Raw genomic sequence first — 52840 nt, forward strand, 5'->3', positions numbered from 1 at the left:
GGAAAGAAAGAAAGAAAGAAAGAAAGAAAAAAGGGAAGGAAAGAAAGAAGAAGGAAAGAAAGAAGGAAGTGGCGTCCTGAGCTGCAGACGGGCTGAAGGTTGAACGATCTGCTGCGAGTCTGAAGCTGTAAATGTGTTTTGATTCTTGTTTGACCTCAAAGTTTCGATGTGAAAATAAGATAAACAGCCGTCCTGTCGAGCTGCTGCGCTGATACAATCATCTCCCTCACACGTAATATATATTCAGTATATATATACAGTATATATGTATAGAATAAGATAACACGCACAGATATACATCTCTCCACTTTCAAACTGAAGCTCTGACCTTCGACACTACGAGTAATAAATGTTGGGTATCTGTGTGGCTGAAGCTCTTCCCTCAAACTGATATCTTCATATTCATCTTTTTCTCCGACACTTTTGTAAAAGTGAAAAACTAGTTTGGGCCGCATGGAGCCAAAGCGCACAGGTGGTCAAAATGTTTTACATCTTTACAAAAAAAAAAAAAAGACTTCTGGCAACTGGAGGTACGAATGAGGGGAGTTGTGCTGATTGATGAATCACCAGCAATAATATCTCTTCTTTTCAACACCTGGTAATGATAATGGTTCACGGAGTGAGGCGTCCCGGCTGATTGTGTGTGTGTGGGTGTGTGTGGGTGTGTGTGAGGGTATGTGTGTGTGTGTGGGTGTGTGTGGGTGTGTGTGTGGGTGTGGGTGTGTGTGGGTGTGTGTGTGGGTGTGTGTGGGTGTGTGTGAGGGTATGTGTGTGTGTGTGAGGGTGTGTGTGGGTGTGTGTGAGGGTATGTGTGTGTGTGTGTGTGAGGGTGTGTGGGTGTGTGTGTGTGTCTCAGTATCTATGGAGCTCTGTGTGTGGTCATGTATGAGAGGGTGAGAGTGAAGGAGACGGAGAGCTGAAGCAGAGTCATCTGATCCCTCAGTGATAGTTTACGATCTGAGAAAGTTTAGTTTATTGACTCATTAGACATAAAAAGCAGCGCAGGAGAAACAGCGTCACATCTTTACTAACTGTGAGTAAAATAAATGGTACATTTTAAAATGAATTGTAAACAAATGTCCGGCTGATTTAAACTTCATCATGAACCAGAAGTGTTTAAAACGAAATAGAGGAGAGTTTAGTTTCCCTGTCGGGTGAAGGTCCACTCTGCTGCGTGATTTAATCAGGTTAACAATGTGAGAGGAAGGAAGGAAGGAAGGAAAGAAGGAAGGAAAGAAAGAAGGCAGGAAGGACCGATGGAAGGATGAAGAAGTAAGGAAGGAAGGAATGAAAGAAAGAAGGAAAGAAATTAGGAAGGAAGGAAGGACCGATGGAAGGATGAAGAAGAAAGGAAGGAAGGAAGGAAAGACAGTCCTTTCCTCTGGCGCTACGTTCCCTCAACCGTACAACGTCTGTATTCCTACGCGCTGTATTACGCCACAGATCAGTTGTTTGGGTCGGACCTTCAGCGGCGGTCTGACGACGATGTAAAACTGATCAAATACAGCGTATGTTTAAATGGATATATAAAGTTGTAGGTGGCTGAAATCCGTCTGGCTGTCGGTGCTGTTTAACAGCACGATGCTCTGCTCCTCCACACAGACGATCATCTCCTGCAGTAACACACTGACTGAGGATCAGCACCTCAGACGACCCGACCATCACTTTGACTGGATCAAACTGTTGGCGTTGACCTCAAAATGGCCCTCAGGTGTAAATGAAGGAGCCAGAAATCCAGTTCACATTAAATAAATGAAACAGGAGGTAAAACAGCTGACGACGCAGCTGTTGACACGGCAACAACATACTGTGGTGCTTCTGCTCTTACACTCAACAAGTGAATAGAAATGAATGGACCTTCTGTATCTTAACACGAAACATGTACGCCTCGATCGAAATGCTTTCCAGGCCGAAGGTTTGCACTGAAGAGAGAGAGAGCTGTGTTTTCACAGCAGAACAGAAATTGTGGCTTTTTTTTCCCCTTCTCCTCGGTGATTCCTGGAGGAGGAGGGCGAAGCAGCAGCGCAGCACTAACTCATGATAAAAAGTTGGAGGTTAAAACTGGACCGAAAATGTACTCAGCTGCTCCTCTGCCAAGGCTCGGAGATGTTGAACTCTGAAGAAAAATACCCCCCTTCTGGGCCGTGCATTTAGACTGTAACCTGGTCTGTGTGCGTTACACATCCACACACACACACACACACACACACACACAAACCTTACTTACAACCCCCATCTTATGAAAAGAAAATGCACATACAAGTTCGCCGATAATATGCAAATAAAAACCATTAACCCACACACACACACACACACACGTACACACCCACATGCATGCTGGGAAAGACATACACAGCTGTGGACGTAGGTGTCACACACGGCGTGCCAGATAAAAACGGCTCTGTTTTTCTTTTTCGCAGCTATTGGCGCGGGCCACATGATAAAATTCCTCCCTAACATCTGTCAAGGAAAACCACAACCGCATTTACTAAAAAAGTTAAACACCGGTCAGCTCGGCCAAGCCAGATCTGATAGCAGTGAAAAAAAAAAAAAAAAAAACAGCAAAAGAGGTTTGGAAGGAGATGTGGTGAAAAGAAAACACAGCGGAGCAGGAAGAAATATCCAGAGGTCGGGGGGACGACGGACACGTATGATGGGATTAATGTAATTATCAGAACCTGCTGATCATCCGGTAACTCCATCCGTTCAACGTTTGAAGCCAGCGATGCAGGTCAGCGTTCAACATCCAGCAGTCACACCGCAGGTTCATCACTGCTCATCATCTGGTATCCTGTGTGATGTGAGCTGCAGTGCACGACGAGGAGTCTGCATACATGAGAGGAGAGTCAACGGAAAAATGCGATCAAGATACTTCGGACCTTAACGTGTCTTCGTCGGCTCTTTTGGTTATTTTATAAGAATTAAGATCTGAATCAACATCAATGTGTAGACAGACACGCTCACGTGTTTCCATCCTTGCATGCAAAAACACTGTTGCACCGCTTCAACTTAAGTGAAGTGTCACCAGACTTTTAGCATTTATTTCTCCACGGCATCGTCACCAAGAGGAGGGTCTCTGTGCGTCTGTGTATGAAGTTATCAGTCACCATTCTATAAACCACAGATATGTTCAGGGTTAACATCTGTACCAAACGTGTCACATCACGTTCACATTATATGACTGTTAGCTGACCTTCACATCAGGAGGTGGAGGTGACGGCCGTGGCGTTATTACAGCCAACCACAGTCTGAGTTGCACCACTGGATATTTACACACCTGCAGACATTTTTGTAGCGTCAAAACTAAAACTACTTTTCACGGGAAGTTGGAAGTTGGTCTCCATCTGTGACTGTGGCGACCAAAACTGGTATTTTAAGCCAAACCATGATGTTTTCTGACCCAGGCTGAGTGGTTATTGTGTCTAAAACTCGTGACGAGATAGAAATAGAAAATCCAACATAAAGAAACGTTCAGTTTGAACTCATCTGTTGCTTTGCAGAAACGCTCTTGGCTAACATTTATCCTGCCCATTAGTTTGGACACAGCGACGTCTGTAAAAATTGAGAATAGTAAAAAAATTGCAGTCTAATACCTTCCACCTGCTCCAGTTAACACAAGGTAAGCTAACCAGATACTTGATATTAGCCCAAATTTAATCTCAGTTCCTGCCGACATTAGATTTGATCTGGTGGTTTACACGCTCACCTGTGAGCAGCTAACGATGCACACCTGTCTTCACTCTCAGTGACTAGCAGCAGACTCGTCTATATGAGGCTCGGTGTGAAGATTTAAAACCCTCGAAATGAGAAGTTTTAAATCAGAAATCTACTTAAAACCTGAGTCAGAAAGACTCCAGCTGTAGTTACGAGCTTTACAGAGAATAATCAGATTACATTCAGAGTGGGGAGAAAATGTGTGTTTATCAAAACGCAGCGCTCACACGTGAAACCGTGTGACGGAGATGTGGAACACTAACCTCGGACAAAGTTGTTCAGGTCTGCAGCTCTCAGTCAGAACACAAGCCTTCCGGGTGTATACGGACCTCTCATGGGACACACACACACACACACACACACACACACACACACACACTCAGAAATGCTTTTGCAAGCCTTCCCGAAACATCATTGTTAAATCGTGTAATAGGGGCGACCATTAAAGTTGTATTCAATGAAGTTAAGCCCTGTTAAACAAGCCTCCCTTTTCAGCGTGTACGACGGAGGGCATATGTTTCTGATTACGTGTGGAGGGGGAAACACAATAGCCCTCTTCAACCGGGTTCTTGATCCTGTTCACTTGGATTCGGCCTGACACTTTGCCACAATTCCCGGCCACAAACAGCGACAAGGAAACCCGAAACCCGTAAACAATCCAATGTTTCTGCTTTACTACAGATTTCTGGGCTCGAGAAGGCGAACCGCAGAGTTCACTACAACCTAATCTGATTATGGGCTCTGCGGGCCAAAGGCCGAGTGGGGACGGCTGTGGCACCGGGCCAGTGGAGCTGCATTATGGAATAATATGGAGAGTCCGTTTCCATAATGTCCATTTTAAGAAGAAAAACACTTTTAAAGCATTTAAAACCATCAATCCAAACAGCGACTTCAAGGTTCAACTTCACCCTTCAGCACCGATTCATCTGCTCTTCATATGATTTATTCTCCTAGCAAACAAAATCCTTCATTTCCTGTTTTTACCTGCTAAATCATCAAAGTTAAAGTTCACCCACAACATAAAAATGTTAGCGTGCACACCGTCTGAAGTGAGTGTTCGAGCTCGACCGCGTGTCAGCGATGTAAATGACTTTTTTATTTATCAGTTCAGGATCTCGGGGCTTCTGGAGACTGTGGAGGCCACTTCAGTAGTTTAGGAGGAAGCAAGTGGGGAGGAGATAATGTCTGACTCTTCATTTCTGGGTGAACTGCTCCTTTAAGGACGATGTTTCAGCTAACAGACTGACGCGGCCGTAAAAACAAAAAAAGACACAAACGACAAAGCATGATTGTTGAACTTTGTGATGTAATAAACCGTCTTGAAATGTTTCTATTGGCTCGCTGCTCTGACGAGCCGCTGCACTCGCTCTGTGGCAGAGATCAGATGTTGCTGTTGGAGCAGCGTCTGGTGATGGAGGGACACCGTCCACCAGGAACACACAAGGAAACAGTTTGACGCTGTTTTACAGCCGCAAAGTCTGAGGAGGTCGAGGCGGATGCACGGGTCAACACAACGTCAGGAGTTCGTTGTTCACCGACCCGATCACCAGAACACGTGTTCGCTGAGTACCTCACCTCCACCTCCTGATGTGAAGGTCAGCTAATAATCGTATAACGTGAAAGTGATGTGACACGTTTGCTACAAATATCAACCTGGGACGTATCTGTGGTTTGCAGAAACGTTCACTGCTGACATTATATTCTGGAGACTGGACTGTTCCGGGTCCTGTGGGTTGGACCTTGGAACTGGAGTTTTAATAATGTTTAGATTACATGTGCACCAGGCAAGAACCACCTTTGGACAGAGCCAGGCTAGCTGCTAAACTAAGCTAACTGCCTGAACATGGCCCTCACGCTATCGTACAGACACGAGAGCGTGTCAATGCTCGTATGTAAAGTAAGCGAGTAAGTACTTGTAGCACCTGGTACATACTTCAACCCAAATGTTTCTCACAGAGGCTTCGATGAGTCAGTAAAAACTTTAAAAAGCAGTTAAGTTTTCAGGCATGTGTGCAAAACATCTTTACAGAATCAAGAATGTAAATGTTGAATAAAAACAAAGAAAAATGTAAAATCTGAACATATGAAGGTTTGGATACTTTATACTGAACATGAGTCGAGCTTCAGAGCCGTCCGTGATGGGAGGAAGAAAAAAAAAAAACATACCGTGAAGTCAATTTCCCAATTATGTATCATTTCCTGTCGAGCCAACACACTTTTACAGCGTCATAAATCATAGGAGATATCAGTCACCATAAATCATACGTGGAGATTTAAATCAGCTGTTTGTATAATCCAGCGCCTGTATCTCAGATGGACTAATGTGTTGGAAATGTGTGATAATTAAAGCCAGGCGCTCTCTCTGTGGGGAGTTCTGTTTCCCAATGTGCATTTAACAACGGTCCGATCAGAACCTGCTTCAGCTGCTCGCAGCTCTGCTCACCGCGCTGCAGTAGCACTGATGAAGTCTGATCCAGAATGAGTCCTAAAACCCAGAAATCAGTTTGTATTTTTGCGCGTTTAATATCCTCATATCAACGTCAGTGTTTCTATGGTTAACACAAGCCTGAGATATTATCAGGCTTCGTTCGACCACATCTGAATTAGAGAGCGTTTACGTGTGTTAAAAACGGTTAGCGGTTGCTAACGAGTGTCTGAATGAGACTACAGAGGTTGTCGGGGACATTAAACGTCCTCAAAGCGAACACGGAGACTCGTCTCCTCACTAGTCCGTCTTTACAGGCCCACTTTAGTTACACACTGTTCTCACTCTGACTTTACAACTTGTACATTGATCAGTTTATAGAAACCTGGATAGTAATTGTGCAGTTAGACGCTCAGTGGTGGAGACGTTTGAGTCATGTGACCGTGATGTCGTCTGTTTGTAGCCTAGCATTAGCTTTTTACTGCTACACATTTAACATACGCTGCAGTGGAGTTCATCTGTGGAGATTATCTTGATGAACAACACGTGTCACTATCATAAATTTATTTTGGTAATAATCAAAAATCCCACAGGCTTTGCGATGCTAACCTTGAGGTTGGCCTACATAAATACATCATCCCCACAGACGCAGATGAAAAGTTTCGTGGTCCACAAATCATTTCTGGAGCTTCACAGTAAAACAGTGTTGCAGCTGGGGACTTAAAAAACAACCGATAAAACATAAAATGGCTCCAAACAGCTCGTCCGGCAGCTCCTCAGCTCGTGCACCCACTGCAGACAGAGTGCACGGTCACACTTCTGGCCGAGACGCTGCAGTGAAGACTTCAGATTAAAAAGCCTCTTTTCAAATCACTTTTGGGTTCTGGCAGCAGCAGACGAGCTGTATGGAGACGTTTTATGATTTTTTAAGTTGTTTCTTCCATTTTAAAACAAGACTCCAGCTACTTCAGTTGTTTAGCAATTTAATATTTAAGTGTGCCTGATGTGCTGTTAGTATATTAATCACCATACTTATTATTTCTGATTCTTTTGTATGATTTGTTCTTGGACTTCCCACATGTGAACAGAAAATACACTTAAACGTGCAGAAAGCTCAGGACAACTTTTCTTTGTCTTGTTGTGATGATCTGCCAAACTGTGTATGTGAAAATCGCAAAAAATGCAAATCTTTTTCTCATAATAATAAAAGGAAATCATCATGAAACGAGCTCACACTCGGCCCTCTTTGGGGCCTTGTTGCCTCGCGGTACCTTAACGTAGAAAAGTGGTTCAAAGTGTAAATGTGTCACCAGAGTTTAGACTTTAAGAGAGCGCACGAGGACTCAGTGCTTCATCTTCGCAGCATACGTCTTTCTATTGAAGCGAAAAGAACGTTTTTTTTCAACATGCTGGAAGAAGCCGAGTGTTTACATGGATACTCTGTCCGGGGCTCGGCCTTGGATTTTTAAAGTGGGTCTCAGGCTGGGAAACACAACACTGTGAATCTTATCTGTGACTGGCATTTGTTGAGCGCGGCTAAATTTAGGTCTGTCAAGTGTGAGTGAACGGGTTCGTTCCCACATCTGAGAAAGAATGAGCCGATTGTTAACCAGCACACAAATCACAAGCGCCATAAATCACCGCCTTTTGAACAAACATGTGTTTCATTCAGTTCAAAGATAAACAAAGTGATAATGGAGACGGTGGCGGCAGTTTGACTTTAAATACGCAGTTTTATTGTGTGGAAATGAGAAGAAATGTGGATCCGTAGCTGCAAACTAGCAGCTAAATGCTTTAAAGTTGTTTAGCTGGAGTCCTGCTCAGCCTCTCCCCGCCGGGCCCTGTCAGTCCAGGTTTTCTGAAGGGGGGGGGGGTGGTCAATAACACTGGCATGCCTCAGCTTTGATTAAAGGAAATGCTTACATCACTCCGTCTCCAAGAGAAACAAGCCGTTCGCTCGGCGCAGATGGATTCAGCCAATGGTTGAGGAGCTTTACGAGGGGCAGGCGGACAGGTGCGCTCGCAGACAGACGGAGGAGTGAAGCTGCTGCTGTGTGAACTGAACGGGTCGTCGGGTCGAGTCCGAAGTGTCACGACTGCTCGAAACAGACAAAATAATTCAGTTTGATTTCTGAACCGTAGAATCTGGCAACGTGATGAAGGAAACCGATCAGCTAACACCCACCAGGTACAGACAGCAGACTAATAATAATAATTATTAATGATTTAAAGTTGTTAAAGCTTTTTAAGTCGTACAACTTAAAGAGAATAGTCTTCTTGATAATTCTGAAGTAATCGGTGTCAGTGTCTCTTTTCCTTTAAAACATGATTATGATTGTGAATCAATAATTTAAAAAATGATTGTTTAAAAGGAAGGTTTGTGAGCCGATAGTTTAACACCGCTGGTATCTGTGTTTCCTCAGCGTTAAGTGTTGCTAGTTTCCAGTTTGTGGGGGACAAAAACGTAAAAATGTCTTTCTACATTATTTCTATTTCAACGTCAGCATTAGCAGCTTTCCTGCAGAGACCTGAGTGTCACCATCGCAGTCGCAGCACGTCACAGGAGGACGGTCCATCACAGGTGCAGCTCAGCTCAACTCGGCCCGGTTGAACTGGTGAATGGAAAAGCAAATCAAGGCATCGGGGTTTGACTCAGCGTGGTCGAAAGTACCGATGGGAGAAAACGGACCTTTTGATAACACATATCCGTGGTATGCAGAAACGTCCATTGCTAACATTAACTGTGGAGATTAGGATGCTAACCGAGAAAGAAAAGCCTTTTGATTTCCTGTGAACTCCTCATCTCCTGTCCTCTCCTGACTTTTCCAGCAAACTTGCAGCAGTGTGCGAAACGGACCACAGAAACACTTCCAGCCGAATCAAACGCGGTCGTTCTGGGGTTAAATCTGTGATTTGGCTCCTGGAAATCTTAAATTCCTCCGATAGTTTAGTCTACAGAGCCCGGGGGGCAGAGGTTCACACTGATAGCAGTTTGGAGCTCAGTCAATTAGACATTTTTTATTGAAGAGTAGTTTATGCAACTTTCCCACATTTGGAGCAGGTCAGATCAGCACTTCATCACTGGCCTGTATTTATACATCAGAAATTCTTTACATGCTTCATAGAAAACAGTCTCGGACCAGACGCACAAATTACTCTTCATCGTACGTCTGAGTGGGCAAAGGCACGGTGGCAGATAAGTGCTGGACAAAAGGGCATTTAGAGTATAATTCACTAATGTTCAATAGCATTTCTGTTACACACAAACTTTTTACACCGATCAGGACGAAGATACAAAATCTGAAGAGAGAGAAGAAAAGCAGTAAAAATGTACTCGAGTCCAACGTGAGAGCAGCGTTTGTTTAATCAGGACTCAAAGCGTCTCTGTTTCCTTTCTGTCGTCCTCCTGAAGCGTCCTGCTGATCAGCACCAACATTACACAGCGAGTGGGTGTTAGAGAGCATCACCTCCATCAGTTCATCCTCCTCTGTTTAGTCTTTAACTGTCTCTGGTATGCAGTCTGATAGTCCACTTGAGAGTGAAGAGTAATGTCTGTTGCAGAGCAGTGAGTTCGGTCACACAGTTTAACGCAGCGTCCATCTTCCAGTTTTAGATTCGATCGTAATATTAACAAACAAGCGGCCGGACTGTCCTCCTTCATCTGTCCCGCTCTCATTCAGACCTGGTGTCAACATCCGTCCTGAGTGATCCGATCACACCTGGACAAGCTCTCAGTCTGTCAGTTCACAGCTGACATTAACCCGCGACGACTGACCAGCTGTTATGTGATGTCACTTCCTGCTCTATATGAAACAAACCCGTCCATTACTGGGACAAACAGACACGATGTTTTTGACACAAAGACAGAAAGAAGTTCATGTAGAACAATTGATGAATTTACAAGAAGGAACAAATAAGTCAGAATCAGTCAGAGACAGAGTTTCACACAGTTTATAAAGTGTCTCCAACTCAACAACTCACTAAATTGAGCCTTTTTCTAATGGAGTCTGGTGACTCTCTCCACAAGTAGCCTATACTGGTTACTGTTTAGTGTATCTGTAAAATGTGACATGTTTAGATCAATAAAATGTTTCTTCTTTCATAAATTGAGTGTAAATGGTGAAATCAGTGTAAACAGTGTGTTCAAACAGCTGCTAAATGTTGGCAGGTAAGACTTTAGCACTTTAGACACAGAAGCAGACAGGCTGGTACAGCCATGCTGCCACAAACTGACACTTTGTACAAGGAAACAAACAACTGACTGTTTTCATTTAATGCTGAAGTTACAAGAAGGAGACAATGATTCAGAATCTGTTGTACGTAGTGTTTCTGACATTCATTTAGTCTCTCCTCACTCCAGAACGCTTTAAATTAGGCACTTTGTGAAGGGAGTCTGGTGATATGATACCTGGGTTACAATTCTTCCTCTTCTTGTGTCAGTTGAGTATGCGGCCCAGACACCTCTGAATGTGGTCTGAGTGATCAGATCTCACACATGTCCTCAGTGTGTCTTGGGTTTGTTCGCACCTGTACTCAGAGCTGTCCACCTGTGATCGGATCACTCAGGATGTTGATACCGGGTCTGAACAGCCTCTATGTCTCACCTTTCTTTGCTACCTGCAGCCACACGACTCCACCACCATGTCCTCATACTGCTTGTAGACGACGTTATTGGCCGAGTCGATGTACAGAATGCTGATCGGACTGAGTCGTGTCGGGACGCAGCAGGTCGGCGGCGTCGACTCCGGGTCCATGGAGTTCATCAGGGTCTGTATGATGGCGTGGTTGGTCGGCTCGAGGTGCGAGCGGATGGGGAAGTCGCAGACGCCGTCGCAGTGAAAGGCCTCGTACTCCAGCGGCGCGATGATCCAGTCGTCCCAGCCCATCTCCTTGAAGTTCACATGGAGTCGTCTCCGGTGACACCGCGGCCTCGTCTGCGTCTTCACCAGCTGATGTTGGGGGAGGGACTGCGGCGGCGGCTGCAGTGTTTTTTTTGCGCCTCTTGCGGCGGGAGCTCGGCGCATTCGTCGCTGCGTGAACAGATACTCGTAGACGGTTTTGTTGTCGTGGCCTGACCGCGCTTTGATCTCGTTGTAGAAAAGGTCGCGCTTCTTGCTTTTACCAAACGCCAGGAGGAAGGCCTTTTCCTTGTTGGTCCTGCCGGGTCGGGCGAACCCAAGCGTGCGCAGGTCCACGGGGCGACCGCCTCTGTGCTCCAGGGCCTCCAGTTCAAAGCAAAGCTGCTGGTTCTGCTGGTTTTTGGGGCCTTTGAAGGCTTTCCAAATGTCAAACACTTCCCATTTGCTGCCGAATGCACCTCCACCGTGCAGATCCTCCACGGTCTTCATCTGGAGCAGAACAGCCTGTTGTTTACCTGACGTGCAGGTGTACAGCTTCAGGCACGGGGACGGGCCTCCTCCTCCTCCTCCTCCTCCTCCTCCGTCAGCAGCTGAGGGTCCCATCGAGACTCTGCGAGGGTCAGACAGACGCTTCCTCAGGATGCGTAGTTCGGCCCCCAGGAGTCCGTCTCGTTCCAGAGAGCTGACGTTGAAGTGATACCTCTGTCGTCTCAGCTGGGGCCCACGCTCGTCTGCAACATGACACAAAGACAGAAATATGAGTTCACACTGACAGGAGGAGATATTCACACACAGGAGAGCGAAGGAGCAAACGAGACGTGCACAAACACAAAGGCAGACGTATGGAAACGTACACGACACGAGAGCTGCAGAGATCAAACGACTGATTGCAAAGTGAGTTTAAAAAATCAGTTCTTCATCTTCATTTGGACATGTTGGGGTTTCAGGGACTTCATGTTGCATTCAGGTGCATCTCGTAAAATCAGAAATCTATACTCGATTGTCCATGAAGGTTCTTAAAAAACATACACACGTCCAATAAACATCTCAGGATTTTGAATATGATATTTATAGTTTGCTTTCATGACCTGAAATCACCTGAAACTAAGAATCATGTGATCTCGTTACCTCAGAATGAGCTTGTTTCTATCTACAGTCCGCCGTGTTTCTACAGGAGCCCAGAGCGGACAAACCAAACACTGACTCTAGATAACTTCTCCACTAGAGGCTGCTGAATCCGACACGCCGGACCTCCAACCACTAAATCTCCAAAACCATTTAATTAAATTAATTTTTTTTTTTTCAACTGAAATATCCCAAAACTGGAATCATTGTCTTTGTCGTACATGAAAACATCACCTCGGGCGAATTAAAACGAGAAGTCTTCACTGTTTTCTGTCATTTTTATAGTCAAAAGGAGCTTCTGCAGGTCAGACGCTAACACACACACACACACACACACACACAGACACACACACACAGTCGTCACACACACTCACACAGAAACATCAGGAGGAATGTGGCGTTTGGTGTGGTGTGTAGTGTTTTCTTTGGTCGTCAGTGAGGGAAACCAGCGAACCTCCATGTCCAAATGAAATCCAGCAATGAAATCCACACACACACACACACACACACACACACACACACACACACACCAGCAGCAGCACTTCTTCTCACGTCATCCCCCCGCCTTCCCATCCAGGACTTTAGCTTGCATTGAAAAGTACATTAGAACCAGACAGGGAGACCACATCGGACTGTAAACAGGCCTGTTATTACGGACCTGCAGCGATTCACCACCGACGGACGGATAACCAGCATCTGCTGTAGAGGAAACAAACCACACACACACACACACACACACACACACACACACACACCCTGGCACTTCTCTGTGGAAGATCTGATTAAGCTCAAACGGAGGGTTTAAAACAGGAAGTGTTTACAGGATGTCAGTTTAGTTAAACTCTCCGTCTGTTTTAAAGTCAAAGTGAAACTACATGGTTGTTGTTGTTGAGTAATCAGGACACGTCTCTCACTGCAGAGCGTTTGGCGCCTGCCAAGATTTTAAATTAACGGCAAATATGAGATGAATTATCTTGTTTTTAAAGTTAGAGGTTGAGATTTATCCAAATCCCTGATTTGATTTGACTTTTTGACGTCACGTTTCAATCAGATTATTGATTTTAAACTTTTTTTTCAGCGCTGTCATTGGAACAGAGCTCCACCTCCACCAGATGTGAACGATATTAACATGTCGGCCGTAAACTGAGAGATAATGAGTGACAGCTACCTGACACACGTTATTATGGTCATATTTCTTGACAGATATTTGTTTTTTTTGTCTTATAATTGTCTTATAATTTTTTTGTCTTATAAAGTGCTACGTCATGCCAATAAAGCCACTTGAGGAGAGAGAAAGAAACTGTTGGTATCTCTCGGTTCCTTTATGTAATAAAGTTGTGGGAGGTGAAGCTAATCGCCGCTGCTCTGCTGCTCCTCCTGGACTCAATTAAACAAACAGCTGCCGAGCGAAGCGCCACAAAACATCAGGGAAGAGGAAGCTAAATAATAAACATGTTAACAGATAAAACCAAGAAGACAGAAGACGAGGAGGAGAACAAATAAGGAAGATTTATTGATTTATGTCATATTTCCAAGTGAATTGCTGACCTAAAGGCAAGCTACGTACGCTAGCTTATACTGTTGTACGGCTATGTGGGCCACATTCATAGTCAACACACATTCATTTATTGGAGTCCTTAATTATTTGTCTGTCTTTAACCCAGATGTCACGGGTTGGTTTGGATGAATTAAACAGTTTGTTAATCATGAAAGAAAGAAAGAAAGAAAAGGAAAAGGGAGGTGAGTTGAGGTGTCAGGCCATCAGTTACACCTCCAGCATGCGGAGGAGGTCACCAGCGATTTGCTGAGGACACACTGAACAAATAAAGCGCAAATTAAAAGTACATTAAGTGCTTTCAGTGTAAACCTTTAGCCGGGCGAAGAATATTAAACTGTGGTCATTTAAACTTTGTTTCAAACAGTTTTACACCGTAAAGATAACATTACACAGCCGACCGCGGCTGAGAGGAGTGTTTATTTACCCTCCTGAGGCCGTAGATCACCGAGAGACCAGATGGCTGGAAACACACACACACACACACACACACACACACACACACACACACACTTACAGAAACCAGAATGTAATACACACACACACACACACACACACACACACTTACATACATAAGTATAAATGCACATATCTACAGCCAGGATCCAGAGCTTAAAGCTCCTGGAAACATAGAGTTCAGGAGAGCAGTTTGATGTCTGTCTGTCTGTCTGCCTGCCTGCCTGCCTGCCTGCCTGCCTGTCTGCCTGTCTGCCTGCCTGCCTGCCTGTCTGCCTGTCTGTCTGTCTGCCTGCCTGTCTGTCTGTCTGCCTGCCTGCCTGCCTGCCTGCCTGCCTGCCTGTCTGCCTGCCTGCCTGCCTGCCTGCCTGCCTGCCTGCCTGTCTGTCTGTCTGCCTGTCTGCCTGCCTGCCTGCCTGCCTGCCTGTCTGCCTGCCTGCCTGTCTGCCTGTCTGTCTGCCTGCCTGCCTGTCTGTCTGTCTGTCTGCCTGCCTGTCTGTCTGTCTGCCTGTCTGCCTGTCTGCCTGCCTGCCTGTCTGTCTGTCTGTCTGCCTGCCTGTCTGCCTGTCTGTCTGCCTGCCTGCCTGTCTGTCTGTCTGTCTGTCTGCCTGTCTGCCTGTCTGCCTGCCTGCCTGTCTGTCTGTCTGTCTGTCTGTCTGTCTGCCTGTTATTCACATCTCTCCAGAACCGTTCGTCCGATCTACTTCACACTTGGCAGCTTTGTTGCTGAGGACTCGAGGACGTGCAGCTATTGATATTATCGGGCCGTCCCTGCTGAGTCTGTGAGCTGCTGAGGAGGCTTCAGACCTGACCTGTAGACCCTGAACATGAACAGATCATCTGTGGCCGGCAGCAGGTTTGGAGCGAACGCTGGACTAGTTTTGAGAATGAAAACACTCCCTCTCACTTCAAACCACGAGAAACAAGACAAATTCAGAATTATATCGTGTTAAATAACCAAAAAATATATAAATTCTCCACGGTAAGAAGACGACTGAGGACCTTAAAGGGATAGTTCAACATTTTGAACTTGCTCAGCTTAGCATTCACAAAATATGAACACAATGCAGCCGTAAAAACCAGGAGAAGACAACACTTGTGAGTGATCATCATATAATGATATCCAGAGTCTCATATCACGATAACAATATAACATCAGCTGTATCAACACCTCCACAGCTCACTGATTAACATGTAACTGCACATCGTGTTTGTTTAATATTCACAAAAACTGACATTTAAAGTCATCAAGGTGCTCTTTACACTTGGATTTGACAAAGACGTATTTTTGCATCATTCTTCTTCTCTGACCCTCAGAGTTGTCTTCCCAAGCTGTTGAACTGCCCCTTTAACACACACACTGCAGTGACATTTGGATGTGTGATGTCTCACTCAGCTTCCTGCAGCTTTGAAGTCAGCTCCAGCTCAGTTATGAGTAACAGTCGTCTCTTTTCCCATCATCCCCCTCTGTGTGTTTGTGTGCGACCCTCCAGATGCTCTCGCTCTGTTACCTCACGGACTCCAGCGACTCAGTCGCGTCTACATTCAGATCATTTGCAGCCCTGTTTCCAGCGCCGCCCTCCTCTGCTAACCTCCAGGCCGGTGTTTGACCTGCCGTCCTCCCCCTCAGATCTCTCAGATCCACCTGCACTCTCTCCCTCATCAGCACCACTGACACTCTGCTGTGAATCATGTTCTCAATAGTGTTAATGACCCGAGAAATAATAATCAGGTGATGATCCGCTTCACGTGTCCACAGACTAGAGACATGGACTTCCTGAGGCAGTGGAGATGTGATGGACTGCAGCACGGTCGCACTGATATTTCAAATGTATGATATTTAAAGTTAAAGCAGCACTTTGGAGTTTTGGAGAAGAAAATTAAAGGTGCTGTATGTAAAAATCAGCCACCTTGAATTCATACTTCCAACAAACAGAGGCAGCAGATCACCAGCACCCCGACACTCTGAGCACAAACGCATCCAAGAGACGTCAGTTCAACGTCTTTGCTGACATCGAGAGCCAGAATGAACGTTTTTAATGTCTTTTCAACGTTGACCAGTGACGTCCACGCGACGTCCTTACAGGGTTCAAAATTCAAGTTATTACAATGTTTAATTAGACATTTTTCAACTTCAGTCACAGACGTCTAGAGAAGTCTTTGTGGTCCAAAATAAAAAGTTTTAATGACGCAAAAGCTACAGGCTGGATTCAAACCCCTGGTCTCAAGCTCGGCCTGCACGAGGCGTGAACTTTAACTGGTGAGCTACTTATCAGCTTAAATAAGAGCCATGTTTTGGTCATGCAACCTCCGAACATTAGCCTACGTGATGAAGGTTGGATAAAAGCTCACCTGGTAAAGTTCAGGTCTCATTCAGACTATTGAGATTAACACCAGAGGTTCATATGCAGCCTTTAGTTTTTGCTGTGTAAAAAGTAAGTAAAATTTAAAAACTGTCACTTTGAACCACAAGAAGTTCTCCTGACGTCTGTGACTGAAGTTGACAAAAAGTCTAAAGTTACAGTTTGAACCTTGCGAGGTCGTCGCTACTGAACGGTGAAAAGACGTCTGTAAAAAATCTCTTCAACGTCGGCAGAGACACTGAAAAGACTTCTTTGGATATGTTTTGGCTCCGTGGGTTTTATAGACCCGTGACTATACTGTAGCTCCTGTTAGCCGAACAGCTCAGTTAGCCACGCAGCTAGCGGGACAACCAAAGGGAGCGTTGGTGATATCATTGCTATAGCAAAGGAGCTTTGGATGCTGGGAGAAAGATGTTTTCAGGCCCGAGGCTAGCTGGCTAACATGCTAACTTCATTTTTCATCAACACAAAACACGGACGTGTGTGACAAAATGTCAGAACTGTTGTTTAATTAATTAAATTTTTTATTTTTGAATGTTTTGAACTGAAATTCTTACATATTGCACCTTTAAACTCAGAATTTTGATATTTACAATATTAATGAGGTAAGTAAACTCAGAAATATGTATTTTCTCCATCAGTGAATAAACAAGCTGCTTTCAGAGGAAAATAAGGTCCCAGAACACTGTCTGAAGCTAGACAGGTGGCAGGGTCCGCCACATATAAACAAAGTAAAACAGTATAAACTGTGTTGTCCTTTAAGGTCAGTTTGTTTATTCAGTTTATTCAGTCATGAAGACAAAGAGAGTTTGATTATTTAGTTTGATTTCAGCCAATGAGGATCTTTCTCTGCTCATTAACATTTCTTCTTTTAAACTACAGACTGCTCCTTTAACTGTTGGAGCTAAAGGATGGAGGTTTGTTCCCACTAAGAGTCTGAACGTCACATTTTCTTTCTAATGAAACTCTGTGGTGTGACAGAGTGATTCAGAGACAGAGGAGCCGCCACAGAGGCGCTGTTTACCTTGCCCTTTATCCACGAAGCTGGTGATGGTGTTGGCCAGACCCGCTTCATGCAGCGCGCTGCTGTTCAGGTCCCCGGAGGACAGAGACCAGTACAGAGACAGCATGTAGTCGTGAGGAGTAACCAGCGGCTGTTTGTGGTCGCTCACTCTCGGGCTCTTGCTGCTGGCTCCCCGCTGCGCCACCGGACCCGCGCTCTGCTGCTGTTTGTGCGCACCGGTGGCTCTTTGCGGAGACCCGGTGCGCACTGGAGCGGCTGCACCCGCTCTAGAAGCAGCTTTCCCAGAGTGTTTCCCCGGCAAGCCTCCCCTCCCACCTCCAACAGCCGCAGTCCCGACTCCTCTCCCCGCTGCATGTGCGCTTAAAGCGGCAGGAGCGTGCGCTTTCACGTCCCCGGCGGGCAGCCAGGAGCGCACAGCCTCTTTGCGCCCCAAACTGACCGCTCTGTCCCGGTGCTGCTGCTGCAGCTGTGCGCGGTTCACCGGCACGGCTCCAGTGCGCGGTGCCGTGGATGAGGACGCAGATGTGAGTTTACTTTTAATAACAGTCGTCTCGCCTTTGATTAGCGGCGGTCCCGCGCGGATCCGCGTAATCCTCGCCGGACTCCCCGGTGACGGTTTCCACGTCCCGGGAGCGGTCACCGCCTGCCTGCCCGCAGCTGGTGCGGACCCACCGTTTCCTCCGCCGGGCCGCCGGTGGACTTGCTCTCCCTCCCCGCCGCCTGCCGCGCGCTCTGCTGCCTCTCCAAGCCGCTGATGGTGGTGCTCGGTCGGTCTGGTCCGGCTGAGTGAGCCGAGGACGGGATCCAGGTAAATGAGAGTCCAGCAGCTGAGCAGAAGAGAAAGACGCTTCACAACTTTCATCCTAAAGCCCTTGTGCCTTCTGCCAGGCCGTCATCGTAATAAAGCGCAGTGTGTTCAGAGTTAATTGAGCTGTTGGGTTAAAAGGAGAAGACAGAACGGTCCTGTTCGCTCCGAGTCTCTCATCCTCTGAGCTGCCTCTGCGCTCCGCCGGAGGTGAGGAGAATAAAAAGCGGCTCTCCGGTCTGGAGCAGGCTGTAGACATATGCAGGGCTGTGGGAACAGAGATGTGGACTGTAGCTGAGTTTTATAAGATGAAGAAACAAACCCTGCAGACCCTTATCCTCCCACCCGTCCTGTGTCAGAACCATAGTGCTGCAGAGATCCAGTCCGGAGCAGAAATCCAAGAGAAGGGCTGAGACTCGCAGTAAACGCTCCGCGGCACGGTTCTGCTGGATATCTCGTAAGAAACTTCTTTAAATCCCACTTTTTTTCCAAGAGAGGCAAGAATGGCGTAATGCCGCTGCCTCCGTTTTTTTCTTTTTTTTTTTTCCTCTCTTTCCCTTCAAAGTTTGAACTCGGTCCAGTGAAAATATTTCGCTCACACACCAACCTGCAGGTGCTCCAAGAAATCCTCCAACAAACCTGAGCGCAGGAATTGGAAACGGAATTCCAGCGCGCTGTTTTAATTACCCCGTGATGTCATGCTGTCCAAACTCATTTAACAGCAATATTTCTTGTCAAATCTTCCTCCCCTCTTTCCACCAGTGACTCACTCAGTCGAGCTGTAACACAATGTGGCACAAAGCAACCCCCCCCCCCCCCCCCCCCCCACACACACACACACACACACACTCCACCACAAAGAAAAAAAGAAAAACTTTGCATTATGTCATTTAAAGTTTTAAAGTGAGCAATTTTACTCACTTTACACTTTCCTCCAAACAAAAAGACACACACACACACACACACACACTCCGGTTGTCACAGAGCCGGTCCCAAGGCTTAATGGGGCCCAAAGCAGAATCTGATTTGGGGGCCTCCAGTTATTTACTACATCTTGTCAGTGCTCCATCGTTTGTCCGTTGTACATCCAACACGACCATCATCACTGGAACGCAACTAAACAAACCAGCCGACGAAGCTTTTACTCACTGTCACTGTTTTAATATGAAATGTGCTAAAAGTTCAGAGCAGTCAACTACAAATAAATAGTTTCTGACACAAAAGTAATAAATGTTAAGTGTGTAAAATATAAAAAACAACAACAATACAACAATATGAAATAAATTAAATAAAACACTTAAATAATGACATAAAATGAACTGGGGGGGAAATCAGTAGAGACAAAGTGCCTCACATGTTACCAAAGACAATACTCTGTAATCCATTACAAGTTAAATAATTCAAACGTTATCAGTATCCGTTCTAATCTAAAAATTGCATGTATGTCCAAAAAATGACTTTCTTTCTTTCTTCAAAATCTTTCCACCAAACATTTTGTGCATTAACTATAAAAACCACCTCAAGCGAGCGTACGAACCAGTTTTTGTGAATTAGAGGACTTTTTTTTTTTTCAAATTTTGCCGTTTCCATCAAATTTCTAATGCGATATTCAAAACACTTGATGGAAACACGGCTACTGTGTCAAAATGATGTTTTAATGTAAATAAGCCATCAGTAATTTTAAATATAATAACACTAACACTGGATCGTAAACTGTTAATGGATAAAATCCCCCAAAATACCAACAATAAACACATTTATAAATTAGTGTTGTGATGAAGGCTAATATTTCCTCCTAGAAGAAAAAAGTACGCTGCTTCAAAGTAAGTTCAGTACATTTACCGAAATATTCAGAACGACGGCTTCGTTAGGAGTAGGCGGCTGTTGTCGTCATGGTTACCTCGTCTCCCTGTGGACCACATGACGTCCTCCTTCACTCCTGATGGACACCAGGCAGGACTCCTACAGCCACTAGAGGGCGCTGTCACTTGAATGTGAACAGGTGTTTGTTTCTTGTGACCTTCAGGTTTCATCTGTTCGGTCTTAACACATAAATAACACAGAATTTATTTTGTTTTTTTAAATAAATAAATCAGAAATGTCAGGACGGGTCACAGAGTCGAGTCTGTGAACATCCACGTTTCTCCACTTTTTAATTTTCCTTCTTTCGCTGGAGGACGGGGCACTTGGTTTTGAGTCTAAATCTCTTTGCCAGTTTAATTTATGATGCCACGCGGAGCGCCAGCTTAGTGTCATAAATTTAGACTATAAGCTCGAGGAATAATTAGCAGCCAGAAAAGCCTGGGTTCAGATCTGGAGATGTTGGCAGTCGATGAGGGTCTCTGGTGGTTTGTAACAAGAGCTGGTGTTCTGGTACAGTTTCTCTTTATAACTCTCTCAACTTTCCTTTTTCTCTCTCGTCCACTGTGCAGCTCTGTATGAGGACACGACCGCTGAACGGGAGTGACCGGACAGTACGAGGCTGTCGGATCAAACATTAAACCAACCTGATAAACAGCGGAAGGATGTGAGGAACGGTGGCTGGCCACAGACGAGGCTCAGTGTGATACATGCTGTTTAATTTAGTCTTTCTCTCTCTTCTCAGCCCCAGACTGATTTTATATCCAGATCATTGTTGCATCTATGTGACTTTGAATGGAGGTCACAGTGTATCTACACAGAGGTCACGTGAAAGTGGAAGCTGGAGAGACGACTTGTTGTGCTTTAATGAGGAAAAACAAAAAGGCCACAATGGTTCAGATGGGATCATCCCTATGTTCCCCGGGTCCTATGTTCCCCACTGTGGGGAACATAGGACCCTTAACCGGGGAACATAGGACCCGAGGAACATAGGTACGCTCCCGTTCAGATCCTCCGGTGTGGCGCTGAAGATGGGAGAACTTGGGCCTGTTAGCTCAGCCCCCTCCTGTTCAAGCTGCACACCCATGACTGCATCAGCATGCTAACATGCTCACAATGACGAAGCTAACATGCTTGTGTTGAGCAGGTATAATGTTTGCCATGTTCACCATCTAAGATTAGCGTGTTAGCATGCTAACATTTGCTAGTTACCACTGAACGCAAAGTACAACTGAGGATTTATTCTTTGTTTTTTAAATTTGGATCCACATCAACTTCCACTAAGTGATTACTAAACTTCCTGAGCATCACAAACAAACTAAAATATAACAAATAGCCAATTTAAATCCATTGTGCCACTAAAGCGTCCTACAGTATTACATGTTACCCCTCACTGACAACAATGCACATCCTGGTTTCCTGATGTACCCCCCCTACACACATTATTCCATGCAGCCCATTCAGTGGCAACACGCAATAATCCACGTCACTATATTATATAACTCCTTCACCATATTCAAAGTACTTTGGAACATTTTTATTGTCAATGTGGAACAATAAATCTGCACTTTGGACTAAAACACACCTGTGTCACCTGTAAATCAACAATATTTAACAGAAGACGTCTGACAGAGCTCCGCCCCTCAACACACTCACCTGTGAAAAAACCAGGAAACAGTTTGTTGTTCTTCCTCATTGAAGAGAGACACACAGACGGAGACGATCAAATTGTCCCTCAGACCAAAGTCAAACAGAAACGGCGTCTTCTGAGTGAGTTCAGCTGAAAGAGAGAGAAACTACACTCAACAGCACTGCTTCAACCTGCAGACTCACACACTGAAGGTGAGTTTGACTGAAACACAACTCAAAGTGAAAGTAGATGTCAGTGCTGTTAGTGGAGGAGTGAGCAGAGCCATGACTGACTGCACTTTCTGTCTGCTGTGTCTTTAGCTTCACTCAGAGACAAAATGGCTTCCAGGTCAGAGGAGGAGCTCTGCTGTCCGGTCTGTCAGGACGTCTTCAGAGATCCTGTTGTTCTGTCCTGTAGCCACAGCTTCTGTAAAGACTGTCTGCAGAGCTGGTGGAGACAGAAACAAACACAGGAGTGTCCAGTTTGTAAGAGAAGATCTTCAAAGGAAAGCCCACCTATTAGTCTGGTGTTAAAGAACCTGTGTGAGGCCTTCTTGTTGGAGAGAGACCAGAGAGCTTCAGAGGGTCTCTGCAGTCTGCACTCTGAGAAACTCAAGCTCTTCTGTCTGGACCATCAGCAGCCGGTGTGTCTCGTCTGCAGAGACTCAGAAAAACACATCTACCACACATTCAGACCTATCGATGAAGCTGCACGACAACACAAGAAGGAACTTGAAGAAACTCTGAAGCCTTTAAAGGAGAAGTTAAAGGTTTTAGAACAAGTTAAAGTGAAGTTTGATCAGACAGCAGAACACATGAAGGTCCAGGCCCGACACACAGAGAGGCAGATTAAGGAGCAGTTTAAGAAGCTGCACCAGTTTCTAGAAGAGGAAGAGGAGGCCAGGATGGCTGCACTGAGGGAGGAAGAGGAGCAGAAGAGTCAGATGATGAAGGAGAAGATGGAGGCTCTGAGCAGAGAGATAGCAGCTCTTTCACACACAGTCAGAGCCACAGAGGAGGAGCTGAGAGCTGAAGACGTCTCATTCCTGCACAACTACAAGGCTGCAGTGGAAAGAGTCCAGCAGCGCCCCCTGCTGGAGGATCCACAGCTGCCCTCAGGAGCTCTGATAGACCAGGCCAAACACCTGGGCAACCTGAGCTTCAACATCTGGAACAAGATGAAGGACATGGTCTCCTACACTCCTGTGGTTCTGGACCCAAACACTGCTCATCCAATCCTGATCCTGTCTGAAGATCTGAGCAGTGTGAGAGGAGGAGAGAGACAGCAGCTTCCTGATAATCCAGAGAGGATCAATAACCTCTGTTCTGTCCTGGGCTCTGAGGGCTTCAACTCAGGGACTCACAGCTGGGATGTCGAGGTTGGAAACAGTGAACGCTGGTCACTTGGTGTGTGTGCAGAGTCTCTCCAGAGGAAGGGTTACGGATGGTCTAGATTCTGGTGTATTCAGTTTTACAACAGTAAATACACAGCATACTCACCATCAGCTCCATCCACTGGTCTCGTAGTGCAGAAGAAGCTCCAGAGGATCAGAGTGAATCTGGACTGGAACAGAGGAAAGCTGTCGTTCTCTGATCCTGACACTAACACACACCTACACACCTTCACACACACTTTCACTGAGAAGATGTTTCCACACATTTACAGTGTCTGTCACCTGAAGATATCACCACTGCAGGTGTGTGTGACAGTGGAACAGAGCAGGTAGATAAAGATGACTTTTGCGTTCACTGATTTTTACCTGTTAGGTTGCACATGCTCCTCTTGCTGTCATTTTTCTAAACATATCTTTATTTTAGTTTCAGATATTATTTCATTATTTGTTTTGATTTTATTTTTTGTTTCTTGATTTCAAATATGATGAAACATCAAAATGTAAATCTCTGATGGATCTGTGATTTTATTTTATTAACATAACCAGGACATTGGAATTAAACATGCAACAATTATACACAAAGGCCTCAATCATTATAAAACCATCATCTTTTCAACAGATAGTTGTTTTTGACTCCCTGTGGTTACAAATTATATTCACTGTTCTCATTTCAGCAAACTGCTTTCAGTGACTTTTCTCATTTAACTGATGTCCACCAAGCCCGCTCAGGCAGCGTTATATAGTTTTTCCCACCTGCATCCTGCAAACAAGCTGAGTACTCAGATTTTTAGTTTCATTTTCAGGAGGTGATGGATCAAAAGGAAGAAAACAATAATCATTTTATGAATGACTGCATGTTTGAGTGGCCGAGATCCAAGACACTTTATTTCAAAGTCTAGATTATAGTTTGCAGACATTACAATCAACACATGATAATGGTGGTGATTTCATAACATGTTCTTCATCAACATCATGAAATATTGTCTCTTCATGGTTGTCATGTTTCATCTTATTAGGTCCATATCAGACCTAATTTAATCTTTTATTTCTGGAAAGAGTTGAATAAAGTTTCTAAGAGTCTGGAAATGCATCGTGTCATTCTTCATAATTTACAGTGTGATTCTTTGTACTGGCAATGCACCAGAAGAGAGACAGATACACAGGCTGACATGTAAGACATTTAATCAAGACGTGATGTTTGGAAAAGATGTAACAATCTGCAAACATTATTATTATTATTATTATTATTATTATTATGTATTTGGAGGAGGAGGAACAGCAACAGCCCAGACTCTAGCCAGCTTTCATAGTGTGTAATTACGTCATCCCGTGATGCAGGAGCTCTGGAGCGTCACAACCTCTTTCACTAGGCTCGTTCGAGATGAGCCAGGCCTGCGCAGAATCGATCACCGACGACCACCGCACAATGCATGCCGGTTAGATTTGTGTCCGACTTGATCCCGACTTGCTCTGACGTCATTGACGCGCCTGCAACGATAACCTCGCGAGATCAAGGCGGCCGCAGTCTTTAGAGCCAGGCGCCGCAGTTGCTCTCCACCGACTGCAAGACCTCAGGGCATGATGGGAAACGCCTGGCTGTCGCCTGATCAAAGAGCTGATTGGCTCTTAGTTAGGACTACGTTCAGTCGATAATTCTCATTTTCTGTGTATTGGTTATATTTAATGTTAGATTATATGAATCTCATGTGCAATGAAGGTTTAATCTGTTAACAGACATATTTTGTGTGGTTGATATACTGTATATAATTACAAATATAAATACATCAATGAATAAAGATTATAAGAAACCTTTGCTGCTTGTCCTCCCCATGTGTAGCCTATATATGTACAGTAGCTGTGAGAACGTTTGGACTGTTAATTCAGCAGTTCAATTTCTTTAATTTAGGGATTGTATGATTTATAAATGACAGTGTCTTTATATAAATCTACTTTGTAGGCAATTCTTGTTCAATAAATTACTTCCAAGGGCTGAAATCTGCCCAGTCGTTCTGACTCTCACCTCAGTCATAACAGTGGCATCGTTAAACAAATAAAAAGTTATGATTGACAAATTTAGACCACAGTGAAAAGTAGTTATCATTTTAGAAAAATCCACTTTGTATGACCTCAAAGTTTGTATTTCTATTTGTTACATTTGTGAGATTAAATATTAAAAATCACACCACATCCCATCTGCCCATTAAGAGGATTATCACAGTGTAATTCATGTGCAAAGTGGAAAAGTAGGGGGATCTCTTCTGCTTCAATTTCATCAGCGATCAAGAACGCATGTGCAGTTTCTTCAGCCATAGCTCTCTGAACGTGTTGTGCAAACTACAGATAGCCTACAGATGGATCTGACAGGATGTAAATATTTCTGTGACTTCCTGTATATTCTTTGACGGCGGCTGGAAACTGTCCGACTTGACTGCAGCTTTTTGCCACCGCCCCCTGCTGCTGCCGCCTGGTCTCGTCCACCTTCCAGGCGAGCCGCAGTTCATCTCGAACGAGCCTACTGTCATGTTTCAGCCCATAGAGCATGCGCACTAGAGACTTCCGCCGACCGAGCGGGCTAACTTCCGGTATCGCTCTTGGCTAACTGGAATGAAGATAACATTTAATCGTGCGGCTCTTCTAGACTTTCCAAATGTTTTTGGACCGAGTGGCTCAAACTCTGACAGTGAGTCGAGTCTCTCCTCGGAGGTTGTGACGCTCAGAAACACGTATCCACAGTTTTACAGACGCTTCTTTCACAACGTGAGCTCACGGGAAGAGTCTGTTTCGGCCGCAGTGCATCACGGGACGGTGTAATTACACAGTGTGGCCACTATGAAAACTGGCTTCGGAGCCTGGCGCTGTTCCTCGGCGCTTTGGGGGCGTGACGTCGCCTCGCTGTTTGTCCTCTGCAGGACGCCGTAGTTCAGAGGTGTTTCCGCGCTGGACGCAATGTTGTTCAAACGTTCAGGTGCCCTGCAGAGTAAACAGCGTCAACAGCGACCTGCTTCAAGATCAGCGCCAAAACCACATTCAGGTAATCTGTTCATCATCCTTTGTGTGTTTATTCTCATACCAGGCTACAGTCCGCCATGGCTTTAAACATGAAGTGCTTGTTCTTTACTGTTGTTAAGAGTTATTGTGGCTAACATGCCTGAATTGAATCTGTGTAAACAGGACCCTGGTGAGGTCAGTTTAATATTTGACCTCCGTATCAAAGCCTCGGTTCCTCCCAGGTTTAGGATTTGTTGGAGAACTAATTTAGGAAGACGTTTCTGTTTTGATGAACTTAAAATCACACTTAAAAAGACACTTTGGCCTCTGATGAATCAGATCATCAGGTCACTGTGACCATCGGTCTGACATTTAGCAGGTCAGGTTTAAAATAAAGGATCAGATGTTTTTTTAGCAGTCAAAAACACAAAGCAAGTCCACAAACACCTGCACAAGTACTACACATGTAGTCAGTGTCCCAGTAAGACCAGGAACACTTTCAGTCTGAACACCAAGTTTAAACCTTTTTTAATCAGTTCATGTTTTCATAATACTACAGTAAAAAACTACTGACTGTCAGTGAACATCAGACAACCAAATCATACTTTAGCACTTACCCAGTGTTTCTGTGGTGGTGACAAAACGTAAGTATGTAACGTATTTTAATTAAATGGTAGTTCTCTGCTCTCCGAGGAAAATATTACACCCAACTCCCTTTTTAGAAATATGTCATATTAACAATTCATTACGTGTCTGCAGAGTGTAAGGGAAGCTCTCCTTGTTGAGATAGAGTTGCTAATATCTGAAGAAATTCAGAATCGGTATCATGAGTCACATCTCTTTAATAGATGCTGCATGGAGAGAAGACCTGAAGTCTTCTTCCAAATGTTTCTGCCTGAAATACAGTGGTTGCATACTTTACGACAGTCAGGAATTACTTCTTCCCAAAAACAATGACCCCCTGGTGTTTGTTTTGATCATGTCTCTCCCAGGGTGCTGACCATTTGCTCTTTTATTGAAATGTAAATGTAAATGTCATCTTATCATCCCTCCTGTAAACACCTCGGGCAGAGAGAATTGCCCTTCACGTGACTTTATGACCCTGACACCTAAAGAGGATTCTCCCCTCCTCCTCTCACATCCTGATATGGTCTTTACAGTACATTGATTACTGAATGGAAAACTATTTAATTTCTCACAAAAGACACCTTACAAAAAAATAACACAAGATTAAAGGCGTCATGTGTTGACAGCCTTGCTGTCAGTTTGGCATTGATATAATCCATAAAGATAAACTATATGTCCACACAGACTTTACAGAGTTTGGATTTTCTCCGCCTGAACTCCCTCGTGTCTCTTTGTTAACTTCGCTACTTTAGTGGGAGGAGACGTGAGGAATCAGAGGCAACCTGTTGCTGTTTCAGATGTAATTGTATATTTTCTTCCATTTTAAACAATAGGCTAGTTTTACAGTTAGCAGTTTTAATAGAGTGAAAAGTTGAATCTCTGAAAGCTGTCTGGGAGAGCCCGCTAAGTCTGCCTGAGTGAAAGTTGTCTAAGTTGTTTCAGAGCAACAGGTACATTCAGTACTGGATGAAATTCACACTTCAGTGTGACTTGGATTGCTTTTGTAAAGACAAAGACGGAGAGGAAGAGCGGCTCAGATTCTGCTGCTAGTTGTTGGTGATTGTTAAGGTGAGACTCCTCACAGGTCATTTTATCTCAGCTTGCTCTGACAGTGTTCACAAAGCTTCCTGTGATGTCACAGACTGCTTGGCTTTCTCAGTGTTCAGGCGCCCCCCTGTGTTGAGTCTTGTGTTGTTCATTTAGTCAATCCTGTATCTGTGATGATGCTGTGGTCACTTTAACTCTGTGTGATCGTGCTTTGAACCCCAGATCAGATACTCGAACATTTAATACCATTAAGTAACTCTGAGCTTACCTGTAATTTGGCACTGACCATTTCTCTTGGATATGATTCCTGCCCTGGTATGACGATGGATCAACAGTTGGGTTGGGTAAGCAGCCTAGCTGCAGAGCTTTGCACGAGTTGCAGGCAAGACTAAGCTGCTTGGCTGAGACGGGAGACGAGGGAGATTTCAATTTCAGTAGTAGAGGAGTGAGCAGAGCCATGACTGACTGTACTTTCTGTCTGCTGTGATTTCAGCTTCACTCAGAGACAAAATGGCCTCGAGATCAGAGGAGCATCTCTGCTGTGCGGTCTGTCGGGACGTCTACAGAAATCCTGTTGTTCTGTCCTGTAGCCACAGCTTCTGTAAAGACTGTCTGCAGAGCTGGTGGAGACAGAAACCAACGCAGGAGTGTGCAGTTTGTAGGGCGGTATCTTCAACAAGAAATCCACCTGTTAGTCTGGTCTTAAAGAACCTGTGTGAGGCCTTCTTGTTGGAGAGAGACCAGAGAGCTTCAGAGGGTCTCTGCAGTTGGCACTCTGAGAAACTCAAGCTCTTCTGTCTGGACCATCAGCAGCCGGTGTGTCTCGTCTGCAGAGACTTGGAAAAACACATCGACCACACATTCAGACCCATCGATGAAGCTGCACGACAACACAAGAAGAAACTAATGGAAGCTCTGCTGCCCTTAAAGGAGAAGTTAAAGGTTTTAGAACAAGTTAAAGTGAAGTTTGATCAGACAGCAGAACACATGAAGGTCCAGGCCCGACACACAGAGAGGCAGATTAAGGAGCAGTTTAAGAAGCTGCACCAGTTTCTAGAAGAGGAAGAGGAGGCCAGGATGGCTGCACTGAGGGAGGAAGAGGAGCAGAAGAGTCAGATGATGAAGGAGAAGATGGAGGCTCTGAGCAGAGAGATAGCAGCTCTTTCACACACAGTCAGAGCCACAGAGGAGGAGCTGAGAGCTGAAGACGTCTCATTCCTGCACAACTACAAGGCTGCAGTGGAAAGAGTCCAGCAGCGCCCCCTGCTGGAGGATCCACAGCTGCCCTCAGGAGCTCTGATAGACCAGGCCAAACACCTGGGCAACCTGAGCTTCAACATCTGGAACAAGATGAAGGACATGGTCTCCTACACTCCTGTGGTTCTGGACCCAAACACTGCTGGTCTAAACCTGATCCTGTCTGAAGATCTGAGCAGTGTGAGACTAGGAGGAGAGAGACAGCAGCTTCCTGATAATCCAGAGAGGATCAATAACCTCTGTTCTGTCCTGGGCTCTGAGGGCTTCAACTCAGGGACTCACAGCTGGGATGTCGAGGTTGGAGACAGTATATACTGGTTACTGGGTGTGTGTGCAGAGTCTGTCCAGAGGAAGGGTAACATATTGTCTAGATTCTGGTATATTCAGTTACATAACAGTATGTATTCAGCACACTCACCATCAGCTCCATCCACTGGTCTCGTAGTGCAGAAGAAGCTCCAGAGGATCAGAGTGAATCTGGACTGGAACAGAGGAAAGCTGTCGTTCTCTGATCCTGACACTAACACACACCTACACACCTTCACACACACTTTCACTGAGAAGATGTTTCCACACATTTACAGTGTCTGTCACCTGAAGATATCACCACTGCAGGTGTGTGTGACAGTGGAACAGAGCAGGTAGATAAAGATGACTTTTGCGTTCACTGATTTTTACCTGTTAGGTTGCACATGCTCCTCTTGCTGTAATTTTTCCAAACATATCTTTATTTTAGTTTCAGATATTATTTCATTATTTGTTTTGATTTTATTTTTTGTTTCTTGATTTCAAATATGATGAAACATCAAACTGTAAATCTCTGATGGATCTGATTTTATTTCATTAACATAACCAGGACATTGGAATTAAACATGCAACAATTATACACAAAGGCCTCAATCATTAGAGTGACGGCGAGATCGAAAAGTGGCCAAAGGCTTGTCGATTGCTGCTCAGCGGCTTATACCGATCCTTAGACTCTTATACCGTTCCTCGGAGTGGTGTGCCGCTGTTATGCCGCTGTTATTCCACCGACACATGACGGTGTATGTCGCTAGAGACTGTTATGCTTCTGAGAGACTGTTGGATGGGTACCGCCCCCTGATGGATATGCAAATATAATGCCACTGGGCTGGTTTTACGACAAGTGCTGCCGTAAATGAATACATTGTTGTAGTCTTTTTTGAAAATGCTAACTTAACACATTGCCGTAAATAAAGGAACGTAGGCTATGTGTTTCTTTTGGATGTTATGTTGGTGGGATGTAGGCATAGAGACAGTAATTACACGTAGGATTCTTGCGATATGATAGCAAAGTAATATGTCTAAATTTGGGCCTATAAACTACTTAAAGCTAATGAAAGAGATGTGCACCAAGCCCGTTCAGGCAGCGTTATATAGTTTTTCCCACCCATCTTTTATTTCTGGAAAGAGTTGAATAAAGTTTCTAAGAGTCTGGAAATGCATCGTGTCATTCTTCATAATTTACAGTGTGATTCTTTGTACTGGCAATGCACCAGAAGAGAATGGACAGATACACAGGCTGACATGTAGGACATGTAATCAAGACGTGATGTCTGGAAAAGATGTAACAATCTGCAAACATTATTATTATTATTATTATTATTATTATTATTATGTATTTGGAGGAGGAGGAACAGCAACAGCCCAGACTCTGTAGCCAGTTTTCATAGTGTGTAATTACGGGACACACGACTCATTCACTGTCATGTGTCAGCATTGTGCGGCTCATAGAGCATGCGCACTAGAGACTTCTGCCGACCGAGCGGGCTAACTTCCGGTTTCGCTCTTGGCTAACGAGAATGAAGATAACATCATTTAATCGTGCGGCTCTTCTAGACTTTCCAAATGTTATTGGAGCAACACAACAACACTGAGGATGCTCTGGCCTACAAAGTTTGTTCTCCACATGTAATAAAACATGTTTGTTTGGCAGAGATCGGGAGAAATGCCACATCATCATGATTGTACTAGTTTTCCATTCCATTGTTGTGTAAAATATTCTTCATCCATAATAATCATGAATTATATCACAACATCCGTCAAAATAATTGCAGTATCACTTTTTGACCATATCGTGCATTATGATATCAAAGCGTCTGTCGTGTGTCTTGTACATTGATGTATTGAAGGAAACGACTGCAAAAACCAACAAAAATCTAATTAAACTAACTTCATCCTGGTTAGAAAGTGTAGGACGGAGCATTAGCTTTTCAATTTACTTTTAATTGACAGTTCTTTTCATTTAACTTGGCATTAATCTTACTTTTAATATTATATGTCTTGTTGTTAATGCTAGAAGTTTACTGTCCAATGTCCCACAAGGTGATGAAGCTGCAGCCACCAAGATGAGGACTGTTACTGTGAACCCATAAAGTGCAGCCGAGGTCTCGATCCTGAACCCGGTGTCTGGTTCCTCCTTCTCTCCACACGACACCCCACAGTCCAGGGAGGTGTAGAGACGTTACAGCAGGCGACGTTCGCTCAGAGGCGGCAGGTCACAGGACTCAACGTAAGTAAAGTTTTATTTATATAGCAGCTTTAAAAACAAAGTTACAAAGTGCTGCAGAGGATACACATACAGAAAACAACATACATATACAGCGATATGCGATATATAAGAATGTAAGTAATGTATCATTTAAACAATTCCTTGCGTGAAATAACAGAAGATAAAAGTACTTTCTGTCTGCTGTGTTTTCAGCTTCACTCAGAGACAAAATGGCTTCCAGGTCAGAGGAGCATCTCTGCTGTCCGGTCTGTCAGGACGTCTTCAGAAATCCTGTTGTTCTGTCCTGTAGCCACAGCTTCTGTAAAGACTGTCTGCAGAGCTGGTGGAGACAGAAACAAACACAGGAGTGTGCAGTTTGTAGGACGGTATCTTCAACAAGAAATCCACCTGTTAGTCTGGTCTTAAAGAACCTGTGTGAGGCCTTCTTGTTGGAGAGAGACCAGAGAGCTTCAGAGGGTCTCTGCAGTCTGCACTCTGAGAAACTCAAGCTCTTCTGTCTGGACCATCAGCAGCCGGTGTGTCTCGTCTGCAGAGACTCGGAAAAACACATCGACCACACAATCAGACCCATCGACAAAGCTGCACGACAACACAAGAAGGAACTTATGGAAACTCTGCTGCCCTTAAAGGAGAAGTTAAAGGTTTTAGAACAAGTTAAAGTGAAGTTGGATCAGACAGCAGAACACATGAAGGTCCAGGCCCGACACACAGAGAGGCAGATTAAGGAGCAGTTTAAGAAGCTGCACCAGTTTCTAGAAGAGGAAGAGGAGGCCAGGATGGCTGCACTGAGGGAGGAAGAGGAGCAGAAGAGTCAGATGATGAAGGAGAAGATGGAGGCTCTGAACAGAGAGATAGCAGCTCTTTCACACACAGTCAGAGCCACAGAGGAGGAGCTGAGAGCTGAAGACGTCTCATTCCTGCACAACTACAAGGCTGCAGTGGAAAGAGTCCAGCAGCGCCCCCTGCTGGAGGATCCACAGCTGCCCTCAGGAGCTCTGATAGACCAGGCCAAACACCTGGGCAACCTGAGCTTCAACATCTGGAACAAGATGAAGGACATGGTCTCCTACACTCCTGTGGTTCTGGACCCAAACACTGCTGGTCTAAAACTCATCTTGTCTGAAGATCTGAGCAGTGTGAGAGGAGGAGAGAAACAGCAGCTTCCTGATAATCCAGAGAGGTTTGTTAACCTCTATTCTGTCCTGGGCTCTGAGGGCTTCAACTCAGGGACTCACAGCTGGGATGTCGAGGTTGGAAACAGTACATACTGGTCACTTGGTGTGTGTGCAGAGTCTGTCCACAGGAAGGGTTACGTGTGGTCTAGATTCTGGTATGTTGAGTTTTACAACAGTAAATACACAGCATGCTCACCATCAACTACAAACACTGATGTCGTAGTGCAGAAGAAGCTCCAGAGGATCAGAGTGAATCTGGACTGGAACAGAGGAAAGCTGTCGTTCTCTGATCCTGACACTAACACACACCTACACACCTTCACACACACTTTCACTGAGAAGATGTGTCTGTGCATTCGCAGTGTAGATAACCTGAAGATATCACCACTGCAGGTGTGTGTGACAGTGGAACAGAGCAGGTAGATAAAGATGACTTTTGTGTTTATTTCTTAATGAGGAAAGTCACAGACACAAAGGCCTCAATCATTATAAAACCATCATCTTTTCAACAGATAGTTGTTTTTGACTCCCTGTGGTTACAAATTATATTCACTGTTCTCATTTCAGCAAACTGCTTTCAGTGACTTTCTCTCATTTAACTGATGTCCACCAAGCCCGCTCAGGCAGCGTTATATAGTTTTTCCCACCTGCATCCTGCAAACAAGCTGAGTACTCAGATTTTTAGTTTTTTTTTCAGGAGGTGATGGATCAAAAGGAAGAAAACAATAATCATTTTATGAATGACTGCATGTTTGAGTGGCCGAGAGCCAAGACACTTTATTTCAAAGTCTAGATTATAGTTTGCAGACATTACAATCAACACATGATAATGGTGGTGATTTCATAACATGTTCTTCATCAACATCATGAAATATTGTCTCTTCATGGTTGTCATGTTTCATCTTATTAGGTCCATATCAGACCTAATTGAATCTTTTATTTCTGGAAAGAGTTGAATAAAGTTTCTAAGCGTCTGGAAATGCATCGTGTCATTCTTCATAATTTACAGTGTGATTCTTTGTACTGGCAATGCACCAGAAGAAATCATCATTATTATTATTGTTATGGTTTATTTGTTATTATTAATCTGTGTCGCTGATACTGGTTCAGAGTGCTGCAGCTAGTCTTAACACGTACAAGAAAATTTGATCATATTATCCAATCCTAGCCTCACTGCACTGGCTCCCAATACATATAAGATCAGATTTTAATGTGCTGCTGATGACATACAAAACTGTACACAGCCTTGTCCCGTCATACCTGTCAGATCTTATCATACCGTATACTCCAACTCGTGCATTACTCTCTCAAAATTCAGGGCTCCTGATGGCTCCCAGGGTGAAGAAGAAGTCAGCTGGCTGCAGGGCTTTCTCCTGTCGGGCCCCCTTCCTCTGGAATAACCTCCCAGCTGACATCAGACAGTCTGGCTCTATTGACGCCTTTAAATCTAAACTCAAAACTTACTACTTTGACTTAGCCTTTAATTAGTCCTCGACTTCGATTGCTAGCTTCTTCAGTGGGTCGGTCTCAGTCTCAGTGAGTTAACTGTCGTATAAGAAGTCACATCGTCCTGCCGACGAGAAACAATCTGTTTCACTATCTCCTTATAACTGTATTCCTGTAAATGTTGAGGCCTCCTCACTCTGATCTCTCTGTCTATCACTAATCATCCTGTGTGGCCTGCCCTCTTCCAGGTCATCACGGTGGACAGGAGGTCTTGTGGCTCGGGCGCCACCTGGCGATGCCTCGTCCCGCTCAGCCGTCTCCTGGATCCACACACTTTACATATTTTATAATTTGTATCAGATTTTCTGTCAATGCAATCTGTGAACTGTGATTTGCTGTTCTTTCTGTACATGCCACATCTATTGCATGTCTGTCCGTCTTTTTTTCTTCCTGTTAAAAGGGTCTTTTTTTTCCAACAACATGTGAAGTTTTTCCTCACTCGAATCGAGGGTCTGAGGACAGAGGATGTCGTTCACTGTACAGACTGTAAAGCCCATTGAGGCAATGTGTAGTGATTTTGGGCTGTATAAATAAAATTTGATTTGATTTGATGATTGCTCATGTCCCGCCTCTTCCGCTGTGCCCCATGGGACCTTTTATTTACATTTCTTTTTTTTAATTCTTTATTTTGTCTCTAGTAACAGAAATAATTTTAAAGTACAATCTTTTACAGTGAAATCAACTGTACAGGCAAATACAGGATAAATAAACTACATAGCAATGAGAGATAATAAAAATAGGCCTTTGAACCAGTAATAAAAACAACATGCCAGAGGTTAATGTAAATATATAAAATGAACTCATGTCCGTCCATCCATCCATTTTCTTCCACTTTATCCGGGGCCGGGTTGCGGGGGCAGCTGTCTGAGCAGGGACACCCAGACTTCCCTCTCCCCGGACACTTCCTCCAGCTCCTCTGGGAGGATCCCAAGGCGTTCCCAGGCCAGCCGGGTGACATAGTCACTCCAGCGTGTCCTGGGTCTTCCTCGGGGTCTCCTCCCCCCGGTGGGGCATGCCTGGAACACCTCCCGAGGGAGGCGTCCAGGGGGCATCCGATACAGATGCCCGAGCCACCTCAGCTGGCTCCTCTCGATGTGGAGGAGCAGCGGCTCCACTCCGAGCTCCTACTGTGTGGCGGAGCTCCTCACCCTATCTCTAAGGGAGCGCCCCGCCACCCTGCGAAGGAAACTAATTTCGGCGGCTTGTATCCGGGATCTTATTCTTTCGGTCACGACCCAAAGTTCGTGGCCATAGGTGAGGGTAGGAACGTAGATTGACCGGTAAATCGAGATCCTTGCCTTACGGCTCAGCTCTCTCTTCACCACGACAGACCGATACAACGACCGCATTACTGCGGCCGCCACACCGATCCGCCTATCACTCTCACGTCCATCCTTCCCTCACTCGTGAACAAGACCCCAAGATACTTGAACTCCTCCACTTGAAGCAGGAACTCTTCCCCAACCCGGAGGGAGCAAGCCACCTTTTTCCGGTCGAGAACCATGGCCTCGGACTTGGAGGTGCTGATTCTCATCCCAGCTGCTTCACACTCGGCTGCAAACCGCCCCAGGACATGCTGGAGGTCCCGGATCGAAGTAGCCAACAAGACAACATCGTCCGCAAAAAGCAGAGATGAAGTCCTGTGGCTCCCAAACCAGATCCCCTCTGGCCCATGACTGCGCCTAGAAATTCTGTCCGTAAAAATAATGAACAGAACCGGTGACAAAGGGCAGCCCTGCCGGAGTCCAACATGCACTGGAAACAGGTCTGACTTACTGCCGGCAATGCGAACCAGACTCCTGCTCCGGTCGTACAGGGACCGTACAGTCCTTAACAGAGGGCCACCGACCCCGTACTCCCGAAGCACCTCCCACAGAATGCCACGAGGGACATGGTCGAATGCCTTCTCCAGGTCCACAAAACACATGTGGACTGGTTGGGCAAACTCCCATGAACCCTTGAGCACCCTGCGGAGGGTATAGAGCTGGTCCAGTGTTCCACGGCCAGGACGAAAACCGCATTGTTCCTCCTGAATCCGAGGTTCGACTATCGGCCGAATTCTCCTCTCCAGTACCCTGGAATAGACTTTACCAGGGAGGCTGAGGAGTGTGATCCCACGATAGTTGGAACACACCCTCCGGTCCCCCTTTTTGAATAGAGGGACCACCACCCCAGTCTGCCAGTCCAGAGGCACTGTCCCCGACTGCCACGCGATATTGCAGAGACGTGTCAGCCAAGACAGTCCCACAACATCCAGAGACTTGAGGTACTCAGGGCGGATCTCATCCACCACCGGTGCTTTGCCACTGGGCAGCTTCCGAACTACCTCAGTGACTTCAGCTTGGGTGATGCATGGATCAATCCCCGAGTCCCCAGCCTCTGCTTCCTCTATGGAAGGCATGTCAGTGGGATTGAGGAGATCCTCGAAGTATTCCTTCCACCGCCCGACGATATCCCCAGTCGAGGTCAACAGCTCCCCACCTCCACCGTAAACAGTGTTGGTGGAGGGCTGGTTGCCCCTCCTGAGGCGCCGGATGGTTTGCCAGAATCTCCTCGAGGCCGACCGGTAGTCCTCCTCTATGGCCTCCCCGAACCTTTCCCAGACCCGAGCCTTTGCTTCCGCAACCGCCCGTGCTGCAGCACGCTTGGCCTGCTGGTACCCGTCAGCTGCCTCAGGAGTCCCCCGAGCCAACCAGGCTCAATAGGACTCCTTCTTCAGCTTGACAGCATCCCTTACTTTCGGTGTCCACCACCGAGTTCGGGGATTGCCTCCACGACAGGCACCAGAGACCTTACGGCCACAGCTTCGAACGGCTGCGTCAACAATGGAAGCGGAGAACAAAGTCCACTCGGACTCAATGTCCCCAGCCTCCCTCGGGATCTGGTCGAAGCTCTCCCGGAGGTGGGAGTTGAACACCCCCCTGACAGAGGGTTCCACCAGACGTTCCCAGCAGACCCTCACAATACGTTTAGGTCTGCCAAGTCTGTCCAGCTTCCTCCCCTGCCAGCGGATCCAACTCACCACCAGGTGGTGATCAGTTGACAGCTCAGCCCCTCTCTTCACCCAAGTGTCCAAGACATACGGCCTGAGGTCAGATGACACGACCACAAAGTCGATCATTGACCTCCAGCCTAGGGTGTCCTGGTGCCACGTGCACTGATGGACACCCTTATGCTTGAACATGGTGTTCGTTATAAAGAAGTCCAACAACAGGACACCGCTCGGGTGAACTCATGTAAAAATATTAAAATGAGAGCACAGCCTCTAAGTCTCTTGAAGGACTGGACGCTCTTGGCCTTATTTCAGAAGAAACTACAGCCGCTGAGTCCTCACAGGATCTCTGACAGAAGTCAATGGCGACACACAATGACGTTTTTAATACCGCTTGAATTGAGCTGTTAATTACACATGACGTCAGTTTGTCGTAAAGATAAGATGTGTGTGTCGTCGGTTCTGTGTCGTGCCCAAATGAAGGGGCGTGGCCAAGGTCGTGTCGTTACACCTGGACACTGTGTTGGAGGAGGAGCCAAGCCCCCAGGAAGTGGGTCGGGGTTTGAAGACGGTTTTCTTATTGGCCAAACTGTGAAATTACGTCATCCCATGATGCACTGCGGTCCACAGAGACTATCCCATGAGCTAACATTGTGAAAGAAGGGGCTGTAAAACTGTGGATACGTGTTTTTAAGCGTCACAACGTCCGAGAAGAGACTCGACTCACTGTCAGAATTTGAGCCATTCGGTCCAAAAACATTTGGAAAGTCTAGAAGAGCCGCGCGATTAAATGATGTCATCATTCTAGTTAGCCGAGCGCTAAACCGGAAGTTAGCCCGCTCAGTCAGCGGGAGTCTCTAGTGCGCATGCGCTATGAAGCCCAAATAGCTCCTGATGAGCAGGTTGGCAGTCTGCATGGCAGCCTCTGACGTCAGTGTATGAACATGTATGTATCAGGTTTGTATTTTCTTGGCTGTCGTGTTTCATCTTAATGCTTAAAGACCTGCTTCTGTACTTTAACGTTTTGCAGTAAAAACAATGAAGACGAGGCGTTCAGGCGACAGAGCTTTAGGTAAACAGTGGTCCCGACTCCAAAATGTACAGCTGCTGCAGCTCTGCTCCTCTGCTCAATGTGTTTGACAATGAAGGTTTCATACTGTAAGACACTGAACTGAAGAGTTACTTCGACATTAGCCTTGTGATTTATCTTCTGTTTAATCTGAGTCCAGTTCTCATCCATGTCTTGGCACTGACATGGGCCTTGGGCCTTCGATCGAGCATGTTGGATCACACGCCCACTGGTACACAACTCTACGGTGGCGGAGGAGGACAAAAGACCGCAGCAGTGTCCAGCAAGACATCTGTACTTTGGACTGAAACACGTCCCTGTGTTACCTGTGAAGCTACAACATTTAAAGGAGCAGTCTGTAGTTTAAAGGAAGAAATGTTTATCAGAAGACAAAGATCTTCATTGAATAAACAAACTGACCTTAAAGGACAAACACAGTTTCATACTGATTTACTTTGTTTATATGTGGCGGACCCTGCCACCTTTCTAGCTTCAAACAGTGTTCTGGGACCTTATTGTTACCTCATTAATATTGTAAATATAAAAATCCAAAAACTACACAGAGCTCCTTTAAGAGAAGACGTCTGACAGAGCTCCACCCCTCAACACACTCACCCGTGAAACAACCAGGAAACAGTTCGTTCTTCTTCCTCATTGAAGAGAGACACACAGACGGAGATGATCAAATTGTCCCTCAGACCAAAGTCAAACAGAAACGGTGTCTTCTGAGTGAGTTCAGCTGAAAGAGAGAGAAACTACACTCAACAGCACTGCTTCAACCTGCAGACTCACACACTGAAGGTGAGTTTGACTGAAACACAACTCAAAGTGAAAGTAGATGTCAGTGCTGTTAGTGGAGGAGTGAGCAGAGCCATGACTGACTGTACTTTCTGTCTGCTGTGTTTTCAGCTTCACTCAGAGACAAAATGGCTTCCAGGTCAGAGGAGGAGCTCTGCTGTCCGGTCTGTCAGGACGTCTTCAGAGTTCCTGTTGTTCTGTCCTGCAGCCACAGCTTCTGTAAAGACTGTCTGCAGAGCTGGTGGAGAGAGAAACAAACACAGGAGTGTGCAGTTTGTAGGACAATATCTTCAACAAGAAATCCACCTGTTAGTCTGGTCATAAAGAACCTGTGTGAGGCCTTCTTGTTGGAGAGAGACCAGAGAGCTTCAGAGGGTCTCTGCAGTCTGCACTCTGAGAAACTCAAGCTCTTCTGTCTGGACCATCAGCAGCCGGTGTGTCTCGTCTGCAGAGACTCAGAAAAACACATCTACCACACATTCAGACCTATCGATGAAGCTGCACGACAACACAAGAAGGAACTTATGGAAGCTCTGCTGCCCTTAAAGGAGAAGTTAAAGGTTTTAGAACAAGTTAAAGTGAAGTTTGACCAGACAGCAGAACACATGAAGGTCCAGGCCCGACACACAGAGAGGCAGATTAAGGAGCAGTTTAAGAAGCTGCACCAGTTTCTAGAAGAGGAAGAGGAGGCCAGGATGGCTGCACTGAGGGAGGAAGAGGAGCAGAAGAGTCAGATGATGAAGGAGAAGATGGAGGCTCTGAGCAGAGAGATAGCAGCTCTTTCACACACAGTCAGAGCCACAGAGGAGGAGCTGAGAGCTGAAGACGTCTCATTCCTGCACAACTACAAGGCTGCAGTGGAAAGAGTCCAGCAGCGCCCCCTGCTGGAGGATCCACAGCTGCCCTCAGGAGCTCTGATAGACCAGGCCAAACACCTGGGCAACCTGAGCTTCAACATCTGGAACAAGATGAAGGACATGGTCTCCTACACTCCTGTGGTTCTGGACCCAAACACTGCTGGTCTAAACCTGATCCTGTCTGAAGATCTGAGCAGTGTGAGAGGAGGAGAGAAGCAGCAGCTTCCTGATAATCCAGAGAGGTTTGATGACCTCCATTCTGTCCTGGGCTCTGAGGGCTTCAACTCAGGGACTCACAGCTGGGATGTCGAGGTTGGAGACAGTACATATGGGTTACTGGGTGTGTGTGCAGAGTCTCTCCAGAGGAAGGGTTACGTATTGTCTGGATTCTGGTGTATTCAGTTTTACAACAGTAAATACACAGCATACTCACCATCAGCTCCATCCACTGGTCTCGTAGTGCAGAAGAAGCTCCAGAGGATCAGAGTGAATCTGGACTGGAACAGAGGAAAGCTGTCGTTCTCTGATCCTGACACTAACACACACCTACACACCTTCACACACACTTTCACTGAGAAGATGTTTCCATGCATTCACAGTGGGAATAACCTGAAGATATCACCACTGCAGGTGTGTGTGACAGTGGAACAGAGCAGGTAGATAAAGATGATGGTTATATTTATGTTGATCTCTTAAAGTGAAGTCAGTGAATCGGACCTGTTCAGCTTCAGCTGCTCCTCCTGCTGCTTCATCGCTCCAAACATCTGTTCCTGGTGTTTCTTTTCTTCTCATTTAGTCCCACACACAGTTATTTGTTTGCATTGTCGACCTTTTTAGACGTAAAGTTATTTCACCTGTTATTTCATTTTTCAATATATCAGTTTTATCCGTTTATCTGATCAGTGACGTGTAATTTAAACAGTGTTTGTATTGTTGGACTCATGTGAGCATCGCCATGATTGCAGACGATCACTTTGTGGAAGCTGATGGATCCAAATAAAGAAAAAAGAATCACTTTTACATTTAAGCTTCCAGGTTTCTCTTCAGTGAAGTCTGATGCGATTTATTTCACACTGACACATGTTCTGGGTTTGTTTCTCAGTGTTTTTAGCTTTCAGCAGTCACTCTGCATTTGTTTTAGTATTATTTGTGTAGTGGCAGGAAACAGTTCAGAGTTTTTCCTTTAACCCTTTATGTCCTGATGCAGTGTCAGACTCGCAGTTTGTCATTTCAATGCACACCTTCAGTAGCTGTGGAGATATTTCAGTCTGGACCAAAGCGGTGGACCGACCCACAGAACTTGGCATCGATACAGCCACACTGCTGAATATCAAACGTACGTCCACTGAAAACAGTATAAAACCTTTAACAGAAGAAAAACACGGCTGCTGTCAACACTTTCTATACTCACTGTATGTGAAGGCGCTTCCTGTATCCTGTCCAGTGGTTATGTTGAGGATACTGACATATAAACAGATACTCCAGACATATGCACTCCTACACTGGACACACACACACACACACACACACACACACACACACACACTATGGACCTGCCGGTTTCAACATGTTCAGCTCAGCAGATTGTGAGTCCAGACCTGAAGATATCACCACTGCAGGTGTGTGTGACAGTGGAACAGAGCAGGTAGATAAAGATGACTTTTGCGTTCACTGATTTTTACCTGTTAGGTTGCACATGCTCCTCTTGCTGTCATTTTTCTAAACATATCTTTATTTTAGTTTCAGATATTTTTTCATTATTTTGGTTTCATTTTATTTTTTGTTTCTTGATTTCAAATATGAAGAAAAATAAAAATGTAAATCTCTGATGGATCTGTGATTTTATTTCATTAACATAACCAGGACATTGGAATTAAAAATGCAACAATTATGCACAAAGGCCTCAATCATTATAAAACCATCATCTTTTCAACAGATAAAAATGCTTAAAGTGCAGATTTAGCAGTGGATGGTCGGGGTGGGGGTGGAGAGGCATGACCTCAGTAGGTCCTAAATCCTGGCTACGGCCCTGCCACAGTGGATCACAGCGGCTCTCCACAGCTCTGACACACTCACACACCGACGTCTGCAGCGTCTGTGGCCCGAGTTGTTGGCAGTAGTTGGGCCTCGTCTGTGTCGAGCATGTTGGATCACACGCCCACTGGTACACAACTCTACGGTGGCTGAGGAGGACAAAAGACCGCAGCAGTGTCCAGCAATAAATCTGTACTTTGGACTGAAACACGTCCCTGTGTTACCTGTGAAGCTGCAACATTTAAAGGAGCAGTCTGTAGTTTAAGGGAAGAAATGTTAATCAGAAGACAAAGATCTTCATTGAATAAACAAACTGACCTTAAAGGACAAACACAGTTTCATGTTTTACTTTGTTTATATGTGGCGGACCCTGCCACCTTTCTAGCTTCAAACAGTGTTCTGGGACCTTATTGTTACCTCATTAATATTGTAAATATAAGAGTCCAAAAACTACACAGAGCTCCTTTAAGAGAAGACGTCTGACAGAGCTCCACCCCTCAACACACTCACCCGTGAAACAACCAGGAAACAGTTCGTTCTTCTTCCTCGTTAAAGAGAGACACACAGACAGACGATCAAATTGTCCCTCAGACCAAAGTCAAACAGAAACGGCGTCTTCTGAGTGAGTTCAGCTGAAAGAGAGAGAAACTACACTCAACAGCACTGCTTCAACCTGCAGACTCACACACTGAAGGTGAGTTTGACTGAAACACAACTCAAAGTGAAAGTAGATGTCAGTGCTGTTAGTGGAGGAGTGAGCAGAGCCATGACTGACTGTACTTTCTGTCTGCTGTGTTTTCAGCTTCACTCAGAGACAAAATGGCTTCCAGGTCAGAGGAGGAGCTCTGCTGTCCGGTCTGTCAGGACGTCTTCAGAGATCCTGTTGTTCTGTCCTGCAGCCACAGCTTCTGTAAAGACTGTCTGCAGAGCTGGTGGAGAGAGAAACAAACACAGGAGTGTCCAGTTTGTAAGAGAAGATCTTCAAAGGAACAACCACCTGTTAGTCTGGTTTTAAAGAACCTGTGTGAGGCCTTCAGAGACCAGAGAGCTTCAGAGGGTCTCTGCAGTCTGCACTCTGAGAAACTCAAGCTCTTCTGTCTGGACCATCAGCAGCCGGTGTGTGTCGTCTGCAGAGACTCAGAAAAACACATCGACCACACATTCAGACCCATCGATGAAGCTGCACGACAACACAAGAAGAAACTTGAAGAAGCTCTGCTGCCTTTAAAGGAGAAGTTAAAGGTTTTTGAACAAGTTAAATTGAAGTTTGATCAGACAGCAGAACACATGAAGGTCCAGGCCCGACACACAAAGAGGCAGATTAAGGAGCAGTTTAAGAAGCTGCACCAGTTTCTAGAAGAGGAAGAGGAGGCCAGGATGGCTGCACTGAGGGAGGAAGAGGAGCAGAAGAGTCAGATGATGAAGGAGAAGATGGAGGCTCTGAGCAGAGAGATAGCAGCTCTTTCACACACAGTCAGAGCCACAGAGGAGGAGCTGAGAGCTGAAGACGTCTCATTCCTGCACAACTACAAGGCTGCAGTGGAAAGAGTCCAGCAGCGCCCCCTGCTGGAGGATCCACAGCTGCCCTCAGGAGCTCTGATAGACCAGGCCAAACACCTGGGCAACCTGAGCTTCAACATCTGGAACAAGATGAAGGACATGGTCTCCTACACTCCTGTGGTTCTGGACCCAAACACTGCTGGTCTAAAACTCATCTTGTCTGAAGATCTGAGCAGTGTGAGACGATCAGGGAAACTGCAGCTTCCTGATAATCCAGAGAGGTTTGTTAACCTCTATTCTGTCCTGGGCTCTGAGGGCTTCAACTCAGGGACTCACAGCTGGGATCTCGAGGTTGGAAACAGTACATACTGGGAACTGGGTGTGTGTGCAGAGTCTGTCCAGAGGAAGGGTTACGTATTGTCTGGATTCTGGCGTATTAAGTTTTACAACAGTAAATACACAGCATACTCACCATCAGCTCCATCCACTGATCTCGTAGTGCAGAAGAAGCTCCAGAGGATCAGAGTGAATCTGGACTGGAACAGAGGAAAGCTGTCGTTCTCTGATCCTGACACTAACACACACCTACACACCTTCACACACACTTTCACTGAGAAGATGTTTCCATGCATTCACAGTTGGGCTAACACCCCTATGAAGATATCACCACTGCAGGTGTGTGTGACAGTGGAACAGAGCAGGTAGATAAAGATGATGGTTATATTCATGTTGATCTCTTAAAGTGAAGTCAGTGAATCGGACCTGTTCAGCTTCAGCTGCTCCTCCTGCTGCTTCATCGCTCCAAACATCTGTTCCTGGTGTTTCTTTTCTTCTCATTTAGTCCCACACACAGTTTTTTGTTTGCATTGTCGACCTTTTTACACGTAAAGTTATTTCACCTGTTATTTCTTTTTTCAATATATCGGTTTCATCAGTTTATCTGATCAGTAACGTGTCATTTAAACAGTGTTTGTATTGTTGGACTCATGTGAGCATCGCCATGATTGCAGACGATCACTTTGTGGAAGCTGATGGATCCAAATAAAGAAAAAAGAATCACTTGATGAAAAGTTCCATATTTTTTGAGTTTCCCTCAAAACGTTTCAAACACAATTTAAACATCAAATCATGAACAGATTTTTATTATCACACAGGAACCTTTTCATAAAATACTGAGATGAGCTTTGACAATATTACAGATGAGCTTCTTTAGATAATACACAACTTTCATCTCTTTAGACAAATGCCTTTTCTGCTCCAAAGTGTTTGGCTTCTGTGTGATATTATTACAAAGTGTTTCTTCTTTTCAGTCACTGCATTTCAATTTGGACTGTTTTAAAGTTTAGCTTCTGGCTTTTATAACAATTTATTTCACCTCATAGCTTCTTCAGGTAAGAAGTTAAGCTTCCAGGTTTCTCTTCAGTGCAGTCTGATGCAGACACGATTCTGGGTTTGTTTCTCAGTGTTTTTAGCTTTCAGCAGTCACTCTGCATTTGTTTTAGTATTATTTGTGTAGTGGCAGGAAACAGTTCAGAGTTTTTCCTTTAACCCTTTATGTCCTGATGCAGTGTCAGACTCGCAGTTTGTGTCCAGAAACATCCAATGAGAGAGAGTCTGACTGTTCACTGCTGCCGGTACTTTATTGTAAATTAAATGAAATCCAAAATAAAATGCGAGAGGTTTAAAGTCCATGCAGGTCGAGGCAGGTTTCACAGGCTCAGACACCATGCACAGCGAGCTCACAGACTGAGGTCAGTGACGGTATCTGCTGGCCCGCCTTCTCCCCGTCATGCTCGATGATGAAGGTTCTCAGTCATACAGGTCCTTCAGGTAACTCTAGGTGCTGCATCATAGACAACTGGACTCGTTTCAGTGTCTTGAAGACGCTCCACCTCTCTGTCCTCACAGAGTCGTCAGGGCCACTTGTGGGTCGTTGAACCAACCGGGCTTCATGTGGGTTTCTAAGGCTAGCTGAGCCTTTATTATGTTGTTAGTCTTTAGTTTGAATACAGGCCTTCCAGATAAAAAAGATGATATTTTTTAAAGATTTTTCAGGCAAATTATTTCACATTTCTGCTTTTGTATTTTCATCCTCAGAGGATCGTGATTGTCTCCATGAAATTTCAATGCACACCTTCAGTAGCTGTGAATATATTTTAGTCTGGACCAAAGCGGTGGACCGACCCACAGAACTTGGCATCGATACAGCCACACTGCTGAATATCAAACGTACGTCCACTGAAAACAGTATAAAACCTTTAACAGAAGAAAAACACGGCTGCTGTCAACACTTTCTATACTCACTGTATGTGAAGGCGCTTCCTGTATCCTGTCCAGTGGTTATGTTGAGGATACTGACATATAAACAGATACTCCAGACATATGCACTCCTACACTGGACACACACACACACACACACACACACACACACACAGCAGCTGTCTGTGAACATAAAGGACAAAAAAAGAAAAAGAAAACCCGGTTTGTGAAATGTGGTTTCTTTACGCAGCCCGCTTCATGTGGCCTTCATGGAACATTTCCTGGTTGTATCTGCGCAGACACATGGCTTCAGGATTATTTCTTTAAAAAAAAAAAAAGGTAACTTGTTGACAGTTTTGAGTTGGAGGCATGCAGCAAACATCCAGGACCAGAGTCGACCCGAGGACAAGTTCTGATGGTGTCTGTTTCAGCCAACGGACAAACGAGCTTCTCTAACAAATGGAGCGGTTCTGGAGGCAAAGACGGTTTTCACAACAGCACATGGAGGCCTTTAGGACTCTAATGTACGTTATATATACATTTATAAGACCGAGCCGCAGACTGACTCAGTGTGAGACTGCAGCAGGACCGTATGGGTCAGTCAGTCCTCATCCTTCAGTCCAGAGGTCGTGATAAAGCAGCCGAAGCTGTTTGGAAACTGCAAAACACCAGAAGAAGAAGAAGTTCAGCACCTGAACAGTTTAGTTACAACAAAAAACACCCATAAGCTCACAGAGACATAAATAAATCATATTTATGAACTTTAAGTGACATAAAGGTTTTCACGGCTTCATACTCTCTGAGCCGCTGACACAAATCAGATTACAGATCAGACAGCACCTCACCTGTAGTGACGGACAAACACGAGCTGAAAGGTTCGAGGTCATGTGACCTGATTGATTATTGCCAATTATGTTCGTCGTCTTGTGATAACAGTAGCATTGAGTTGTTCATCTTCATTATCATCATCACTTTAGATTTGTCCTGGTGAGTTTACAGGTTAGAAAACAGACTTAAACTCTCCTTCATCACAGACATGTTTCTTTTCTCAACGATGTCATTTATTAGTGTATCACAGCAGGTCCCTGGTGGGGGACATCGGGTCGCCAGTTTCCAGAAAAAGTTCATCACAAGGCGTCAATTTTAATTTGTTCTGCACTTCAACAAACGATTATAACAGAAACAATTATAAAAACACATTTAAAGCAGATGTTATAATTTAAAACGGCTCTTGTGTTGACTGTGATTTGCAGCTCTCAGGAATGACATGAGGCTTTTGTTCATTTTTTAATTGTTGATTGTTGGATTGATGTTTCTGTAATACATTATGTTTTATGACTTACATTATTGTATCTTTATAACACCGAGTGAAAGATTTTCACTGCGTTTGTCTTTTTAGAAACATTTGTGCAGCTCAAACTTCAGACTGTAAATATCAGTGTTCACCGTCTGTGACCAGATGATTTCAGCTCAGTCACTGAATGGTTAGAGACGTGCTCTGCAGCTTTGGTTTGAATGATCCACGCTGCTCTCCCGTCCGCCCCCGGGCTCTGCCATGTGACGGCAGCCGTACCTCAGTGAGGCCGCGGAGGCTCGTATTTAGACAGACGGGCTGAGTGACACTGCTAAAAACCGCACGGCGAGACAGCGTCTGCCTCGAGGTTAGACCAATAAAATAAAGAGTGAATCTGTTACCCGTCAGCCTCCTTCCATAACTGTGAGCCGCTGCTTGGAGACGCGTCCTGTAGCCGCTGTGTTTATAACACGTCACACCAGCGGGAACAGAAGGAGCGTTTGTTTACATGGCAGGAAATATAGAATATCCCTGGTTCGGCTGGACAGATGTGTCAGTGGGCAGATATTAGACTTTTATTAAATGATTGGAAATATTAGTCACATAGTCCACGATATCGTGACGGTTCCACTATAATTAAAGTTACAAAAATAGCTGCGTCGAACGGGTGTGAAGATGTCGGCTTTCCTGAGCTTCACAGATGTTTCTGGTGTTTGCTAATGTAAAGAAATGTTCTGCTGGCGGTTCGTCCGCCTCATTGAGTTTCAACAGGACGAGGAAGGTGGACTCTGTGTTTACGTCTTTGATGCTCGGTGCTCAAACGCAGTCAGAGCTGGTGGACAGTTAGAAAAAACGCTGCACAGAATTACTTCCTGTATGTTGATGCACGAATCATGAGGGCGACTTCCCGTGATAACAGGACACTAATCCTCGTTCTACTTTGTTTTTATTAACACTGTTTTTTTATCTTTGCCCACTAAGCATGTTGGTATTCAGCAGGTGTAATGTTCATCCTGTCCCACAGTTTGGTTTAGCGTGTTAGCATGCCAGCGTTTGTTAACGAGCAGAAAACAAAGTAGCGGCGGTTTCCCCTGCTCAGCACAGACGTTCATGATCCCCAGAGGGTGAATTCATGTAACTCTGATGGTCCCTCGATGGTCCTCTCTGGTTTCTAAGACAGTTTGGTGCAGACATTCATGGTTGTTGTGAAGTTGACTTCTCATGAAGCATCATCATCAAGTCAAGAATGAAAATTTGTATCTGGCGCCTCGATCACTGATATTTCTTGACCACGACTGGCGATTTGGTTCAGACATTCATGTTCCCCAGAGGATGACTCCGACTGACCTTAATGAGCCTCTCGCCTTTCTATTTTCATATTCATATTTTTTTGTACGACCAAATGGCTGCAACACCGCCGACATCCTCGTCAGCCTCAGCTGTGCTTTGCGTTTAGAGCCAATGCTCTGAATGTTTTATAAAATAGATGGCGTGTCACATTAAGTTTTCACGTGTTTCCAGTTTCCAGCAGCCGACAGAAGAAAACCTCCGACAGATTTCTTTGTTTACGTCTCATTTACAGCTTGTTTTGGTGAATTGTCCCTTTAGGACGTGAATAATTGTCCCTGGTTGCTTCTCGTCGTTTTCCCCTGACCTCAGCCCCACGACAGCTGCTCCGAGTTAGGACTGTGTGTAGGCGTGTGTGTGTGTGTGTGTGTGTGTGTGTGTGTGTGTGTGTGCGTGTTCACCAGGTGTCACACTCTTAAACATCACTGTGATCAACAAGAAGATTAGATTTGTGCTTCAGGATGTTGGTCTGTAAACAAGAAACTGCTGCAAAGGTTAGAATCACTCACAAACGTTGCTTATCGTCACCTCATACTGACATTTTACTCTTTGAGGTTTTCAAAGTACTTGTACTTCACTTGAGTATTTCTATTTTCTGCAACTTTGTACTTCTACTCCGCTACATGTCTTTCGAAGATTTTCCAGTTTTCTGAGTTTAAAGTTGCAGCTTTTTCTAAAATCTGTCGCGTCGATGTTTCTGTCGATCACGACATCGATGACGGTCACCATCGAGAGGCCGACAAACGTAGGAATACACAATATTTATATTAAATATTTCTGTCTCATGGCCGACACATTAAGCCAACTGATTAACAGCTGAGGGGAAGAGAGGCCGAGTGTGATATTTAAATCTTCTATACCTGATCAGAATAGTTAAACTGTTCATTTCTGCAGCTGTTTAAATCTTCTTCATGTTATTGAACCTGAACTAAACACCCCGCTTCTTGGAAATGACGACATCAAGAACTCCTTTTTGTTTTCGCTCCAGAAATGTTTTTTTTCTTCTTCGAGCACTTAAAACCTCCGCTGTGGCCCGGTGTGCTCCCGCTCTCTGACAGAGGTTCTGCTCCCCGTCTTGTGGTTTCTCTGGGACTCGTTAATTGACTTGAAACTGGACCCGGAGCCAGCGAGCGTGCTGCTGTATTTGCTGCGTGCTGCTCGACCCAGATGCTCTTCCAGTGCCCCCTTTAGGCTAACATAAGCCAGGGTCCTCAAAGGTGGAACAAATTGAGAACATCCAGTCCGTGGTGACGAGCTTACAGGTTGCAGGTGGGCCAAACAATGTGACACGGATCACTGCGAGAGTCTGTTTATTAGTTTCTTCATCGCTCACAGAAAACGCCGCCTGAGGAGGAGGAGGAGGAAACTCCAGTTCAAGCCGAACTCCTCTGACACGAGACACAGAGAGAGAGAGAGCAGCGACTGAGGCTCAAACATGGAAACTGTGACCAGTGTGGACACGGAGGTGACCTGTAGTGTGGCGGTGGTGACCCTCGACTGTTCTCATGGAAAACAAAAAGGTTAAAACACGGAGGAAGAAACAAAACGTACAATCAGACCGACCGCACGTACGTCAGCGCGTTTTGTTCTCGTCGTGAAGGAAAACGTTCGTTAGACATTGTGACTGAATTGTTTCCTGGAATAAGTCTGTGGTGTCGTCGAGTGTTTATTTGGTCTTCGTCAAACCTTTCAGCTTCACGACAACGTACTTTTAAGACTTTTAGGAAGTCCTCAAGCTTAAAGCACATGAACGAGCTGCATGTGACTGTTTTCTGACTGACGTCCCAACATTTTAGGAATCAACTCGTGACTTTTCAGACAGATTTGACATCAAATACAAAGAATAAAACAGCGGCAACAACTTATTTTGCCGCATGCTTTTTCACACTGGTCAAAAACCCCACAGACATCCGGCCTCTGTCCTTCTTCTGGTGCGATGCTGTGAAGTGTTGAGGTGAAAGTTAAGCTCGTTGTCTGGTTCATATTTATTCATCCGTCTCTGCTCAAGCAGCTCAAACTGTTTGAGCCGCCGTCACTGGTTTCCTCGCCAGCTGCCTGATCTCTACTGCACATGTGCAACTCGCAACAGAGATCAGAAAGAAGCGAGATGTCTCACTCCTCAGCAACTTCCATCACCAGCTCCAGGAGGAGGCTGACGGTCACCAACTGTCACTCTCAGTCGATGATCTGAATCCCTCCTCCAGCACCGCTGCAGGTTTAAGGTCGTTAATCGAGACCACTCGACGTGTTTACAGCTTATTTTTCATGTGACACAAAAGTGCAACAGCAAACTGACTTAATGCTTTTTAAAGGTGCAGAGGAAATATGGAAATTGAAAATAAAAACGCTGAGCAGTTTGCGCAGGTCGTTTCACACATCAGAGGCTTCAGAGAGAAAGTTACAGCTTTCACCCTTCAGCTCCCGTCGTGTCGAGTGGCCCGTCGCTGAGAGCGTTGATCCTCAGAGAAAGAGCTCCTTCTCTCGGCCCGGAGAGGCCTCGCTTTTCCACCTGAGCCGCAGGTGTTTGCTTAGCGTGCCTGTGGTTTGAGAGGCCGCAGCGCCGTCATTTAGCTTCACCCTGGAAATGTTGACTTTTGGTTCCACTCCTCCCCGAAGCCCGGGGGAGAAGAAAAACCCACTCTGGCTCCTGATACACTCTGTGTGTGTGTGTGTGTGTGTGTGTGTGTTTGATGATGATGATGATGGTGATGATTGTAGCCTATCACCTTCCACGGCCCCCCTTTCCTCTGACGCACTGTGGAAATGTGTGAAAGTGGAAACGAGTGCGGCTCGGTAACACGACGATGAAGAATCGCAGCGTGTGTGCAGGTGTTTCTGTGTTTTCTCAGAGGATTAGTGAGGCTGCACCGCTTCGTTTGCTTCAGTAAAGATCGCTGAGGTTGTCGTTTAAAGGAAAAGGTCAACGATTTGGGAAAGAAATACACAGAACCATCTGGACAGGAGCGACACGGGGAAAAGTATCGATGGATCCACAGTGGAAGGAGACTCGGTGGATAAATGATGATGATGATGCACGAATAAGCAGCACCTGCTGTTCGTCTCCATCGTGAAGTCACTTTCAGATAACAGGACCGATAGTAAGAGTTTCCTTGAGGGACGCTTGACTCACTATAAAGCTACGCAGCTAGCATTGCTAACAAAAACAATGACAGTGTGAGAAAAAGTTAAATTAATTAAAGACTGAAAGTTTGTGTAATATCAAAATGTTTTTATTATCGCTGCCCCTCAAAAAAACTGTTTGAAAAGCCAGAGCTGTCAGCACATGTCGAGGTAATCAGCGACATTAGTTTCCTGGTGGTTTCACTGTTGGCTATCAGGTCCGAACGTCAGTGAGCTAACAGGACCGCTAACGTTAGCTGCAGGACTAAACCAGCAAGAGGTAAAACTCCTCGTAAACCACCTCGGTGCTCATTGACCTGTCGTCAAACTGCCTCAGTTGGTCTCTGAGTTCAGACACTTGTGTACAAACAGACTGGTAAAAGTAGAAGTACTAACGTTCCTGAACGCACCACAAAGATAGTTGATAGTTGAGTCTCAGGACGTCAGTGACGCTTTGGGACCGACAACGTCAGTATTTGACGAGCTGGACGAGACTTGAGAATCAGTCAGTCCTGTCTCTTCAACTCTTCAGCTTCACTTGTAAATACGTCCTTTCACCTCCGTCTCCTTCGTCTCTTCTCCTGCTGTCTCCTTCATTCTTCACCTCACCTGTCTCCCTCCCCCTCCCCCTCCATCCCCCCCCCCTCCCCCCTCCTCCACCACATGGCCCTTGTGTTACCTGGCATGCGAACGCGGCCGTTTATTTTCACGGGGGATACGTTTTCTGGCGATCAGTGCCAGAGACAATATTATGCTGGAAACGTACAGGTATTAACTGTTAAGATTTCAGATGGTCAAATAAACGCGCGGCGCTCTGGCACGGCCCAACAGAGAGGAGATTGTGTGTGAGCGGCTCGCTGCTAACGAAACACACGAGGAGGAAGCTGCTCAATCACTAATAATTACTCCTCCCTCCATCCTTCTATCCATCGCTCGGCCCAGGTGATTTCCAACCACCTCTCTCATTTATCTTCCCCCGCCTTTGATTTCAATGTGACATTCATTTCACGCTCATTTCCTCTCAGCCCCTCGCTCTGCAGTCAAGGCCGGCCTTTCATACGTGGCTCAGAGCCACTAAACAGCCTCTTGTGCTCTGACCTTTGGCGGGCGGCGAGCTGCGGGACAAACGGCGCTCAGCAGGCCGTAAATGATGATGGATCTGTTCTGGCAAACTTCAGGCTCGAGTTACGCAGCGGTTTACATCTGGCTGCACGTGTTCGGGGTCTGA

The 52840-nt window shown here is 45.4% G+C and overlaps 5 protein-coding genes and 1 long non-coding RNA gene across 6 annotated transcripts; 4 read left to right on the plus strand and 2 right to left on the minus strand.

Moving 5' to 3' along the window:
- Positions 1-9238: 9238 nt before the first annotated feature.
- Positions 9239-18383, minus strand: gdf5 (growth differentiation factor 5; the record flags this gene model as incomplete). The annotated part of the gene is made up of 2 exons (XM_084349299.1): positions 9239-11729; positions 17522-18383. 2 exons carry the CDS (start codon positions 18381-18383, stop codon positions 10753-10755), a joined length of 1839 nt encoding a protein of 612 aa, XP_084205425.1. The 3' UTR covers positions 9239-10752.
- Positions 18384-21860: 3477 nt separating this feature from the next.
- On the plus strand, positions 21861-33775 carry LOC311254813 (uncharacterized protein). Its single transcript, XM_084348809.1, has 4 exons — positions 21861-22028; positions 22137-23539; positions 31556-31661; positions 31854-33775. The coding sequence occupies exons 2-4, from the start codon at positions 22154-22156 to the stop codon at positions 33257-33259; spliced, it is 2898 nt and encodes a 965-aa protein (XP_084204935.1). The 5' UTR covers positions 21861-22028; positions 22137-22153; the 3' UTR covers positions 33260-33775.
- Positions 26168-31645, plus strand: LOC311255106 (nuclear factor 7, brain-like). Its single transcript, XM_084349301.1, has 3 exons — positions 26168-26240; positions 28365-29769; positions 31475-31645. The coding sequence occupies exons 2-3, from the start codon at positions 28382-28384 to the stop codon at positions 31476-31478; spliced, it is 1392 nt and encodes a 463-aa protein (XP_084205427.1). The 5' UTR covers positions 26168-26240; positions 28365-28381; the 3' UTR covers positions 31479-31645.
- Positions 33776-39113: 5338 nt separating the features above from the next.
- Positions 39114-41539, plus strand: LOC311255107 (nuclear factor 7, brain-like). Its single transcript, XM_084349302.1, has 2 exons — positions 39114-39204; positions 39313-41539. The coding sequence occupies exon 2, from the start codon at positions 39330-39332 to the stop codon at positions 40716-40718; it is 1389 nt and encodes a 462-aa protein (XP_084205428.1). The 5' UTR covers positions 39114-39204; positions 39313-39329; the 3' UTR covers positions 40719-41539.
- A 343-nt stretch (positions 41540-41882) lies between these two features.
- LOC311255112 lies at positions 41883-42685 on the minus strand. Its single transcript, XR_014622322.1, has 2 exons — positions 42603-42685; positions 41883-42241 (listed from the first exon to the last, which is right to left on the minus strand). It is a non-coding gene; the product is annotated as an uncharacterized lncRNA (long non-coding RNA).
- Positions 42647-44656, plus strand: LOC311255108 (nuclear factor 7, brain-like). The gene is made up of 2 exons (XM_084349303.1): positions 42647-42786; positions 42895-44656. Exon 2 carries the CDS (start codon positions 42912-42914, stop codon positions 44295-44297), a length of 1386 nt encoding a protein of 461 aa, XP_084205429.1. The 5' UTR covers positions 42647-42786; positions 42895-42911; the 3' UTR covers positions 44298-44656.
- The last annotated feature ends 8184 nt before the right edge of the window (positions 44657-52840 follow it).

Source organism: Pagrus pagrus, assembly GCF_965226575.1.
Source record: "Pagrus pagrus genome assembly, chromosome: 3".
Taxonomy (NCBI): Eukaryota; Metazoa; Chordata; class Actinopteri; order Spariformes; family Sparidae; genus Pagrus; species Pagrus pagrus.

Excerpts from the sequence above, each read along its gene's own strand:
- LOC311254813 (XM_084348809.1), top strand. The coding sequence starts at position 22,154 with ATGGCTTCCAGGTCAGAGGAGGAGCTCTGCTGTCCGGTCTGTCAGGAC. Across the intron at positions 23,540-31,555 it reads TGACAGTGGAACAGAGCAGG|TGTCTGGTTCCTCCTTCTCT; the intron begins TAGATAAAGATG and ends TCCTGAACCCGG. Across the intron at positions 31,662-31,853 it reads GGCAGGTCACAGGACTCAAC|CTTCACTCAGAGACAAAATG; the intron begins GTAAGTAAAGTT and ends CTGTGTTTTCAG.
- LOC311255106 (XM_084349301.1), top strand. The coding sequence starts at position 28,382 with ATGGCCTCGAGATCAGAGGAGCATCTCTGCTGTGCGGTCTGTCGGGAC.
- LOC311255107 (XM_084349302.1), top strand. The coding sequence starts at position 39,330 with ATGGCTTCCAGGTCAGAGGAGGAGCTCTGCTGTCCGGTCTGTCAGGAC.
- LOC311255108 (XM_084349303.1), top strand. The coding sequence starts at position 42,912 with ATGGCTTCCAGGTCAGAGGAGGAGCTCTGCTGTCCGGTCTGTCAGGAC.